Source organism: Teleopsis dalmanni, chromosome 2 (genome assembly GCF_002237135.1).
Source record: "Teleopsis dalmanni isolate 2A chromosome 2, ASM223713v2, whole genome shotgun sequence".
Taxonomy (NCBI): domain Eukaryota; kingdom Metazoa; phylum Arthropoda; class Insecta; order Diptera; family Diopsidae; genus Teleopsis; species Teleopsis dalmanni.
In genome coordinates this window covers 189,324,840-189,391,328 of record NC_051847.1, presented here as the reverse complement: position 1 = coordinate 189,391,328, position 66,489 = coordinate 189,324,840, and the positions used below count along the sequence as shown (strand labels likewise).

The following is a 66,489-nucleotide window of genomic DNA, read 5'->3' as shown; positions in this document are numbered from 1 at the left end:
ACATTTTAAGTGATAACAGATCAGATTAATAAGTTTGTAATAGGTTTCTAGCTAACACGTTTCTCAGCATGACGTCATTATATGATAAGCAAATATGTCGAAATACATTGGTCAGTGTTTAGGTCTATGAAATTTAATAAAAAAAAATGGCAGAGATATACAACTTATAGCGGAAAACAATTCCCAGTGTTATTCAAAAAGGTGTGATAGTATAGCTTTATAAAATAATTGCAAGATCTGTGTTGACTCTCCAAGTTTTAAGATATATCACAATTGAAATTTGTAAAACTTTTATACAATAAAATATAAAATGTTAGAATAAAATCTTATTTTAAAAATAAAATTAAGAGTAACTCTCCACAGGGAGAACTAACTAAATTGTAAATATCAGGTCTTAAAACTCATTTATCAAAAAATTGTGAAATATCACATATTTGACAGAATACATATTGAATTTAAATAAAATAAAAACAAAAATATTGTTTAAAAAAACACGTTCTTGTCGAAAAATTAAAAGAATTTTTGATATACCTGATATATAAAAATTTTCTACGCTACTAGACTGACTGAAGCAGTTAGCATTTGAACTGGAATTAACTGATAATAAAATTTTATTATTTTTATTATTTAAATTTAGATTAAATTCATCTTATAAAAACAACATATTATTCATTTCAAAATAAAAATATTATATAAATATATATAATATAAACTATTGCATCGGAACAGAAAGAACTAAAGCTATTAGTGTTAAAAGTTAAATAAAATCGATAGTAGTGTAAAAATTTAATAGTTCTTTGACATCAATCTTTTATATAGAAATCTTTTAAATACTATTGAACTATATTAATGGAAACCTTAAATCAGCATAAATTGAACTCTACTATGAAGGTGTGAATTGATAAACTTCAACTTTCTTTAACACTTAACTTAATAGGTGTGGGCTTCAATAAATCGGGTTGTAGGAACAGAATACTTTAAAAAATCGAATTTAATTTGACAGGAAAAACACAGATACCAAATTACATAATTAATAGAAGTCGCTAACAAAAAGAAAATATCAGAGTAACTATAATAGCTTTACTAACAAAAGACTATCTTATAAGTCTACATATTAATAGTAAGGACGGACTTCTTTTAAATCCTACTGCCGTAACTATAGATCAGAAAAAATGGAAAGAAAACGTCAAAGGAAAAAAAAATCTGTCAAAACAAGCATTGCCTTATTTACTATTTTAGAATAAAATTATTTTTTTCTACAATTAATTTTGGGGTACCACAACGCTCTGGTATCATAGGTCATAAGTAAATTGCATATAAATTATTATTAAAGTGGAAAAAACCGTAGTTAATAATTATTTTTATGAGCTACAAATGCTTCATTGAATTGTATTAATATTAATAATATATAAATATTATTATATATATAAATATTAAATTTTTTTATTTAATATAAATATATTAATAATTTTTTAATAGTTATAAAATTTATGAAAATTATTATTAAAGGAAACAAATCGTTTCTTTAAAATAATATTTACATTGTTTTATATAATTATAAAAATAAATTTTATATATAATTATTTTACCTAAAGCATTTTTTTTTTTTAAAGGAAAGGTCAAATAATTTTTTGGGTCACTGTGACAGATGTCGAATATTCAAATATGTATCTCATATAATAAAAAAATTAAGAAAGTTCAAATATTGGAATTTAAATATGAAAATATAAAATGATCAGAAATAATTTTAGTAATTTAGGTAATAACCGAAATGCTTAAGTCTCTTAAGTAGATAGAAATTGATCTAGAAAATGTTAATGAAACTGTAGTTAATAATTGTCTACCTGCATCATATATATGATTTAAAAATATTAAGTAAAATTTGCTAAGAAGCGTGACTAAGAGTTTTTCAACTTTCGACTAAAATAACCCAATATTAATAAATAAATCGTATACAATATGGGTTACGAAGGATTCAGATGCTCCATGAAACCAAATAAAATGTGTTAATAATATAGTGGATGATTTGAACTAAAGACTGTAAACACATAAACATTAAACTTATTTTTAAAAATTGTAATTTATATTCACCCACCATTTTTTCGACTATAGCCTATAGTCATCTTCAGGCTAGTGTTATAATTTTATAATATAGCAACAATTTAATACTAACGATAACGAATTTGAATTGTTACTATATTATAAAAATATTATATCAGTACTCTGAAGATGATTATAGACTATATATTCATTATATATATACATATATATTTAGATATATATATACGTAAATAATTAAAGTAAAAACGTAGAAGTAGAACTCGCAGGAATTTATGTTTAAGTAATAAATATGAGTATGGATAGCATACTTAACATGTTAATATCACAGAACACCAGAATTTTTTTATAAAAAAATATAATTCTTCGAAGTTCTTGGATTTGAGTAAATTTTGAAATTAATACCATAAATGGAAGACTAAGACAATAGTTATTTTTAATATTTAATTTTATTATTTATATAGTCATCATATTTAATACTATAAATATCATATTAATGACTTAGATTTCCTTAAGTCTAAATTGTATGGACTCTAAAATTTTATACGCTTTAAATTAATAGCTAGTGTACTTTCGAAACCCCTCAACGGACTTCAATAATTGAAAGCAATTACTTAACTTTAACAGATATGTACATTAGAGAGGACTTACTTTGAAAAGACTTACATCGAAAAATCTTACTTTGCAACGACTTGCTTCAAAAACCCTTTCTTCAAAACGACTTACAGACGTATATGCTCAAAAGGAAGTATTCGATTTCTTAATATTATTAACTGAATTAAAAATTGTATTAAATACTGTAATATAAAAGTAAACTAGAATGTTTTTGTATATATTTTATTACTTAAAATAAAAATATTTATTAAATTGCAACTCATAAATGAAATCAAATATGAACTTTAAGAATTATAAATTGTAAGGATTTAGTTCAAAAATATTGGATGTAATACAGAATAATTGTTTTAATAGTAACAGGAATGATCTGAAGGATTACTATGGACAAACTTTTATTTTTTTATTATACAAATATAAAATATTTATTTGTATACTTAAAGATTTTATAAAAGTTTTGATTGTAATTATGATTATTATCGCGTTATTGCTTTAAGTTTGGTTGAGAGGATGTGTACTTATATAACTATGACCACTTACACTTGGAGACCTCAATTGCCAATTGTGATGTTCTCATATATATGGATTACTTTAGTCAAGTATGTAATATTTTCAATTACAAAAACTGATTCATTAAAAACTTAAATGATTTTAAATAATTTTAGTATTTAGAAATAAATATATTTTAAGAAATTACTTAAATCTATGATGAATCAACACTCAAAATTATTTTCGAAGAATTAAGATCCGTGATAGAAAGTCAATTCATTACTCACAAATTAATTCTTATGGAGTTTTGTATAATTTATATGACTAAGGAACTAAAACTCAGTGTAAGAAATTTTTTTCAAATTTTTAAAATTCATAGATTTTTTTGTTTTGATTTTTAATTGTTAAATATACTTAAAATTCTAGAAATATATTATGATTTTTAAATACAATATATATATATATAAAAAAATTTTTTTGAGCCGTGTGTTTTCGAGTAAATTGGCGTAAATTAAATTTAAATTTTCTAGGGATTTTTTGCACTGCACTTATGTAAATATTTATTTATTTATTATTTGTTTATAGTTTTCAAATTTATTTATTTATTAAACATCTTATAAAATTTTCACAATGGTAACGACTATTTTACCTAATTCTTATCTAATTTACCCTACACAAAATCCTGGTAAATACCAACATTCACTGCCTTACCGACATAATTTACTATTTCCCTCAATTAGCTCGAACTCGCACACGGCCTTAATGTTTATTATTAATAATAAATTGAATGATAGAAATTTTCTTATAACATTTTGTAAATAATTATTTAATTATTTTATGTATTTTAAAATAATATCCTAGTCATCCCTAAAAAAAGAAGTGGTTTCACTTACCTTCATCTAATAACCTTTCCAAATGATTGAAAACATTGGGAAATGCGGCTAATTGTTTGCGGTCCTTCAGCAGCTGAGCCAAGTAGTCGGCTATGCTCTGTGTGCTTTGTTGTTGCTGCTGTTGTTGCTGTACGGTATTATTATTTTCACAGACACTCATTGTGATTTTGCTTTTGTTTTTGTGTTTTCTTTAATAATAAATACTTTTCAAAAATATTCTAAATATTTTGGATTTGTTGGATTTGTTTTAGAGTATACTAAACTTTGTTTCTAAATATAAGAAGAAGGAGAAGAAAAAAATTAAATATATATATTTAACATATAAGTTTTATATATGAGCAATAAATAATTTAGTGATTGCTTTTTTTTTGTTTTATATTAATGTTTTTTTTTATTGCACAACTCATTTTATTGAACTTGTTTTGTTTTTACACATCAAACACGTTTCATTTCGTTCAATTAAAACAACAGCAGCAACAACAACAACAAATAGTTTAGAAATGCATTCACAGCAGTAAAAATAATAAAAGTAATAAAAAAATCTTTATAAAATATTGGAATTTAAAAAAATAATTAGTTATTGGTTACAAGAAAGAGTATGGAAAAATATTTGTTTAAGAAATTCAAGAAAAAAAAAAAACAAAAATTAACTTAAGAATTTAAAGTAAAAGTTGAAGCTGACTTGAATCCAGTTGATTCATGGGATTATACACATACATAAATATGCTCTCGCTCTCTCTTTGCTTATTTTGTTGTTTTTTTCTTTTTTTTTTTTGAATTCAATACTCTTTTCAGATCAATAGCAGCAGCAAGCAGCAGACAAACAGTTAATGTCGCCCAAAGGAGATGAAAAATGTTTAACAAAAAAAAAATTATAAAATAGTAATGTACAAAAAATTTGCACTAAAAAATTTAAAAATTATTAAATATTTTTATATATTCCAGAAAAGAATAATAAATTTCATTTGTAGAAAACAGTATTAAAAAAATATTACAACTACTACTACTCAGCAAATGAATGAATTCTTTTTTACTAGTTGTGGTTCGTAATGATTTGTGGGTGATCTCTACTATTGTTGTTGTTGCTGATTTATTTTAATATACATATTTAGTAAATTTAAAAAAACACTAACACGTTTGGTAATTACTATGTATTTTTATATTTATTCTACAAATGTTGCACTTAGTTTCATATAAAATTTTTCCGCGACTGTTATATGCTTTGCAAGTATAAAATTTTAACTTTTTATATTCATACGCTAACTAAACAAACGTACCGAACGAAAAGACAGCTAAAATGAAACTGAAATAATTTCATTTTCGATATTATATTTTTCCTTTCCATTCATAACACCATCTCCTTTGCGCACATTGATCAAATTGCTGCACACAAAATTCGCTTTCAAATACGATCAATTGTTTTGTTTGGCACAATGATGCCACTATGAATGTGTATTTACACAAATTTGAAACTTCAATGATTTGTACATATTATGAATGACATATGACATGTGATGTTTAGTATGTGAAGAAACCTTTAAGTATATGATGATCATAGCAATAGTTTCATAAAATTGCTTTTAAAGTAGATAAAAATTATTGCAAACAATTTAACTATATAATTATTAATAATAATTTTTAAACGGCTGGTCACTTTATTTGTGTTGAACAATTTTTATATTTTTCTTTCACATTAATAAGCGCATACTTGCGCGTAAAAACAGTAGAGCTATATATGATTATATTCGTGTGGAAATGTTGCCATTTCACTTTTTTGTGTGGGCTCGATCGTTTTACATAGGGTGTGAGTGGAACATTTTAAAAAGTAGTAAGATATGTGGGACGTATCTTAGGTTTAACTTATTCAAGTTTTAACGCACACACTTTAAATGAATGTATTTAATAATATTTATTTTAGCATTATTTAATCTATTGATCATTAATAGAAAAGGTAAAAAAATATGTAAAAGTTATTTTTAGTATTTATTTTAATATTGTTTGTACCTAATTAGTGGAAAAGTTAAGGTTATGACAATGAAAAACTATGGACTCCGCCTGATACTTGTATCTCGAAAAAAATTATAATATAATTATAGAAAATTATGTGACACCATAGATATTTCAGAGTAAATAACAATATAACAAAAGCCCTACACCAGATCAGAGAGACGCTAATTTCCTGTTTTTAGTAAGTTTGTCTTATACTCATTAGCTGATTCATATTAAATAAGAATTATAAATATTGGATTTTGCATAAATCATCATCTTTTTTTTATTTAACAATGTATCTTTATTAAGTTTTAGAATCTTGAAAACTATTACCATCACATTATACATTACTTTATATAAACATACTATAATGAATTATAAAATCAATTGTAAATTATTTTAAGGGACCTCTGCATAACTAGCCAGGGCTTATTTACCGAATATCACGACATATAAGTTGAATTTATTTGAGTGAATGATTATCTTAGTCTTTAGGAATCCTGGGACCAAAATTTTGGAGTCATATATTAAAAGAGCTCAAATAAAATAACAGCCCGTTTTGTGAAACTATTACCAAACTTATCTCTTTAAAGTTGATCAATAGTGATTAGATTAGATTTTAAAATGGTTTGGGAACTTGTCACCACGTCATTGCATCCTTTGCGGGAGGATTATTGTGACATACCCACTTCAGTTCCATAGACGAGTAGCAGTTAAAAAAACCATTATGTCCTTTGGAGAGATGTTGACTAATTCTGTTATAAGTGAATAGGCAGTGAATAAGTACCGAAATCTGAGTCTGGCGAGACTATCACAGTGACACAGAATGTGTTCTGCTGTTTCCTTTTTTTCGTAACAAAATCTGCAGCTATAGTCTCTAGTAATACCTAGGTTTTAACTTCGCAAACCCTGAAAAACCCTGTGACAAGTCGGTTGCCACTTCTGTTCAGCATTAGTAGCTCCCTAATTCTGGCTTTTGATTGATTAGATATAGATTCTTTAGTTTGTCTGTAGGCATTTGTATTATCCCAATCAATCTGAGCTGCTCTTTTTAGTTTTTTTGACTAGTTTATCTGCTTTTTCGGTTTCCTCAAATCTGTTTTACCCTGGGATCCATATTAAGTGAACCCTGTTCCTTTCAGCAAGGTCTTTGAAAAGTAGAAGGCATTCCCACACTAGTTTTGAGGTTACTCTTACCTATTGTGATACGAAAGAGTTATGAAAGAGATAGACTAAAAGCGTTTTAAGCAATTCAGATCGTAAGGATTTGTTGGGATTCGAGGAACTAATATATTAAGGATTAGGAAATAAGTAATTTTATTAATTTTAATTGTGCTTTAACAAAGAGTAAATGAAAACAGTAATTATGTTACTTAAGTTTAATTCGATCCAATACCGCCTTACGTTGTGTTTTTTCAGTGGATTAGTTGTTCCAATGTATTCCGGTAATAAGCTCCATTTGATTTTTCGTTGAAAGATAATAGGCTCCATTGAATATTTATTTTAAATAACTTAAGCTTAAGCTTACCCCTACCAATTAGAAGACAAGCGTCACAAACCAAAGAAACTACAGCGCGAAGCGTGCTTGGTAAGCTTTTGCGGTTAGCGTTACGTCGTATCTGCAATGGAATAGTATCTGCTTTTGTGTCTCATCTAAATGTTGTGCCAGATTGCATTACAGCATGCATATCAATTTCTTTTTTACTTTAAATGTCAACATGTCGAAATGACTCAAGGACTTGCCACAATTTCCATTTTTGTGCTGGAGACAATATAAATAACGGCAAATCCGTGAATCCGATTTCATACAAAATTTTCTTTGTATTCAAATTTTTTTACAGAATTTTAAAATGTTTGCTCGTAAAGTGAAAAATTGATTTCGCACTAAAAATTAAAATACGAGTATACGAGTATTTTTAGAGTCCAAAATTTATTTAATTTTTGCATGAAACCCATATGTAACGAAGGCATTTCAATTTCTCATTTGTATTTTTTGAAATTTGCTGACAACTCGTTTTGTTCTTAATTTGCATGATTTTTTGGTAAGATCGAAGTCAGTCAATAAGTTGACTTGATCACTTGTGTTTGGGTTAAACGTACTCGTTCAATTGTACAACCTACATAAAATTTGTAAATTTGTAAGCTTATATTTTATTTTTATTTTTAATAAATATGTACGTTTATTCAGAAAACATAAAATAAATTCAAATCGCTTTATTAATTCTCATGTTGGTCTTTGGAAACCTAACAGAGAAGTGATCGAGGTGCAGAAGTCTTTTACTAACTTAAATGGAGCTGCAGCCTTGATATGGTTTCTTTAAGAAACTGTAAAGTTTCTCCAGTTAAGTTATTTTGCACTAACTAACATCATTGGATTGAATGTCCAATCATTTCATAGGTTCTCGTTTTAATGAATGACTCTCGTTAATTAATGAATGAAAATAAAATTAATTAATCATATATTTTTTTCTTAATTTAAAAGTTCGAAAGACTTTGTTAAAGTCTTTATGAAAGACTTTAACATACTAATACTATTTTTGAATTAATGTTAGAGAAGAGTGCAGTATACTACAACCACCTAGATATATAATACTCAAACTATAACTTAAAAACATATAACCAAAGAACTCAATATATCTAAATCACTTATACTATGTTCAGACAGCCAAATGAAATAGCAGAGAGCAGTCTTCATACTGCTCTAAATTAAGGAAATCATATGTTTTTTTTTCACAAATTGAATCTTGAAAATTAAATGCTCCAAACACCATTTGTATCTGGGAAATTTTATAAATTTTGAATATTAAAGAATAATTTTGAATATTAACTATAAAGGATGACATTCAGTGGTTTTATTAGCATTAGTGGATTTCAGGTATGTGAATTATTATTTTTCACTCTATTTTAAATTAATAATAGATCAGTTTTTTCTCTATATTCAAATTTTAAATTTTGCATTACTTTCAAAATATTTTGCCAGTTTTTTTAAAAACAACTTACAGTGATATTTATTTAAAAAAATGACACTTTTTCATTATCTCTCAATTACATCTTCTGCTTAAAAGTTATTTCACGCATACTCCCTTCATTTAGATGAAATTAAGATTTTTGCGAAATTAAGGTGTGTCTATACATAGTACCTATTCGGTTTGAAGCACTGATTTCAGTAAAAACAAAGATTTTAGAGAATAGCTCTACGCTTACACCTAAATTAATATATTTTGTAACACCAGATCTGTCGCTGATCACCCGCTGTCAAAAAAAAAATTAATAATTATAAGCTCTCATATATTGGACAGGTATCCAGATTTAACAAGGACTGAATTCTCAAGGTTTTTGAGGACTCCGAAATACTAACAGAAATTGATATCCGAATCCTCAAAAAAAACTGTAAAGAAGTTAAGTTGCTTGATTAGTTGCAGCGATCATAACTAAAATAAATAAAGCTTCTAGTTGACTCTACAGTACTTGATAAACATATAACCTCAAAGGAAAGTTTGAAGCTAATCAATTAAAATATAATGCTGTTTTCAATTGGTAAATCTAGCGTAAGATTTCACGATCAAGATTCACTTAGAGTGCAATTTTCACTTTTGATTGATAAAGCTGAGGCAACAGAGATTTATTCATAACACACTAGATGTTTTGCCAGACTAGTAAGATTACCCTGAAATAAACAGCTGTTCAATATATGTATTCTTGAAATTACTCTAAAAACGTTCGATTAGGCAACAAAATTCGACAAATTGAGTCCAGACTTACCAATCGAAAAAGCCATGAGTCAGAGACACTGATACTTAGAAAACTCACTTTTCAGGTTAGATTATGCCGATGATCCAAAGGATCCACTTAGGCCAATTGACCCAAATTGTGATTTAAGAACCACATTGAACATTTGGCAAAGCTTAAAATAATTTTTACTGGGACGTCTTAGAGTTGGTCAAGATTCTCAAGAAATGAGGTCCCTAGCATAGTAAAATGTCGCTGCGCAAGGACTGAGCAAAAATAAAGAAGATGTAAGGCAGTTTCATTCAAGTCCCTCTTTAAAAAATAATAAAATTAATTTTAATTTAATTAATTAAGAAACTAAATCACTATAAAGAAAGTCAAATTAACATATCAACATAAGTAAAAACATAGTTCTGGTTCTGGTTTATATATGACAAGAAATTGATTGAGGTTATGCTTAGCGATTAGAACAAATTTTTATATATTTAACTGAAGTATTTCTGACTTTAAAATCATTATACCTACATAAATGCAAGTTTTGCCAACTTCACTCAAGCAATTTGTTTCCATAATTAATTCCACCACATGCAGGTTTTGACATGTAATTAAATCATTAGCGCCCTATAAAATCGACCAAGTGACTTCTAACCATTTTTGGTCTGTTGTAAGTAATTCAATTTTTTCCTTTTAATGACAAGCAAGTGAACAACTTTTACTTTTGTGTTTTGTGTTAAACTCGATATATTTTTTTATTTATTATAAAATTTGTCTGCAGACCCAGTCGATTGTGTGTTTTTCTCCGCCTGCAGTTTCAGTCTTCTTACGGTTTTAGCATTGTATGCCGCCGCTAGTCGGAACAAGCGCCCCAGTAATTGCTCGCAAAGATTGGACGACAGCTACCGTTGACAATGTTTACTTCTCAAGTGAGACACCCGCATGCGGAATCGCTCAGTATTGTGTTGGCCAGTACGAAATTTACATTTTAGTTTGGAAAAGACAACCGAGTGGATGGAGAATATGTGAAAGTTTGGAAAATAAATGTGCCGAGATTCGTAACATATTTTGTGAAATAAATATCTTTGCATTACGCATTCACATTTTAATTCCACAAAAAAATTAGGTGACGCTTTTTCCTCTGAAGGGCTTTTTTTACATTTCGTGTATTATTTTATTTTTTTTATGGACCCAAGTTGGCTGCTTCCACTTACACGCCCACTTAGCTGCTGGTCTGCTTGGCTTTACATTATCCATTGATGGCGTTGTTAACATGAAAATTTTTATATAAGTTTTTTTCCCCATTTTTGTTTAGTAAATTTGTCACATTTTTGTTTTTAAAAGTTAAAAAGAATGTGTAGGCTCAACTCTCAGCTTTCTACGATCACTGATATAATATAATATTAATTTGGATTGAAAAATTTTTAAACCAAAATGATGAAAAAATAAATTTATTATATAATTAAAACTAAATTTGGTAACGATATCTCTATTCTATTCTATTCATAGATCACCAGTCACTTATACAATAGAATAACCATCATCAAAGTAATATGGCTTATGTTTGCATTCAGACTTCTAAATCCTTAACTGGACTAACTTTTGTTATTTAAATTTAAAATATTATTTTAAATAATGTTTAAATAATTATTTTATATATTAATTTTATTATTAAAATGAAATTTGGTGACGATATCTCTATTCTATTCATCGATCACCAGTCATCATAGAATAACTCACACTTATGAACCATCATCAAAGTAATATGGCTTATGTTTGCATTTAGATTTCTAAATCCTTAACTGGACTATCTTTTGTTATTTAAATTTAAAATATTATTTTAAATAATTTTTAAAAAATTATTTTACATATTAATTTTATTATTAAAATGAAATTTGGAGACGATATCTCTATTCTATTCATAGATCACCAGTCACTCATACAATAGAATAACCATCATCAAAGTAATATGGCTTATGTTTGCATTTAGACTTCTAAATCCTTAACTGGACTAATTTTTGTTATTTAAATTTAAAATATAATTTTAAATAATTTTTAAAGAATTATTTTACATATTAATTTTCTTATTAAAATGAAATTTGGTGACGATATCACTATTCTATTCATAGATCAACAGTCACTCATACAATAGAATAATCATTATCAAAATAATATATCTTATGTTTGTATTTAGACTTCTGAACCGGACTAAATTTTATTATTTAAATTTAAAATATTATTTTATATAATTTTTAAATAATTGTTTTAAATATTAATTTTGTTATTAAAACTAAATTTGGTTACATTAGCTCAATTCTATTCATAGATCATAGAATAACTCATAAAATAACTCAAACTTACGAAACATCATTAATATAATACGGCTTATATGTATGTTATAGCTAAACTTCCCCTTAACTCTTTAACTGGACGAACTTTAATTATTTAAATTTAAAATATTTTAATATTATATTATGAATAAAGCAAAAACATTGTATCTAATAAATCATATAAATTAATTTTTCCCAAACTTATTGATCTAACATGTGGTCATGGAAAATGATTGAACTAATGCTTCAATAAGTAATATTCCAGGAACTATGTCTCAAAATCATTTCGAATAAAATTAATTAAGTCACTAATCAAATCTTAAAATCGATCTGGTCCAAACCGAACAAGAACCTCCTTGTCAGCACTATGGAATTAATGCTGACAGGTCACTGCGTACTTGGAAAACATGCTATGACACTGTGTCTACCCCATAATGACTTTTGTCAGGGTTGCAACTCTGCGGATAAGGTGGAAACTGTACTCCACCTCATGTGTCAGTGTCCATTATTGGATTGGAGGAAATTCATAATCTTCTTTGCACCTTTTCTAACTGATCGGACAGTGCTGTCATCCTGCCAAATTAGAGACTTAAGTTTAACAGGTTCAAGTTTAAGGACCTGTTAAATTGGTTCACTTTTTCTGCAATAAGAAAACGAACCTATAGAAAGCAAATGGTAACAATTGACCAATCAAATGGTGTTTAAATAAAAGGTAAGTCAATACCAGAAAAGTCTAGACAAAGTCATACAAAAATCAAGGTTATGTTAAGGTTATCTTTTTTTTACATTACCTCGACATTACATACACACTCGAAACAAAACGCTGCTATTATAGATAGTCTGGAATATTTGCTAAATATAAGCTATATAACATAAACATATACCGCTTATACTTTCCATATCAATATAGTAATAACAATAAAAGTAATGTGTTCCATTATAAATTTTGTCCATTATAATTAATATGGGTTTCAAACTAAACGACACAAAGTACCTCTTATATTTTCAATACTAATTTACTAATAATAGAAAATAAAGATTTGACGATATAAGAATAAAATTTCAATTTATTTCTCTCTACATTTTAATGAAGAAAAAAATGTAATATTAATAGTCTACATTGTGACCGAAAAGTTTCCGGTCACATAAATAAAACGCAAAATTCTTAATCTTCATCAATATTTATTTTATCTCCTTCAAAATATGCTCCATTAGAAGCGATACACAAATGCCAACGTTTCTTCCAATCATCAAAACATTTTTTATAGGCGCTTTCCGGTATGGCTTTGAGTTCCCTCTGCGAATTCTGTTTTACGTCTTCTATGGATTCAAAACGCGTTCCTCTGAGTGGTAATTTGAGGTTGGGAAACAGGAAAAAGTCACACGGTGCAAGATCAGGTGAATACGGTGGCTGTTCGATGGTATTTATTGAATGTTTGGCCTTAAAATCGTTGATAATGTTGAACAAATTGAGGTGAATCGGAACAAGCCGGGCGTTGACACGTCGCATACACAAATTGTCCACCAAAATCAAACGAGCCATCTCACGACCGATGCCTAGCTCTCGTGCTATCTCTCTAACACTCACATGAGGATTTTTGAACACGATTTCCTTTGCCTTTTCAATGTTTTCGTCGGTGGTAGAGGTCGAAGGTCGTCCAGAACGCGGCATGTCTTCGACGGTCGTACGACAGTCCTGAAAGGCTTTGTACCACTCATAAACTTGAGTTTTCGATAAAACTGATTCCCCATAAGCCTTTTGTAGCATTCGCAACGATTCTGCACACGAAATTTCGTTCGAAAAACAAAATTTGATGCAAACTCTTTGTTCAATATTTTTTTCCATTGTTTTTTTCGCAACGCACTACTGAGGTGAACTGGTTTCAACAGCTGCCGTAAACGAACTGTCTGACAGATCGCGCTCATTTTTGGCATAGTAATTAAGGACAGTGCTGCCAAACTACATAAACTTAAAATATCGAAAAATATACAGCGCGCGAATTTTAAATGAGAATTTCCGAAAGCTTTTCGGTCACAATGTACTTTCATTTAGTTGAGAGATGTTTACTTACCGTTTCAACTGGTTTAGCTAGATTATATATATTAATAATGCTTTCTATCTTACTCATAGTAAAGACTACATTTTGAGCCTACATTTTCAAAATCTAACGGTGACTTTGACAGTAAACGTTTCAGTTTAAACATTTGACGTATGTCAAAAGTCATTAGATCTTGAAATTTATGAAGTTTAATAACTTGCATTTAAAGTGGCGCTAACGCAACCTTATTGTTTGGCCACAAATCAAAAAGTATTTCTAAAATGTTGACACAAATTGAAAAGACTTGGTAATGGACGACGATGTCGTGTCATGTGTAACTAGGCGCGTGCAACATGAATAATGCCGCGGCATTTTGAACCGTCTTGGCACATTTTGCATACACAAAACACAAATTTGGTCGGAGGCGCCTGGTGCGCGTGAGTAACTATTTTTCACTTGACGTTAACCAAAATTGTAACCGTTAAGTGGTCACAATTTACCACATTAACTGCACATATATAGCAAACATAAATTTCATAAACTTTGCAAAGATATAGAAATGTAAGTGCATAGTAAATTTGATTTTTTGTTTTTTACCCACGCAATGGAAGTGCGCCTGAGCGCTGACAGCGCCACACACAAGCGTTAGCCATAAAATTAAGTATTTGGCACGATCAGGCCACAATATTCACAGCAAAATAAAAATAAGTAAAATGCTCATTTGTGCCACTTCCACTCTAAACAGACCTCACATTGTTGTTGAATATCGTTTAGAGTCCAAAGGAAAAGACTGCCGAATAAAGCTGCTGGTTCGAGTTTTGCAAACAATTGGCAACGCCACATCAAATTTTAAATAACAATTTTGTGGGTTGCCCAAAAATGGCAACAATGACAATGTTGACAAAAGACCGCATAACCGCGACATGGCAGCGCCATCCTAACACTTGACAAATGCAATTGTACGCTTTTTATTGATATTTTTTATACTCGTACATATGTCACATACATATATTTTTTCAAAACTTCTTCAACTTTTGTATAATTTCGAATGTTTACAATTGTTTTCACAGTCAATGTAAGACAATGTTTTTGTCTCGGGTGTAAAACAATTTTCACACCATTACTCCACTCCAACTGGGTTAACTTCTCAACCAAACTTATTACCTTTTAAGCCAAGTCTCAATTGCTGTCAGTTTTATGGACTTCAAGACAATTTTTAAGTCCATGCGGAATATTTTACTTATTAAATGTTTGGGAAAATATGTTTTTATGCAAATCATATAAAAATTGTAGATAATTATCGATGATTTTGAATGACAGTTCGTTAAAGTAAATTTAATGAACAACGAATTCAATAAATTCGCAAATGTTATCGCATATAAAATTTAAATTATTAAATTCTAAACTTCGAGTCTAAAATAGTGAGAAACTCGTACAATATTTCAATTTTATCTTCTTTTCAAGTTAAAGCATCTTTTTACCATACTTCTTAAAATAAGATCTTAGATAAACTTTTACAGTCAACTTATATAGCTGATAAGGATTATTTTTCAAAATCTATATTTAGGATTTTGACCAGATTCATAGGTTTATAGACTAGCATAATGAAATGCCTTATATCTTTTACCTCTTTCTTCCCTTTTTTTCTGCTTCATTTCCTCGAACTTGTATGGTTAATAAAGAAGATTATTTTTTAAGATATATATTTAGGACTTTGACATAAGTTCATGGACTAGCATAGTGAAATATCGTAATCTGCTTTATGTCTGCCTTTTTTGTACTTCACCTCCGCAACTGCGAAAATTTTATTTAAAGATAATCGTTTTTCCCACTTTTCAAAATCGTTTAGTCCTAGCGTGAATATTTAATATGATGATATAGTGCTAGCAGGCAAAACTATTTAGGCCTGATTATAATTTTTAAGGTGTAATAATATGATGTATACCACATATCTGAGATAGTTTAAAAATTAATGTTATAGAAAGACTTAAACACTTCAATTTAACAACGACCTCACATTATTGTATATATAGCGTATTCATGGAAAGTATAAAGTCTTTTGGTTAGCTAGGTAGCTTGGTTACATTATGTGGTGATTCAAAGAAAGACACTTTACAGCACGAAACGCGATTTTTCCAAGTAATGCTAAATGCAAAGAATTTATAACTTTGACGTTTGAAAAAAAAACCTGTTCATATAAACTATAGCGACTAGAATGAAGAAGGATCTAATGGGAATAACGATTAATCATCAGTAATGGCACTGGATTGGTCAGAAGATTTGCAAGCCCAAACAATATGGAGAGAAGATATTTTTTAAAATCCTCAAATCACTCAAAACCTCAAAATCGGTGACCTATAAGCACAAGGCGATTTCAGTTGGTAGTACGGTTACGATTTTCCCGGCCAGCCAGTTCGACTAATCTGGCAAGTCGGCAAGTGAGTAAAGTCTGCTATTCTGAACAACATGGTATGTAGATGGTTTATAAATTCTGTTTTGAATGATATTTTCGATGTGGCTCAGAGTAAATAAATGTGTTCGCGAATAAATACATTTTGTACGTATAGGTTTTTTATTGATTTGACGGTAACAAAGTAACACCGGCAAAAGCAGTATTCGTAGTATACAGAACCGAAGAAATCAACATTGCAAAGAAATATTAAAAATATTCCGCAGAAAACCGTAAAGCACGTTAGCTATTGTAGTTGATTATAAAACGTGTTGCTTCCAGTATAAACCAAAAAAAAAAACACGCCAGAATGTAACATAGAAGTCACAGAAACCTATAGAAACCTATAGAAACCAATAGTGAAAAAAAAAACGCTTTGAAGAAGGTAAAATCAAGATAATGCTGACCGTTTTCTTTTACTCAAAGGATATTATTCGGAAAAATTTCGTTCAATAATGTCAGAGGGCCAACGGCGAATTTCATCTTGGAGTTCAAAAATAATTATGGCTTAGAATTGAACGATTTCAACTTCAAAAACTAAATTCAATACTTGGCTTTAATTGCAGGATAATACACAAAGTCATCTTGATACATACGTAAATATATCACAGTGATGAAAATCATCGTTGTTATCATCCACAATGCTATCTACCTCTAAATTAACATTAATAATGAAAGGTTATAGTTACAATAGCATTAAGTTCATCTAAAAGGCTTCAACCGAATAAAAGCAATTCCACCACATGAGCATAAAAACTCTTTAACTTTGTTGATAATTTCCAACTTTGGAAATAGTCCCAGAAAGCGACTATTTATAATAAAGGAAAGCAAAAAACCTATCAAAGGGTGGCTAGATGTTATAAAAGCAACGTAGAGGCTAACAAATTAGTGAATAGAACAAGTTAATAGAGACTTAAAATTGATGAATATTATCAATCAGGAATCTATCAAACTGGTGTAGAGAACCAGTTGATGGAGACTAAAAACTGATGAATTTTATCAATGAGAAACCTACACAACAATCGATCTGAAAGCAAATTAGGAAGAGATCTCATATGAATGTAGTGTTGTGAGGGTATAAATAATGATGACAGTTCTAGTGTTACCAAATACTTGTTTGGGAAATAAATTTTTATATTTTTCAATTTTCATTTATATTCATTGAAAACGGTTATTCGAATAAAGAACACAAAAACTTACATTTTATGCAAATTTTCGAAATCAAAGCAATAAATACAAAAATTAAGCTATAAAACTTCCGTTGAAAATCCTACGCATATTAGGTGATAAAATAAAATATGTATACATATGTATATATAACACAGAAACATAAAAAGTAAACTCATAAATTTAAAAAAGAAGTGAAAAATGCTTTAAAATCTGTATAAAAGACTGTTGTCTCTTCAGCACATTGCCAATCTGATGGATGCGCTTTTTACACAATAAAAAAAATCGAATAAAAAGAAAAATAGAAAGAACAACAAAAATTTTGTGGAAATAAAAGCAAAAATAACACATCAAAACTAAATCAAAATAACAATAAAAACTTATGTCAATGAGGTAAAAATGCATGAAATTTAAATGAAAAAAAAAAGAATAAAATAGAAACAAAAATAAAGTAGGTGCTGCCCCCCACACACTCACACAGGTGTGTGTGCTGGTGGAATGCTAGCCTGGTTGCATTTTGGCCGATGATGGCGGCGTTGAAAATAGCAACAAGAAAATTTAAGTTTCATGAAAAATTAAGTTATACAATATATTATACACAAAAAAAAAAAAAAACAAAAAATACAAACGAAGTGTAAGGAAAGGTGCAAACGAAAATTAGGTTACAATACGTGACAATAAGCTATAAGCCTGCTAAGCTACTAAAAGTGTTAATAGGGACTCAAAGGGGTTTTAATATGCACCAGCAATAATATCGCCTACCTACTTGTTTTATGTATAGACTTCGTTAATGTTAATGTTAATGTTGTTATTATTGTTGTTGTTAGTGTTGTTATTGTTGTTGTGCATTTGTTGTAAAAGCGTTGTATGCATACAAAAATAAACTTATGTTATATGATTGTTATAATGGTTGTTGTTGTTATTGCTGTTGTTCCACAAATACTTATTAATTGCCCACATAATACCAATAATAGTAGTAGGCGGACAGGCAGTAAAAATTGATTGAACTTAATTTTTTCTACTCATTTTCTAAAGCATTCCGGCCATCGTACAAACGACTACAAAGGAAATAACAATGTCAACCAACAAGAACAACAGCAACAACAACAACTGCAACATAAATAAAATATGTTGCAGTCATTTTACAATAACAACGTTGCTACTGGTTTTAATGATTTTTTTTGCATTTTCATTCATAAAAACTGCTCATGCGCGGCTCTACGGAAAATTTATGTACAAATTAAGCGTTGCGAAGAAAATTTCGTATTGGGTTTTTGTCCAATAACTTTTGTCAAACGGTTTTAACATAATATTTACTTGTTTAAATAAACATAAATAATGTAGATATAAATATTAATTAGTTATTTATTTTTACATTAATGAAATGTTTAACTAATTGAAGTATTAAGATATCTATAAAGAAAATTTAAAAAATATATTTTATATGTGTATATTCTATTATATTTTATATATAAAATTTTATATATATATAAATTTAAAATATAAAAAAATTTAATAAGGAAAGACTATAAATAATCCCAAGCTAATTATATAGCATTAATCTATTTAATTTAAAGTGTAAATTCAACAAATTATTACAATAAATATATGTATGTAGTTTAACGATATCTGAAGGCAAAAATATTTACACAAATATGAAAGAACCTAGAGCGGACACTCATATTTTTACACAGCTAAATGCCACTTATACGCCATTTTACACCTTCCAAAACTTCTACAACACCATATACAAGTTATTCTCAAAATTTTGTTAATAATCTTTTGATAACTCTGTGTCCATCAACTGTTGACTAGAGTTGACACAGATGACTATTTTGTTGACTTTAACATAACTTTAATAGTTTTGTAAGGAATTTCCTTAACACCTCTGTATAGAGTTAGTGTCATATTCCACCCCCACAAAGATACTTTCCGCTTTGCTTTATTGACTGCCTTTTCGACTTATAGTCAAACAACAAGTTAAATTTGTAGCCATCAGACTCAGTGCTCTCTCCCACTGGTCTGCAACTGTAATAGTACTGAATAGTACTGAATCAGGGTTTGCCAGCCCCTATCTAAATTGGCTACATTTGCTCTAACTCAGATCTTGATCTGAAGTTAGACTTTTGCATATCTAGTTAGTTTTTCAATAAGCTTAGCATAAACTTTTCCCTTAGACTACCGAACCATTGCAGTATCTCTCAGGCAGAAATCAGTTCGATTCACTTACAGCAAAGTGACTCCTAGGCAACAAGAACCCGATATTGTGACAGCTAATACTCAATAATTCTAGAATATAGGGCTTCTTTTTACGAGCTAGCTAGTCGTATCTGTGTTCAGCATACAGGGGTACCTGAACGCAGGACAACTCGGGAAGCTGTATGGCAGACGAGTTTGACAAGGCAGCACTCTACTCTCTGGCATTCATTTGTTAAATATTTGTACCCTTCTTGCAATGGCCAAGCTGGTAATCATACAAATATATATAAGGACAGCTATACAAAATATTGTAGATAACCCGTTCTGTCAGATCTTAATATCGACTTTGTCCAAACTGGAGACAAAACATTCCAGTTAGCTGGTGCAACTATGGCGTAATACGTAGTACGTCATCAGTACGGTACGTCGCCTATCTGTCATCCAATAATGACTTTTGTCAGAATTGTGGCTCTGCAGAAGAGGGGTAAACTGTACTCAACGTCATTTGTCTTTATCCATCATTGACTAGGAGAAGATTTAAAGTTCTTGTGACTGGTATCATACAAAACTAAAGTTTTGGCCAATTTTATACACTTGTCAGGTTGTTTTTTTTTTTAATTGGGGAAGTCTTGCTATTTGGCGTTGTTCGTAAAGACTGTGATGTAGCAGAGCACATCTTGTTTTACTGTAATAGGTTGCTCTTATTTATAAAAGAAATAATAGGAAAGATGAGAGCAAACCCAGAGAGCTGGTGAACGATGGAGTCATATGCGATTAAACTCCCCAAAGAAAAGAAATTATACCTAGAAAGAAAAACTTGAAGCTAGTCTAATAACTAGTGCACACACCAACTAAAAGTGGTGAAAAAGTGGAGGTCTGGACGCAATTCGAAAATCTCAGGTGCACGGCTTGAAATGCCAACATTAAACAGATCCTCCTCAAAGAAATGCGAAAGCGATTCCGAGGGGGAATAAGTCTCGCCGAAAAGGAGGTGTTTTACTACATATACCAAATATTAATGTTAGGATTTGGGCACACCATTCCAACGACAAAAAAAAATAAATAAATAAAACCATTATAGGAAGTGTGTAAAAAAGAAATATGAAATGCATTTATGGAAATATACTTAACATCCATAAAAAAATGATTATACAATAATTTTATATATAAGTAAAAAAATTTCACCTACAAATTCTAAAAAAAAACATTTACGGACCTCTTGCGGTACCAAGTATTTACAATTTTTGGTTATTATACCCGAGGAGAAAGTTTTAAAATTGTGGGACTGTTAAATATACATAAAAATAAGAGGATTAAATATTGTAAAAATTGAATTTATGAAATCATATAGATATCGATTTAGTACAGGCAATAATCATAACTCAAATTGGATAATTACCATCACTAAAATTAAATCGCACACTTAACTTCTTAAGTAATGAACTAAAATTAGTAATGACTTGGCGCACGATAGTGATTCTGTAGTAGTACATGGCGTTATTAGTCAAAAGCTTAGCTTAAAAACTGAAGCGATTAGTCGATCTCCAGTTCCAGCAAACACATCTGACTACAATGTATGTATCGGAATCGAATAAGGCAAGCGGAGGCGTATGTAAATACATTTTAGTGGAAACGATTGCATATTTACACATTTCGGAATAAAATTTATGAATGAATCAGTTTGTTTATAGGCAAGCTGAGACGATAATAAGCCGTGCGTTGTTGGTTGATGTTTTTCTAAGCAGTTTTGTTTGTTTTTATTATTAACTGCTTTGAATATTTTTATTTTGTAACCATTCATGGTTTGTTTACTCAATGAAGTTTGTGGAGGCGCTATTTCTAAGCCGCATATTAAATATTAATACTCGTACATGACGAATACGAGGCAAAGGGGCTGGAGACTGAAGAACTGGCATACATTTTAATGACGACAACGACAAGTCTTAATGCCAATATTTTTTCATTAACTTAATATTGCCACTTAAATTGTTGCAACAAGTGATTTGGTGTCCTTCGTTTTGTTTTTAGATATTACCAAAACAAAAAATCAAAAATTAAAAACTTTAAACTTAAATAAAAACGTGTTAAACCATAATTCCAATTATCATTATTTTGATTTGACCATATTCAGTGGTGCTTAATGCCAAGATAATCATGTTTTACCATAATTTTATTTTTAATTTTCTTGTATTAACTTTTGAAGCAGAGATTTTTAATAAAGAAGTATTGAAAAAAATAGCATTTATTTTAAAATAAGAGAAAACATCTGTTCATGTATATAAAATAACATCATTATATATGTTTTTTATATATAAGAAGGGATTTCTTTTAAGGAGGGTTTCTTAAAAGAAAAGCTACCAAACATTTATTGATAATTTATCAACACTTTCTGAGCAGTACTTTTTTCTAATAACTTCTTAGAAACAACAAAACCAGTAGGTTGTTAGTTAAGGTTGGAGTGGTGGTCTTGTTTCCAAAAAGCCCACTTGTCGTACCACAGGAGTAACATTGATACGTACATAGATTTAAATCAGGATACAGCCAACGCCGAAAAAGGTAACGACTCCCCAATAAAGTAAAGGAAAACCAACCTGATAGTTCTATAAACTGAGCCAGGTCCGTACAGTTACAGGATGACAGATCAGTCAGGTCGGTGCGAAAAGGGAATCCGAAAAGCGGATAAGGCCAGTAGCTTGTTAGGGAAAGTTGTTTAGATCTACAGTTTATAGTTCATTTTTTCCATTTCCCATTCACCATTTCTATAATCTTCCAATAATCTATAATATTCCAATCCACCATTTTTTTTTCAATATCCTTTTCGGTACTCCTTCGCTTGGTATACTACGACATCTCTGTCACCGAATATACTATGATTTCACAAATTCAATAATATTTTATTTTGTTCTTAACTTTGTGTTTCTCAGTAACATCCAATCCCCTTCAAGACTGAATCAAAAATTGTGTTAGATATACAGTTTTCAAACAACAATACGTTAATAAACACAGACCTGGTTTTTCTGTCTCTTTTAGAATGATATACAATGCTTGGTAAATAATATACAATCTTAGAGTGATATACAATGCTCTTTAAAAATACGTAGCTCCGAAACACAGATCCTCTGGTTCTAGAAATTGAAGTTCAGCATCGACAAGAGCTTGCGATATTAAATTTATAGCCATGGTTACACAAAAATAGGTGACACAATAGGTCTCCGCTTGAAGTCTGGAAGACTGAAAGGCGTCATTCATGTATAATTGATCCTGCAATTCATGCAATAATTGATCCTACCCAATTGAAATTTTTATATATTTCATAAAATTTATAAATAACCTAATCTATCTCAGTGTTAAATTAAATGACTTAGTCCAGGTATAATATAATAGATATATTGGGTCACAACCATTCTCCGATCATTCATGGAGCGTTTTCAAACTTAAAATTAAATAGTGGCTGAACAGAGCAACTCAGTCTGATTAGGAAAATACAATTACCTGTAGACAAGCTAAAGAGTTCATGCCGAAGTGATCAAAAGCCAGAACTAGGGAGCTACTAATGTTGAATAGAAGTGGCATCCGACTTGTCACAGGATTTCTCACTTGACATTGCAGAGTTAAAAAGAATCTATCGAACGGAGGTATTACTAGTGACGATAGCTGCAGATTTTGTAACGAAGAAGAGGAAACAGCAGAACACATTCTGTGTCGAAATTATAACGAAATTAGGCAACATCTCTTAACTTCTACTCGTATATGGAACTAATATGGGTGTGTCACAATAATCCATAAAGGATGTTGTGACGTGATGATAAGTTCCCAACCCCTTTTTAAAGCTAATCTAATCTAATAATATAATAGATCTCTGGTGTTGTAAAACAAAATCGAAGAATCAAAAGAGGTATGTACAAAAACTCTGAGTCCTGGTACTGTTTCTTGCCCGTCATGTGTTTTAACACATAGCAAAATTGTAAGCTGCCACGATGCAGAGAAGTGCTTTGACTGTGCGTTTTTGGTACACTATTTTTGGCGGTATATTAAAAATGTGTTCACATCACCGTGGCGTGGACTTATGTCTGATGCAACCACAGTTCTTTTGTTCATTATTATAGTAATTATAACTATAAGGTTATTTTACTAACTTGCGTTAATATTAGTTTATATGTTACTAACTTTTGTTCAATAAAATAGGTATCAGTAGTATTAGTAATCTAATTCTCATTAAAACTATCTCTTCTAAAGTGATATTAAGCATATACAATATATATATATATATTAATATACATACTATTTAAGAAATGTGACAGATTTACCAACACCGCATTATTAAATCTCAGAATGGTTACAGGATCTTCGGGATGGTATACAGATCTGAGGTCAATTATTGCTTAGTCTGATGAAGTGATAAACAATAATCCAGTCAAGGCGTAAAGAGGGATTTTGAAAATACCTAGAGTTAAGAAAGAGTAAAAGTGCTCAAGTGCACTGGCTATTTGATCCAGTGCAATATTCTGGTGATCATCAAAAGCGTGAAATAAAAGTTTCTTACGAAAAGATAGAAAAGTATCTGTTATTTGTGATTTGTAATTTATAAAGCTGAGTGAATTTATTATTTAAATTTAAGTGAATTATTTTTTAAAAATATTTTTTAAAAATTTAATGAATTAACTTTTTGTTCATTCAAATGTTATACGCCGTTGCTGAAGTTCGACAGCTTCATCCGGTGTTGGCGCATTGCACACTTTGCATTTCAGATGATTTTTTTGCTCGTTAACCGCTGTTAACTTGGTCGAAATTTGTTAAGTAGCACCCACACACTAACACTTATACACACTCATACGAATTACATATTGAATTTGTTATTGTTTTTTCTGTTCATATTCACGTAGGCCAGTACCCGTGATTAAGTTAGTTATTAATGGCGGTAGTAGGTGCAGTGGGTGTTAATCGACTTATTACAAATTTAATTGCAAGTAGACATTCTTTTTTATCAAGTTTTTCACTCTTTTCTTAAAATTTATTTATTCAATAATAAGTAATGTTTGTTGTAGGAGTGATAAGCGTTTCTAAAATAATCAATTACTCTTAAATCTAAAAATAATATATTTACCATACTCTTTTTATATCTTTTCGTACACAGCCATACTGAATTCGGCTAGCCTGAACCTTGAGGATCCCACAATATGTATTTTCTATGCTAAAGTAAACTAAAATAAAAATTTCAATGTTCAATTAATTATTATATAAAGTAATAACTACATTAAATCCAAAAAAGAAAAATTTTTATAATGAAAAAAAAATAACAACTAAATTTATGTATATTCTGTAATGATCAAGGACCATTCTCTTACAGAGTATGGCATAAGGTTTAAAGTATAAGATTCAAGTACTTTCTACTCCATACTCAATATTGTATACGGAGTAGAATATCATGTAGCATGTATCAATCTGTGATATGGATATACTGACAAAACTATCGCAATAGTTTTTGATAATCAAGCTACGGGTTTTGAGTTAAATTTAATCAATTCTAAATTGCCACCTCATGTATCAGTGACCTTCTTTAGCTAGAATAAAATAAAAAATCGTCGGATCCCCTTTTCTCACCGATTTGACTAAGTTGTCATCATGTAATGTTAGGGACCTGACCAAATTTATAGAACTGTCAGGTTGGTTTTCCTTTACTTTATATACTGATACTGATTTAAATCTATGTACGTACCAAAGCTATGGGCCTATGGTACCACAATCGGCCATCATTTGACATCGGGTGAGCTTTTTGGAAACAAGGCCGCTACTCCAATTTACCTACCTAAATTTCTTAAAGACGCATTGAGAATTTTAAATAAGTTAGTATCATAATCGTATAACGTGTAAAAATATAAATTAAGTTTTAAACATTCCAATACGCATAAACTTAGTCAGGAACCACTATAATTTAGTCAGAAACTTAGTCAGGAACTATAATATAATTTTTTATTTACGAACACAATATTTAGAAATAGTAAAAACTTCAGGTCAAAAAGTTTAGTTTTAACAAGTTAAAGATATAGCGTAATGCGAAGTTCATATTATTAAATCATATCGCATCATCACGTCTTTATCATCAATATCAATTTCTTTTTCATATATGTTATATAAGAAGATATTTTAAATATATCCATATGTTTTCTTAGGATAATTAATTATCAAATTAAAAATAATCTAATTAAACTTATTGTTGAATATTTATATCTATCAATATATATTTTTGACTATGAAAACTCATCATAATCAAATCTGACTAAGATTATCAACATTTAATACAATAATAACTGAAACGATTAAAACCGTAAAACGGACAGTCTGCTCTTAAAATCATGTTAGCATTACTTTGTGCTGCAAACAAGCACATTTGTATACAATATGTAGCACTTTTTTTATATTCCATTCGATAATTACTATATAAAAAGAAGAATGCTGTAGTGTGAAATACGTTAAATACATTTTATTTTAATATAGTTTCCCACATTTGTAACGATTAAACAGAACACACCTTATGACTGTAGAATAAATGATAAGCAGCCTTTTTTTAAGGAATATAAATCAATGAAGACAAAAATATATGTTAACAATGAATTTATATATGAATAAATAATTATTTCATTGGTTTAATGTCTTAATATTTAGTAACAAGCTACTTTCACTAACTTTTTATGCAGTGAGATTTTAGATTTCTTTGAGCTTATATCTTCAAAGTTCCAAATTGAATACGTTCATTATAATATAAAAATTTTTTTTTTAAAAATAACATGTTGATCCGTCAGTTTATATCTTAATCCGAACAGATATTAATAAAATTTCATATATAATTTTTCGAGTCATTCTTTCACAAACCGGCCACCTCATCATCTTAGTTTTGACTGAAATCTTTTTTATTAGCTTCTTACATAAAATAATAAGAAATTTTTTTCCTTGGAGATATGGACCATTAATTTCTACTTAAAAACTAAAAATTTCCAGTGTGTTGTTATTTTTAAAAGTATTTAAAAAAATTATTTTATCAGCCTTCTTACATGTCACTCATAAACACAATGATACCACTTAACCAGTTTTCCCCAAATTATTATAAAGCCGTATTCCATCAAGAACATAGACTATTTACATAGAATCGCCAGATATTTCTGTTCAATGCTAAATATTAATTTGTTGAATGATTTATTAGTTTCATGCCGGATTGTTCTTCTCCAGGTGGTATGAGGCCTGCCGGGTCTTCGATTGCCTTGAGGATTCAATTGCAGAGCAGCATGACAGACTTCTTCGTATGGTTTTCTTAATGTGTGCTCACCAGCCATGTTTCAAAGCTCTACAGCAGAACTGATTTGACACATGCGATATATACATTGATCTTAGTTATTGGAGATAGTTCGCCTGAACTCCAGATGTTACGGGGACTTGCAAATGCAGATCTTGCCTTGTTAATTGTGTTTCGTACATCATTGGCTGCACCTCCCGTTGTATTTATTATGCTTTCAAAGTGGGAGCTGTAGTTGAAAGGGCATCAATTTTTGCCTGCATATGCTCTTTATTTAAAGAGAGTAAAACAAAACATTCAAATTCTGAAATTCTGAATTATAAATGTATATGTAAAAATGTCCTATCAATCCTATAAAAACTTCTTCGATTGGCATAAAAGAATTAGAATCTATTAATTCTATGAATTCGGAAATTATACTGTTTACACTTAAACTTATTAAACCTTTTAGGATTTTTTTATGGATTTAATATGAATTTTTTGTAAAAAAAAAAAATAATTACAAAAATTTAAATTCAAACCAAAACAGCTGATTCACATATCAACACAAATTTTACGTGAAATAAAACGGTACAAATAGCCTTTGTAGCATTTTCAAATTTCGACAGGGATGTTATGCTCTTCAAAGATGCTTTCATTTACTCGAAAATTTGCTGGTGGAACGCACTTGTGTATACACAGTGTTATACGGTATTTACACTGGCCGAAAATGGCTCATTTTGTTCAAAAATCGAAAATGAGACAAATTCTCAAGCGCGAATGCAATCCTTTTCATCACATTCTGTATGAATGCGTCCCAACGACGTTCGAATGCATTCCAAATATGTTCCAAATACAAAGGACTACATTGATTTACCCTAAATAAAAGCTCTTCATGGCATTTTGACAGTTTGAGAAAGCTGTTTTTGACATATTTACAAAAAAAGGTAAACAAATGTTTGGTGGTTGCATTTTCTTGAAAACGATGCACCTCTTTTTATAACTTCTACTTCCTAAAAAGTAATTAATCGAAGCTAAAAATATGTTTTAAGATTATATTGTAAGGTTTGAAGGCATATTTAACCTTCATGCAACATTTTTTTGGCACAGGCCAAAAATCAAATCAACAGGCAAGTTGAAAAATCAGCTGTTTGAAATGAGAACAAATGAAATACAACAAATGTAAACACATTCAAATGGCTCATTCAAAATGAGCCATTTTCAGTGTAAACGCCATATTACTCAAAGTTACTACGAGTAGCTCGTGGACCTATTATTGATTTAAAAGCACTGGTGCAAAAAACTGGAGCAAAAAAATGTCTACAATTTTGATACTTTAGGTTGCCGCATGTAGCAACCCTGGTAATTTTAAATGTCACAAATTTTAAATTAGTAAAATGTAGGAAGATTACTTTGATTAAAAAGTTTACTTTGGATTAAAGCAGAAACATTGTACGACATGGCGCTTAATAAGAAACCAATTCTCTCTAAAAATCTTTTGGAGATGAAATTTGTGAAAAAAACTAAAAAAAAATTGGAGAAAGAAGCGAAAATAGCAGAGGTGAAGTCAATGTATTCTAACGATGTTGGTTACAAGGTTCTCGGTGAATCAAAATTTTATTATGAAAAATGTTTTAATAATCTTGAAAACCTCAATGAGGGTAGAATGAGTTTTAATGGCATGAATCCGGAAATTGAAGCTTTAATGAAAGCTGATGAAGCTGAAAAAAAACTCAAGACTGATTTTAAACAGCCCGCGGATGTGTCTGATGTTAAGATGACTTCAAACTATAAAAGACACCGATTAGTTAAGCCGGATAAGTATAAGCAGAGAAAGTAGGCAACTTATTTTATCAAAAGGAAAACCAACAAATAAAAACATTTGTAAGTTAGACGTTATATATAGTAATTTTTGTAGTATATTTAATTGAAAGTAATGTTCAATAAAAGAAATAAATTTTCAGATTCTTCATATAACGTATTAAATCTATAACGGAACTCATTCCTACTTACTATGCGATCATAATCAACTGAAATGAAATCAAAATATTGAAACCTATTTAAAAACAAGAAGAGTGTAGAAAATGGATTCTATTTAACACTACTATAATAATGCAATTTTTAATTTTATTAAATTTTAGAAATATAAAATAAATTTTTTGTTAATCAGAAACATGAAATTTGTTGTATTAAAACAATCGTGTTTCAAAGAAAATAACGATCCCAATTCCATTATTTTTTGGTGTGAGGAAGTGGTATGCTTGCGCCCGACTCCCTAACATTAATATGTAGTGTACGAACTAAAACACCCCCTCTTCAGTGACACTTATTCCTTCTCGGAACCGCTTTCGCCTTACTTCGAGGAGAGTCTCTTATATTGGCATTTCAAGCCACGCTCTTATGATTAACTATCTGCGTCCAGACCACCACTTTCTTCCCAATTTCATTATTAGGTCCCAGTAATGCATAACCATAACCGGTTTTGATGGTATCATCTGATTCATATCTGGATCGAATAATATTTTTTATTTACTACAGATGTAGAGGAAACAGAAAAACCATATCATGAAATAACTGAACGTATTCTAATCTGAGGTGATCTTAATCCAATAAGAAAGTTTCAAGCGTACGTACAATGCAGAAGTATAACCCTAAATGAAAAAAAAAAGTAGTTACAAAAGAGGGACTTAGGAGGATTTGGTATTTAGTTCCTAACAAATCGCCCTCCTCAAAAATTTATATTAGTTTGCTGTTAGATCTTTTCTAAAGTAGTCAAATCAACAACTTGACTCTACCACCCCAAAAAAAACAAAAGAAATAACCTATCAAGCTAACAGGATAGTTTCAAGTACTTCGGAATTCTCTCACTTTTTTGTTTTATTCTTTAGTGATGGCAATAAAATGATAAATCATCAATAGTTATGTATCTGAAAAATATGTGTCTTTTGCTTAATATGGTTCCAATACAGTCTAGCAATTTTTTTAGCGACTGCGTTTAAATAATGCACGAAGAGTTTTCTTTTACTTATCTCAGAGTTCTTTAAGCTTTTTTGATTAATTTTTTTTAATGTTCTTCAGTCTTTATAAGCAATTATTAATCTGCATTTAAAATATTTAAAAGTTTGTATTTTGGCTCAAAATTCAAAAAACTACTGAATATATTCCAAACATATTGAAGCGAAACACTGACAATCTCAGAAACCGTTTTGATAATTATAGTATTTGACGATCCTTCAATACCGTTTCATAAATTATTTTGATGTTTCCTTCAGTAGCAAAAGCATTTGATAATTTCAGTATATTTAATATTACTGAGTCCACATGAACTTCATCTAGTCCAAATGTAATTAGCATAGGCATATTATTTTTGATCTATTAAATAATTTTTATGGTGAAACTAACCAATAATTGCAATATAAAGCTTTGCTTTTTTGCGATAGATGGAAAGCATCGAAAATCAAACCCGCTAAAACCATCCCTTAGGAATGATTATGGAAGATTGCAGCTGCATACTGCGAGTGTAACCCAATTCCAATAATGAAGGGCAGAGAGAAAAACAGATGAGCTTAGTATTTAGCAAGCTAAATTTATCAAAGTCAGAAAACATATTCGAGCAAACTTAAGAAGGATGGTGCTTATAAGCGAAGGAGGTGGGGTTGTTGCAGACTTACGGGGAGTCCAGCTTAAAAAAGCTTTGATTAAAAAATCGAGAAAATATTAGAAAATTCTCTATTACAGTCGAACCTTTCTATCATACAGATGAAGGTGATAATATAAGTTTTAAAAGATTTATATTTGTTTTGTTTGTTTTTCTTAGTAAAACGCGGATACTTTCTATTCAACATGTGATATACTATATATACTATATATTTTTACAGTTTCAATATATTTCAATATTTTGTTCAAAATTATTAGGATTTGAGCTAAAATCGTAAACGGAAAGTTAAGTGAAGAAATTCGGTGAAATTTGAAATAAATTTTTGAAATAAAATTCATTATGAAATACATGATTCGATCTGTCTAGAAAGACGTCGATTGAATCATCTTAATTAATTTGCGATACTTTTTTTGGACATTGTCGCCATTTGTGTTGACTTGACGTGGGTGCAACAATATCAGTTCCAAATTAAGTAAATGTGCGCCACAGCCACAGATGAAACTGGCTCGGCATAAGATTCACATGATAAGCTAATAATGCCAGGGAATGAGTTGCTAACGTTACGAATCCATTAAAAGATCCATATTGGGAAAATTTTTAATTTTTCTTATACGCAGAAAAACATTAGTTTCAAAGCGTGAGACAAAAAGCAAATAAAGTTCACCAAGAAAAAAATATAAATGGAAGATTAACAAAAAAAAAAAACGAAAACAATAAATAAATAAATTTTAAATTAAATTTTATTTTGCAATAAAAAATTTACTAAATAAATGTTTTTGCTTTCAATTGGGCAGACAATAAACGATAAATTCTTACAAATAAGGGCAGCCAAAATGGGTGTGGGCGCGGTCATAAACGACAAAAACAAAATTATTGCGGATGTGAATTAGATTATTTGTCTCAGTTTAGCAACAAATTTAGCTTTCTTCAATCGAAAAATTATGTAATTTAAAAAGAATAATTTATTTTCTACATATAAAAAATATTTGAAAGTTCTTTAAAAGCTATATGGAACCTTTTTGAATTAAGCAGAAAACAAAGTCTTAATGGAATAGGTATAAAATGGCAGTAGTGATATAAAAAACAATATATATAACACATTCAGTATGTAAATCCCATTTTTCATAGTGTAGGACACATACTAAAACAAAAGTCCTCATTAGAAATACAATTGAATCAATCAAATATTTTTAGAGCGGTAATCTTCGGGCGCGTACCACTTGAGTATGATAATACAGAAGACCGTAAGACGCGTACGCACTACGAAGATATGTGATAAAGTCATTTATAGTCCAATCTCCAAGTCACCTATCCGCAACTAGCAACAACATCAGCCAACCGCTAAGCAAACATCTGCAGGAACAGCTAGAATTATAACTTCAACGATTGCATCAAGCATACACCTGAAAAGTTCTACACCTGAAAAAGAAGACATTTTTCTTTAAGATAGGTAGAAAGCATAAACATTCCTACCTACAGAAAACGTTCTTCATCTGAAAATGAAGATATTTTTCTTTAAAATAGATAGAAAGCATCAAACTTTAAACTTGAAGCCACTACTTTCACATCTTAGAATAAAAAATGAACTGATTTCTGCCATTGCACTGTGAAGGTCCAATTACGGAACCCCATACCAACAAACACATAATAAACAGATATTAGAAAGTCAGAGCGCTTAGCATTTAAACAATAAGTCTATCGAAGCCAAAATCGTGAACGAGTGAGAGAGGAAAACGAGAAAATTATTCTAAGTAATAATAGATGACCTCAAGAAAACTCGGTTCGAGGGTTACTAAAGGATCTTACTATTAAATAGTAATGGATGACCAATATTAATATATATTGAATATTACTGTTAAGTGACAATAGATGACCAAGAGGAAATTTCATGACTACTTTAACAATGATTGTAGAGCGAGATTGCACCAAAGTTGCCAGCGAAGTCTCAATAAAAAAATCAGGGGACAGAATAGAGGTAACATGTATCTTGCATAAATTTTATCAAGCGGAAGATTATGACAAATTCTCATTACTTAAATGAAGTTTAAATGAACTCTGAGCTATTAATTCCCTCAGTAGAAAGATGGATAGCTTAACTTTATACCCAATAAGACTAGCTTACTTAATGAAGATCGTACTGGTACTGGTAATAATTACGATCACCTACAAAAAAATCGAATAATTCCTAAGATTGTATTAGATAAAAAATTAATAAAAATCGAATAGATTACCCGAACTCTAGACAATTCATTAAAATGTCTTTGAAAAATATTACACAAAATTAAAGGAAAAGAAAGCATCTAAGAAACGTATTAATTTAACATTTCTAAAGCTCTGTATTGCCAAACTGCTGTCTTAACCTTTCTTACACCACTGCTTTATTGTTGTTGTATCTCCTCATTGCAGTGAAGAGAGCCCAGTATGGTATGGGGTAAAATGAAGCTATAAGGACGCAAAAAGATTTGGGAGAATTTTATGATATAAATCTACTTGATACCAATTTTCAAGAACAATGACATTTAATTGGGATGAACCCACAATTCAATTGGACTCATATTTCCACAATTCTTTCAACAGATAATGTCGTAAAGACTAGATCAGTAACTCAAACTAAAGTTATACATAAATGGCGTTTATACAATGACTTTATTCTATTTAATTCTTAATCTTTGCTAAACTAAACAAAAAGATTTAAACAAATAAAATATTTTGCAATTTATTATGTAAATTGTTATATAAAAACATTTATTTTATTAACATAATTTTATTTAGATTAAAATCAAAATTGAAAAAATAATGCTTAACTAATTCAAACTACTTTTCACATGCTACTCCATAGTGGACTTCAAATACTTCATCGCATGAATTTACCCTTTTTCAACTGATCTCTATTGACTTGTTTGAATTTTCTTTGATTATTGTCTTCATTCATTTTCTTGTAGTACCCAAAACCACCACCACCGATTCGTTTTTCGGGACGATTACGATTTTTACTACTGTGAACTTTAAGATCTACCACCGGTGGTACTAAGAAACCAAAGCTCTTTGCCACAGTTTTCAAATCCAAAGTATTTATGTCAAATATAGTTTTCAATTGATGTGAATCATAGGCTCGCACGTAAGACTTGAATGCCTCCTTCGCTGACTGGTTCAAGTAATAATTTCTTGAGATGAGTTTTTCCAGCTGTAAAAACAATTTAATTAATATATTTCTATATGCTTTTATTTGTTTATTATAAATGTATAAGTGCTTATTTATTTCTAAAAATATTAACAAATTTTTGCAAACAGTGGAAATTACAGAGAAAGACAAATGATTTAAATCAACAAATATTGAAAAATAGGTATTCAATATTTAATAGGTAAAGTAAGTCAATATAAATAAAATCGTAAATAAATAGTAAAAACTAGTGCAAACTGTTGCCAGTAATTCGATTGCACTAAACAATATCCAATTTTTAAAGATATATTAGTTTATTATTTTTAATAATGAGATCCATTGGAATAATCATGAAGACAATTTCCTGAGCTAAGTCCATCAATTGATAAGTTCATATTAACAAACCTAACAATATCTCATGATTCAAAATACCAGACCTCAAACGTTTCAATGAAAGCTAAATCAAAGTACTGAACTGCTTTCTAGGCAATTGGAAGAAACAAACAGGTAAGCAGATGGATTAGTTCTCTTTTTGTAAGGTTATAGTGATTCAAATGAATTTAAAATATGTAGACTGAATAACCTGTTATGTTTATTGCTGATCCTAATGACCTGTTTGCACTGCTTTAAACCTTTTAAAACAGTTAATATTGAATATTTCTAAGTACTGATACAGTCTGACAAGTGTATATTGTTCGAGAAGGTTTAGTCCTAAGAAGAGGCTATACAAAATTCATTTTAGATCAATCTGTCTTAATTACATATTACTATAATATTGTAACTATATGATCTTGGTTACTACTTCAACGTATATTATTTATGAGATATATCAGGCAACAAAGTATATTAAACAATATGATTGTTGGATTATTATATTAACTATAAGCAAGTTGGTGTCAATAATGCTTTAGTCTTTTTAAAAATGTTTAAAATCATATTTTTATTCTACTAGCTTTATATTATTTAATATATTAGTGCTTTATATTATTCTAATCCTAATTGACTCATATTATTATTGTATTATTGCCCTAAAAGTATATCTATTGATATTCTATATGTACTACTTATTAATGTTTCATATGCTTTCGAATATAATTAAATCATGTTTAATTAGAAAAAATTATAAATCAGAATTAACTATACTGCACATTGCTTCCTACTATTATATACAAAATTTCTCAGCCTTCACAACATATTTTCTTTAAACAGTTAACCAAAATTCTTAGATTTTAAAATGCATAAAAATTTATCTCCAAAGTAAAAATAATAATACCTGCAGCTGAATATCAGCAATTTTATTCCAAGAAAATTCAAATTCATTAAGTGGCACTTTTGCAGCTTTCAAATAACGTAAAAATCCAAGCTCTTCAGGTCTCAACATTAATAATGCATGACCAGAACTACCAATACCTCTGGCAGTACGACCTACTCGATGTATGTACTCCTAAAAATAAATTTAATAGTAATTCTAATATAATACAAAATATATTATTTTATAGCAAAATATTTACCTTGGGATCATCTGGGGGATCGTATTGTACAATCCAATCTACTTGTGGAATGTCAAGACCACGAGCAGCTACATCAGTGCACAGTAAAGTACCCTCTGCAGCATTGCAAAATTGAAAGAATGTGGTCGTGCGTTTTGTTTGCTTTTGTTTACCCTAAACAAAAAGAGTAGAGAAGAAATTTAATATAAATATAAAGATGTGTAAGATAACCGATATTTATATAAAATATATATAAACAAATATATATATAAAAGTATATATAAAAAAATATATAAAAATATATATAAAAATATATATAAAAATATATATAACAATATACATAACAATATATATAAAAATATACATAAAAATGTATATAAAAATATATACAAAAATATATCCAAAACATATATAAAAATATATATAAAAATATATATAAACATATATATAAAAATATATATAAAAATGTATATAAAAATATATATAACAATATATATAAAAATATATATAACAATATATATAAAAATATATATAAAAATTATATAAAAATATATATAAAAACATATAAAAATGTATATAAAAATATAAAAAAATATATATATAAAAATATGTATAAAAAAATATATATATAAAAATATGTATAAAAAAATCTATATAAAAAAATATATATAAAAAATTTATATAAAAAAATTTATATAAAAAAATTTATATAAAAAAATATATATCAAAAAATATCTAAAAAAATGTATGTAGAGAAGATCAAGCTAGTACCAGCCAAAGGCATTTATTGTACATACTTACATGTATTGATGTAACTGGCAAATCAATATAATTAAATAACTCATGATGATATTTAACGGACATGCAAGATGAGAAAAAGACCATGACCTTCTTCTTACGATTCTTCTTCAGAAAAGTAAACAGCACCAACAGACGTTTCTCAGATGGACAGACAATATAACCTTGCTCCAGGCCGCTAACTGTCGCCACATCTTTATTATCATCAACACCAACATATATTGGTTCTTTCTTCAAAGCCAGTCTGGACAGTGCATCAATTTGTGCCGTTTGTGTAGCAGAAAACAGCATCGTTTGACGTTTTTCTAAGTATTTAAATTAATTATATTATTTATAATGGGATAAACGCAATACAATTAAAGTGAATAGTAAATATTCTTACTTGGCAATAAATTAATAATTTGTTTTAGTTCTTCTTCAAACCCTATTTCTAGGATACGATCGACTTCATCAATAATTAGGCATTGCAAATTTTTATAAAGAAAATTTGGAGAATTTTGTAAATGATCCAATAAACGACCAGGTGTAGCAACCAGAATGTTAACACCTTTACCAAGCTTTTCGCTTTCTACATGACGATTGGAACCTCCCATTACCAAACCATAAGTGTGATGATGATGTGCCATTAATTCTTTAAGCACCCCAAATGTTTGCATAGATAATTCACGCGTTGGTGAAATTATAATAACGCCTGTGCCATTGCGTGGCATAAAACGCAATTTATAAATAAGCTCAACAGCGGGTATAAGAAAAGCTAATGTTTTCCCTGAGCCAGTTTGTGCGGCACCAACTAAATCTCGACCTCTTAACAAAGGAGGCAATGACTTTGATTGTATTTCAGTCATATCAGTAAAACCCATATCTAAAATTGCCTTCAATGTTGCTTCAGTTAGTATTCCTTTAAGTGAAGCAAATGAACGATCATTTGGATCACGTTGAGATAATAATTCTTCAAAACTAAGTGTACTTTTTTCATCATCTTCATTTGAATCTTTTACATCATTTGTGGTTTTATGTTTTCCAACTTGTGCTACATTATTTTGTTTGGGATTTTTGTTAACAACTGCTGTAGGTGCTTCATCATCTGAATCCGACATTTCACTGTCTTCATTTATGCTATCACCTAAAATTAAAGTTACGTTAACAAAAAATATAATTCAAGTTATATTTATAAAGCATTCTATATCTTCAGTTAAGTCACTCATAATTTCATACAATATCGTATTAAGCATTAACTCGCTTTAGATAACTCAAATTCGCCTTTGACTCATCATTAGTTAATGATTTATTTTAGTTTTTTTATTTGTAAAACTTACCATTTTGATTTGATTCATCGGAGTCTAATTCCGAGTCAGAGTTCACGACTTCTCTTTGTGATTGCTTTTTGCCTTTTTTTGATTTATTTATAGGCGATATATCTTGATTGACCTCTTCATCTATAATATATATTTATATAAACATTATTTTTTAAATGTTTTAGATAGATTATTAAAGAACATATGAACGTTACCTGCATCCACCGATTGTTGTATGTAATCAAAATTATTTGGCGGTTTCCCTTTTTTCTTAGCCAATTCTTTTTTCATTTGTTCACGCTTTTTTATTTTTTTCATTAAGACCCTTTCTCGTATCGATATCATTTTAAATACTTCTGTTTTTTATTTGATTAGTATAAAAAACAATTCAACTGCAACAATGCTGTATCGAACGCACGTGTTTGCTTCTTTTTGTACTAAAATTTGCCAAACAAGACAAATCGAACAACATTGCAAAACGTCAAACTTTTGTTTTCATTAATTTTATTTGTACTGTACAGAGTAGTACATTAATAGTACGCAATAATTGTTTATTTATTAAAAAAATTTTATACCGACAAATAATTAATGGTTTTAATTATTTTATAATTATTTATTATATCTTTATATTTTATTTAATATATAAATATGCGAAATTGTGATTTATTGTCATGCAAAAAAAAATTTATGCGGTGTATGCCAGACTATATTAATTTTATTTGTAAAAGTGGAATTAGTTTACTTTATTTTTATATATATATTTGGATTATTTTTTTAATTTAATAATTCAAAAACTAATTCTATTATATTATGTTTTGTATATAATATATTAAAAGTTTGCAGGTGTTAAATATGTGACTATTGAATGTTAATATGATAACTGAAATCAATTTAAAATTAATATGCATTTATTCTGAAAATTTGTGCTTATAAATTAAACACAAATTCCATATATTAAAGAGATGCAAATATTAAAATATTTATTTTAAAATGACCACATAGATTTTTACATGCACAGTACACGTATAAGTCTTATGTGTCAGAACCATAGAATATGTGTATTTTTTGTTCAGAACATTTATTTTACAGAAAATTGTTTGTATAAGTTGGCAACTCTACGTTTTATTTGACAGTTTAAATGTGAACAAAAACTTAAGGCGAGAAATATAAACAATTTTATTAACAAGAAAAGAAAATAAATATTAACTAAAATTGGCTAATTTTCGTACAAAGTTATTTTATAACACAAATTTAAAGTATGTATCTTTAATATGACACGTAAAATCATTCTAAATGCCGAAGCATTGTGGTAGATCTAGAATTATTTTCTATATATTTAAATTAATTTTTATTAAAAAATTTTTGTATTTAAATTATTGTCACTAATGTATATTTATTTCAAAAAAGGGCATATTACAGTTATTTTTTTCGTTTGGTTACTAATTGGTTAAAGTTTGAGTGTTCATTAAATATATTGGAAAAAAGCTGGTTACTTTAATAAATATTAATAAAATCAAAGAGTTAATTCCTGAATTCTGAATAAAAACAATTAATTAATTCTGAATAAAACAACGTTTCTGAATAAATCAAATTTACTAATAATCAAATAAAATTTCATTATAAAAATATGTATATATTTATTTTTTTAACAATAAAATAATACTAAACACATTTGTATAACAGAAAGTAAGTGTTTCTTTTAATAAACGAATAATAAATTAATAATGAAAAGTAAAAGGAAATACAAATAAGTTTCGTCGGATATCTAAGCTTGCTCAAATTACAGTAAACTTGTTTTCTTTTTTCAAAACTTGCTCATTAGATAGCGGGAAACCTAATATTTTGCTGCAATTTTCAACAACACGAGCAATTTAAGCCACTAGTTTGACAGGTGATCATTTGGGACACAGTAGCTTTGGTTCATAAGGCTGCAATTTTAACCTAACCAGACTTCTGGTATATTAGTTATCAGGTATCTTAGACTGTTTTCTTACTAGATTTATCCACTTATTGCGGTTTATTTGAGAACACACCATATTTTGCATCATATGACGCTCCTGCCAGTGATGAAATGCAGCACCAAATGTATTAATCTTAAAATTAATTATAAAAATCTATAAAATTAATGGAGATAATTTAATAATATAGTATATATTTTATAACATATATTTTTATTATTCCAGTCTAATAATATAAAATATATATACATATATAATATGTAAAGGAGTGTAATAACAAAATTTATCAATATCAATTTACAGTATTTTAGATTGACAATATTTTGAACATTCTTCTATGAATAAATTATATATAAAGTAGTGTTAAAATATTACTTCAGTCTATATGTTATATAATAAACATTGTACATAATTGTTGATGCATTGTAAATAATAAATTTTAATGAGGAAAATGTACATAAAACAGTGTAGAAATATTACTATAATTAAATTTTATTCTAAATATTACATTATAAATGATACATTTTTATGAAAAACAAGAATGTAGAAATATTATAAACAATTATTATTCTAAAAGTTGTATTTCTAATTTATATAAAACCCAATTTAAACATTTTGAAATAATAAAGCTTTATTTATAATATATAATATATATAATTTATACATTATTATTTAATATATTATGTAGTGGTTTACATCATTATTATATAAAATCTCAAAATTTTTAAATCTTAAGTGTAACGATGTATATATATATATATATATATATATATTCCCAATTAGTTAAATTAGTTACGATATAATTTGCACTAAATGTAATAATTATTATTTAAATTATTTTTTTTACATTATTTAACTATGCATTAAATTGTAGTACATATATGTTAAGTAAAGATAAATAATACTAATAAATTATAATTAATATTAACTATTTATTATTAACTAATTAATTATTAATTAATTTTAATGAAATTAATATTAATATTTATAAATAAGAACGTGGTAACATTAAAAAGTTAATTACGTTAATAAGCTTATTTTATAAGCTGATTTTTTATTTATTTATTTTTTAATTTCACCTTTTAGCTAAGGATCTATTAAAAATTAAATAAAATATATTATTTAAATCTTAAATATTAATTAATGTATTAAAAGCTGAGTACATTAATGTAATTTATGTTTATGCATTTATTTTAAATATAAGTTAAGTTAAATAAATTTTGATTATAGAAATTTTATATTAGATCTAATATAAATCTAATATATTATATTAGATTAAATTAATTTGAATTAATGAAAATTGAATTTAAATTAACTATGTATAGTGTATAGCTATATTATAACAATTAACTATATAAGAAAGTTAATTCTTTCTAATATATAATATATTAATATATTAGTTTAATATATTTTAATATTAATATATTAGATTCATATTAGATCTAATATGTTAGATGAAACTAATATTAATTTTACAACATAAACGGAGGATTGGAACACTTATAGGTACTTACAGTATCACTTTTAAATAATAAGAACTAGCCTATTCATCATAGATATGAATGGTACAAATATCTAAATTCATCTGCCATTATTCATACAAATAAAGTATGAAACATAACGTTATAGGCGAGCCTGCCATATTTTCTCAAGTAATTAATTAACGTAATTATATTTATAACTAAAAAACAATTTAACTAGTTACTCAATTTAATAATTTAACTAGTTAAAACTCATTAAAATATTTACTTTAGTTATCGACTATATATAAGCAAATAATTTAATATTTATACAAAATATATATTAATGCTGCAAAATTAATAACTAAATAATAATTTTGTAAAGTATTATATTTAATTAAATTTATTTCATTATTATTATTTTTTTTACATATTCATCACATTTATTTTTAGTTTATTAAAAAATAATTAAAAATTATTATTCTTAATTATTTTTAATTGCTAATTGCAACTTCTGACACTATATAGTGAAAGCCAATTATAGGTATATATAATTCAATTATTAAATTTTATTCCCGTAATAAATCACTAAAAAAACTTATAAAAGAAAGTATTTATTCTAAATTAAAAATGCTAAATATAAAATAAAATTATGCTTGAAACTTATTTGATATAAATTACAATTTTATTTCACTTCAACCTATTGACTAAGGAAATGAATTAATTTTATATACAAAATGTATATCATTTAAATTAATTTAAATTAATAAAAATTGAATTTTAATTAAATATGTATAGTTAATAGCTATATTATAACTATTAACTATATAAGAATTAATTCTTTTGTTGATTATACGAAACATTTAATGCATTTGAAAGTAATTAATTTAAGTAATTGTCTTAGTAAGTAATGACTTAAAGTAGTTATTATCTCAAACTAACTTAAAACTAATGGGAATATATATAAAAGCTACTTTAAACAATGTAGTAATTTAAAGTAATGTAGTACTTAATTATAGTAACTGTATTAGTAATATGTAAGTAATTAATGACTAAAAGTAGTTGTTATTTCAAACTAAATTAAAACTAATGGGAATATATATAAAGCTACTTTAAACAATGAAGTAAGTTACAGTAATCTAGTACTTAACTACAGTAATTGCATTAGTAAGTAATGAATGATAGTAATTAGAGTATCTAAAACTAACTTTAAACCAATGAGAACATGCATACACTACTAAAAAAAGTGTAGTAATTAAGGCAAACACAATATTTACATGCAAAATTACAATATTTACAATATATACAATGAAGTGTTACTATAGATGTTGAAACTAAAGTGATGACGTGATTGTTTTAATAGATGTTAAAACTAAGGTGATGATGTGATTGTTATAATACAGTTTACTGCCACTTAAGTGTTTCATTCTACAGTACTGTTATGACTTTTTAAATGTTTTGTGAAACTGAAAATGTAAAAAAATAAGCAATTTAAATTTTTATAATATAACTATAATATAAATACTAAGACACTATAACTATAAATATACTAAGACAATTCCTTTACCATAAATATTCACTATTTGTTAATACATAGATGTATTTAGGTAGAACCTAGTTCTCTAGAGACGCTAGTTCTCCTGTATCTCTCTTTTCGCTAGTTCTCTTGTATTGCTATACTTTAGAAAAAGTATATGTAAAAATATTCACCGGACTGATCTTTACTGTGAACCATATTTGTCGGTGTATTATATCAAGGGCCCGCTTATTTGTCACACCAGTATATAGCGCCCTTATTATTTCACTTTAGCGCCAATGGGCTCCCTAATCTTTTTTTACCTGTTATCTACCCCAATAGGTATATAAATAATTTATTTTGAAATTATTATTTACTTACGTTGTATAAAATTTAAATGTAGCCGAGCAAATCTGACACTTATGTGGACCATCATGTTGCTTGGCATGCAATTTGAGATGGACGTGCTGTATGAAGGATTTCTCGCACATATTACACACATATTTGCGATCATTGGTATGTACCTTTTTATGTCGGTTGAGTACTTCCTTTGTTGTGAAACATTTTAGACACTTTTAAAAGAAATTCATTAAAAAAGTTTATTATTAAGCATATTTTCACGAAATGTATTTTCAATACTTACACTTGGGCATTCATAGGGTTTTTCTCCGGTATGATAACGTCTATGTACTTTTACTTCACGAAGCGACTTAAAGGATTTCGAACACGTATCGCAAACAAAAGGTAGCTCCTTTGTGTGGATCCTTTCATGTATTCTTAAATAATTATAATTAAATTTTAACTTAAATTTAAACAAATGAATTTTGTTAACTTACTTAAGTGTAAACTTATTAGGACATGTTCTCTCACAGTACCTACACACAAACTTAGTCTGTTTGGCTTGGTTATCCGTATGCTCCTTTTTATGCAGCTTTAAACTGTTTAGATCAGTAAATGATGTCTGGCACTTTATGCATTTAAAGTGACCATGTCGTATGGCACATTGGGAATAAGTGATGTGTCGTTGGAAATGGTTGACTCGTACAAACTGTTGTTTACAATATTCACATACGTGTGCCGTGCCTAATATCTTATGCTGATCCAAGTGCAGTTTAAAAAAAACTTTTGACCGTAGGTGATCCCCACATATTTCGCATAAAAATGTATCGTCTGTAAAATGCGATGTGAAGACATGGCGCTCAAATCCAGCGCGTGTATAGAAGCATTTTTTACATAGATTACAAGGAATTATACCTTTCTGTGGACGTTTAAGTAATGGATGTAAGAGTAGATATAATAAATAAGTTATAAGTGGCAAATATATATATAAATAACATATTATTTTATACACTTACATGTTGCAAATTCAGCGTTTCAGCACAACAATAACAAAGACCTTTACTAGCCATACTTTTAGCTTCCTCTTCAAGTGCTATGATATTTTTCGTATAAATCTCTTCACGATTCTTATAATCATTAACGCTTGAGCATAAATCTATATGTTCGATGAGGGCCTAAAGGTTTGTATAAATTAATATATTAGTATATATTATTTATTATGTAAAATTTCAATATTATAATATGTTATTAGGTTGTCCGGAAAGTAATTTCGTTTCTTCAAAAATATAACTTAAGTTATCATACCAAAGCTACATTAATAATGGCTTATTACACAGACAGCTACAAAAAGTCAAAGTCTAAAAGGACAGAATAACAGGGTATAACAATAACAGGGTAAACTGTTACGAAAATAACAGTGTTGATCGTGCTATAAGTTCTGACTTATATACGTACACATTTCCAAGGAAGTGTTTTGACCTAAAGATAGAAACAGTCACTGATTGGGTAGACTCAATATTGTGTACAGAATTAAGAGTAATACTACAATAAGTCACGCTAATATTTAAACTAAATTATGCTACAAGTCTTGACTTAGGTCTCTCTCTATTCCTGAACACATGCCACACTGACACCTCTACAAGAGAATGTTTTGAGTTAGAGATAGAAATAGTTACTAGAAGGGTAGACTTAAATATTTGTACAAAAAGGAGAGTAATGCTATAATATGTTACTGAAATATTATTTGAGAATATGCTACAAGTCTCGATTTAGATATCTTTCGCTTTTAGAAGACACTTATAAACGCACACATTTCCAACGAAATGTTTCGACTTAAAGATCGAAACAGTTACTACGAGGTTAGACTCAAATATCTGTACAGATACAGATCTTATAGTAAAGTACAAAATAGGTTTATTAATGTGTGAATAATTAAGTTAAATAGAATTTATTATCTATTAATATAAAAAATACAGTTTACGTGGTGAAAAATCAGAAATAAGATATAAAACTTTCATGTTTTATTAGACTATACAAGAATTAAAGCTTAACGTTAAGTTCTTGCGATGGCAACAGTTACTAGGAGAATGACTATCATATGGAAATAAGATGATACAGGTGAAGAATGAAAATTCATGACCACATCTCTGCATATCCTGCCAAAAGGTATGATATAATATAAATTTCAAATAGTTCAAAAATGTATTTTTCTCTAACAAAGGTAGATAGATAGATAAATATATTGAAACATTAGTAGACTCGAATATATTTTAAAGTTATGCCAAGTATAGAATAAACTCAAGAATCGTGGAGTACTCCTTGTTTAAAATTACTGAACAATTAAAAAATTTAAGAAATAATATTACTACAAATATTAGTACCACGTCTGTAAGACTTGAATTCACTAAAACCACCATTCCAAGCTTCATTTCAGTAATCAGGGGAGAGCGATGTGAACATATAGGCTTTATACCTAGCGAGCTAGATTCATCTAAGTCAGTATTATGTCTTATATTTTAATTAATATTATATAGATATAGATAAAATAGTTAAATATAAAGATCTACATAAAAAAACAATTTTGGATTATATTCTGTGGTGCTTTTTTTTTGTTTGAATAGAAAGAAAAATAATTAACATTTTAATTAATTATTTTATGCCATTATTGGATTTTATGCTATTTTAAAATTAATCATTAATATTATTATTAATATTTTTTTTAAGAAAGATAACAGCACAGTATTAACTAAATGAAATTAATATATGTGTGTAATTATATAATTTTTATATATTAATAAAACTATAATTTTACAATTTATTTATTTTTTTTTATTTAAAAATATTATTTCTTTATTTTAGAATTTCTATTTCGATCTATATTAAAAATAAAACGACACACCAATTAAGAAATCTTGATTCAATATATTCTGGACGCTCCCTACGACTACGTATAGAATTATAATTTCCATAGAAATTTCAACCTAACCTCATTTTAAAAAAAAAACTTTATTTTACACTATCAAATTATAGAGTTTAAATTATTAATATAAATAAAATAAGTTTTTAGTAATATATATAAAATTCTTTTGTATAACAATTAAGCTATATTTAACTATAATTATATTGCAATAAAACATGTCTACAGTCAATGTCTGGCAATGCTGTACCTACAACCGCTATTTAGCTGCGTAGCTAACGGTACCGCCATTTTGTGTACTTATATTTGCGCATTTTACTATTGCGCAAAGGAATAGAATAACTTTTCATAAATAATGAATTAAAAATATTTACAGTACTTACGTTTTTGCGATGATAATATAATTGACATAGTGGACACTGATGGGGGTTTCTTAAAATCAAAGCTTGTAGTTTAACATCAAATTTACTAATATTGCTATTGTCGGCCATTTTAATTTAACAGTATATTCTTTAACAGTATATTGTATGCAATATATTAGTATTCTTCGATAATTGTTCAATAAATGACTTGTTTTAAACGAAAATTTACAACGTTAGTATTAAAAAGTGTTTAAAAAATAAAATGATTCCACAGATTTATTTCACGTTTAGAAAACACAACCACTTTCGTACTTGGCAGTAGTCGAAATGAAGGTTATAAGCAAGCAATTTGTTGTCAGGCAAAAAAATTAGGCTTTCGACTTCGAATACTACACTGTTATATACTATATGGAGGTTTGCCGCGATTTCGAATAAGCATTTACTACTTTTTTGTAATTAGAAAATGATGCATTTAAATTAAATATTATTATTGAATATTTAAATACATAATTCATGATATGTTTATAATTAATTATTAATGTTACATTTGCATAATAAATTATTATATATATATATAATTATTAAAAACAAATTGTATATATAGTTTACATATTAGTATACATATTAAAAATTGTAAAAATAATTAGATTATATAAAACTTTTAATAGTATAGTAATACCAGGGATTATTGAAAGATATAGATGGCTAAAGTAAACAAAAAATTTGTAAAAAATTTTTAAAAAGATTTTGATTAATTATATTCTTCTGCTGGAAGAAAATTAAAAATCAAATTTCTTCTTTAAATACTCTCCATCTCATTTAATGGCACTTAATAGGGTAGAAGAATGTAGATGCGATCACGTTCATAAATAATGCATGCTAGGTTTATGTATGAATAAGAAGTAACTAGGGGTCAACTGGTTCCAATGTGTTGCGAAATTTCGGATAGGGCACTAATTCAAAAGAGAAAGATTGAATAATATCATTTAGCTATGAAAAAGATCATATTAATCCGAGTTCAGTTAAGTCATAACTATTTGCAAAAGTCAATCCTTTTTGTCCGAATAATAAACGAAAGTCTGAGTACCTCTTCTCCATTATAAAGTTGTCTTTATGTTGCCTATACCGGCCATTTAAAAAATATTCAGTGTCATGGTTGGAGTAGAGACACCAAGGCAAGGGTTAGGTTTTGTAAGACTTCAAAGGTAAAAAATTACAATTTAAGGATATGATTACAGCAGTGAGGACAAAATATTCAGCCACGAATTTGTTGCTAATATTATTACTTTTGAACAAAGCTAGTTATATTTTTCCACCAACGAAAGCTAACAATCCAAATGGATGATATATTTGTTTCATGATGTGACACCATAAAGCTGTATTAATAACGTAAATCTATTAACATTAAAAAGGAATCCAATTGCAATAATGAATTCATCAAATATTCTATAAGTTGTAGTGGTTAGAATTATATTGTTCGAATATTGGAATCCCCAATATTATTGAATGGAAAACAAATTGGTAGGCACATAATCCCTGGTCCCTACCAAAAGAAATTACATTGGCATTAGACTTGTTATTAAGAGATTAAAAAACATTAATAATTATTATAATATAATTTACATTAAAATAAAATCTTGTATTTGTTCAAAAATATAGAAATAACAAAGGAAAAATATAAAATTAATTATAAACATAATTTAGAAATATTTTTTTTGATATATAACTCAATTCTTAACACGATAACATTATTTATTAGCAATTATATTGGTCTCTGTTGATATATGAATTATTTTTAAAACTTATACACACGCGCAAATGCACCTTTGCGGTGTTTCAGTTTTATGTTCGAATTATGTGCTTAGCAGCCATCATCATAACTTGTTGTCTCTTTCTTTAATAAAAAATTTATTTTGAAATATTTTAGTTATAAAATCAATTAAACCAGCTATTTAATATTTATAACTTTTGTTTCAATTCCCTAAAACTAAAGCAATTGTGAAATTGTGATTTACTTAATTAATTATTTAAATATTGCTATTAATATAATTATGTTAAGTATTGTTTTGTCTCTTTCTATTGAGTTGCGTTGTTCGAATTTAGTACAGTTAGCGGTATAAAAAAATTAGAATGCTGCCACATAATTGATAATTTTTTTGTTTTAAAAACAAACTGAAAGTAATTGGAGTTACTTATAACAATTATTTTAATAACAATATAAGATTTATATTAAAAAGCAGTATTACATTTACCGATTTCATCATTTTATGTGAATAAAAAATCCGCAACGACTATATATGTTACATATATTGTAGACATTATTTATACGCATATATAAAAAAATTGAAAAATTTATTATAATAGTTTTTATTATAAACCTTCTCCAAATTTAATACTTTTTCCGTAGGGAGCCAGAGAGTTATACAAAAAATTTTCTTTAGCTCTTTACCAAGATAGTTAGTTAATAGTTAACATGAGAGATATAACGTGATAACATGATAGTACCAACTCTTGTGGAGGTAACAATTCTGAAATATTCTTTGTTCTTTCGTGGCATAACATTGGACATAAGTCAACATTTTACACGTAATTAATGTCTTTACTAAGATTGTGTTTTCATTGCAATTTAATAAATAATAAAGTATTTATCTAATATTTCTCGCAAAAAGTCTCTATCTTACTGCATTGACCATAACAATCAGCTAACGGGTTTCGGTCAAATGCAGAACTTCGCTCCAGACACCTCTGCTGCGTGCTCACCTTCTCCAGTCTCGTGACAGTGTACCTCTGCGCCTTCTTTCTTCGATTAACTTTTCAAAGACATCTTTCCTGAAGCTAGCGAAGCCGGTTAATTTGCTGAATTATATCAATATCATGATAAAGGCCGTATAGCTTGTAGTTCATTCGGATGTGATAATCGACGCTGACTCTTACAAGATCAAAGAGCTTACGAAGTACTTTTCTATCAAAAATCTTTCTATCTTTTCTTTTATTAAAAATAATACATTTATTCTTCATATTTCATTTCAAACAATAAAAAATTTTTTTTTTCAAATTTTATATTTAAATATATGATTTTCATCAACTAATTTCATTATCTTTTTTATACACAACGAAATAAAATAAAAATATAAAATTATGAACAACAACTAAGTAATTCGTATATTATTATAAAAATATACTTTTATAGAAATGAAATTATATTATATTATATAAAAAAAAAATAACTTTAATTTTAAACTAAATTAGTACTAAATTTATACCTCATAAACAATTTTGCTTACAATTATGTTTTAAATATATATATTTATATATATATAAATTATTAAAAGGTATATTAATAATATTAAAGATTCGCAGCAAGGTTTGTAACAGAAATTAGTATACATAGATTTGTTTATGAAACAAATAAATATATGTGTTGTTGTTATTACGATTAAATATTAAAAAAAGGATATTATTTTTAACAAAACAAAAATATATTTACTATAAAAAATTAATAAAAAAAAATTAATTTAAAAAAGATATGAAGATTTTAATTGCAACTTCAATTGATTTTGATGATACAGTTTTTCTCTTCTTTTAGTGAGAACTCTGTTAATATTATATTTGAATATAAACTTATATAGCAACCTTTAATTAGCAATATATTTATTTTAAAAAACACAAATATGTATAAATTAATTGAAAATTAATATAATAGAATTATAAGACCAGCTTATACGGTTACTTTAATTTAGTTGTTTTTATATATGTTATGTTTTTTTTTAAATTATAATCAATCAATAGATATAATTCTAATAATTTTAACAACGTAACAAGTTTGTAAAACAAAATAGATTCTACTGAAGCAAAATATAATTATTTTTCAATTAGTCTAAATTCTTGCTTTAATAAAATATTTATTTTTATACATCATTGTTCAGCACTGATCCACAAATTTTCAATTTTTATTCTAATAGTATCATATACTTAACATTAATTTCCTTAAAATGGTTAAGAAAATTGAACAAGCAAAAAACTGAAAAAGAATATAAATCAATCGATCTGGCTGGCTTTAAGCCATGCGTAGACCAATTGCAATTGGTCCCTAGCGACACCAGATAGAACTAAGCTTACCTACATTTTTTAGAAGGCGTTTTTTTTTACTAATCTAATGAGTGCTTGAAGCTCTATAGCCGAAACAACACCAACAAATCTTTTTTAAGGTGTATTTTTATATCAGACCTTAGTAGAATTTAATTCCCGTGTATCATAACAGAACTAATGAATGCATTGTGCTATCAGGGCGATCAATATTAACCTATAGCTCTTACATGAAAAATTTAAACAATTTTTAGTTAATATATCACAATAATTCTGCTTTATAAGGCCAAAATAAACCTTGCTTCCTTTAGGACAAACTGCATCGACAAATTTAAATTTTAACGGTTATGCGAATAATATAAAAAAATGAAATAATTGTTAATAAAAAACAATATCTAATTAAATTACTAAGGTTTTCTTAAAAAACATTTCGTTTAATTCTATAAATACATATTTTTAATTAGTGCTTTAAATATTATCTCAGTTATTCGAAGTTTTGAGCATTTTCTCTAGTATTTGGCATTCTAGTATTTATTTAAAAATGTACGAATATTCGATGTAGATATTCGAACATCTAACGCACATACCATCGAATTCGAGTAGACTCGAAGTAATCTTCGAACGCTTTGAAGCACTAATTTAAATACAATATAACATATATGATATTGTTTAACTAATATTTAATATTCTTACAAAAAACATTAGAATAATAACTTATAAAATACATCCACTACCTCTCTTTCACTTCGTATATAAATCATTAAATTTTTTTAATGCGATATGATTTTTTAGATTTTTTATATTATTTAAATACTTTTATAATATTCCAAATTTCTATATTTTAGAAACTAATATAATATAATTATTTTATTGCTTGATTGTTTTGAGTTCATTTTCTGTTAATAATATCTTTGTTATTTAAATAAAGGCTTTTGTGTATTTTTTAATAAAAATAGTTACCAAAATTGTTACGTTGTTTCTAAAAGAAGAGTAAAATTTATAACAGTTTAGCTTAATTAAATTATTGTTCTTAGTTTTTATAAAATATTTGCTATTCAGCCTGCTGAAATAGACTTCATACTAAACTGTTCTTAAGTTAAAGTGCAATTATAACTATATAAGTATTTCAATTTGCTTTTCTTGCATTTATAAATAAAACAATAACAAAATTATTATATATCCTATGTACCGTTTTTGACATTATTTGAATTACTTTACAAAAAAAAAAAAACTAAAAATTATAAAGAATTTAAACTGAAATAAAAATTGATATAATTTATAATTAAGTTCATATATTAACATAAATTATAAAACATAAAAAATTATTATACTTTTAATTTGTTATATCCCTTCAAAAAAAAAAAATTTACACAACAATACATATATTTTTAAAATTTTTGTTTTCTTTACAATTGGCTGCGTTTTAAAATTGTTTTTAAAGTATCTAACTAATTAACATATTACAACTTTCATTTCATTTACATAAAATTGAATAAATTATTAAAAAAAATTACCTTATATTATTTGTTTTTAATATGTATATATACATATAAATGTATACAATTGTTTTATATGTAACTATGTATATATAGTATAAAATGTAATCATAGTAATATGACTAAATATATTTTGAGTTTATAATTTTATTATCAGTTCATTTGTTTTATTTATTTTTAATATTATTAAAATCAAATAGTTCAACATAGTTAAGTGTTGCCCACCAATAAATTAAAAGGTTTCCTCTTATTAATTTTTATAAACCTTTATATTTGTATTATTTTTGGCAATTAATTTCACTAATTTTAAGAAAGAATAAAAATTAATAAAATAAGCTATTAACATAAGTTTTTATTATTTAAATATTTAAATTAAAATTATAACTAAAAATACAATTTTTTTTATATTACAAAAATTCTTAGTTTGTTTTTTTTTTTAACAAAGTTTTCCATTTTTTAAGCGGTGGGTGTTTATTTTTCTAATTTTTGTTATTAAAGATTTTGTTATAAAAAATAATATAATAATGTTTGGATAATTTTGTTAAAAAAAGTTTTTGAATTATTTATTTATTTATTAATTTTTTTGCGACAATTTCATTAATTCACTTATGAGTACAAAATGGAAAAACGTTACAGTACTTAAATGTATTGAATTATTTAAATTGACTATAAATGTTGCAACTATGTGCACTTTTTAAAAGAGTACAGGTACCGCCTATTCCATTTGTACATGCGGTACACAAAACTGTTGTGTATCTACCTCTGTACATGCATACCATATACGTTTTTAATCAAATAAAAATAACTATTTATAATCCGCTAAACCATCTGCACCCTACCTATTATGCTGTAGTTTTTTGTTTCATTTTGTTATTTTAATATACTTATACATAAACCGGGGATTGATCATCCATCATATCAGGATTAAGTCTATCATCAAAAAATCTTCTAAATGTAAATTCGAAAAATCCATGGAACTGTTTATCTGCTAAATTAAAATCATCACCGCTTAGATTTGAGTCATTCGAACGTATTTTATCCTCATCAATGGGATCGAAATTTGATGTATCTGTTGGATGTTCAATCTTTGGAATATATGGTGCAATTTGTCTACGCATATCCGCAAAATCGACGCCTTTGAAAAAATCATGCGCTTTTACCTCGTCCGCATTTTTACCTAAACGTTTATCGGCAGACGAGCATAGACGTTTTATTAAATCTGTTGCTTCTCGTGTTAACATTGGCAACGGCGGTATATTTAATGTTTTTTCCCAATTTATTACCTAAAATATGAAACACAAAAACAAATTATTACCAATTTTTAGTTTATAAATATATTATATTTTACCTTTTGCTGCGTTTCAACAGGCGTATTTGCTAAAAATGGTGGCTGACCGACCAACATTTCATAGAGTATAACACCCACACTCCACCAATCACAAAGTTGCGTGTACCCACTACGTTCCAAAACTTCAGGTGCTATATAATTTGGGGTGCCTACAAGTGAATGTGCTAAAACTCTTTGGTGATCACGCATTCTCCTCCTAAAATAAATTTAAAAAATATGATTTTTAGAAAGATACTCTTAAATTGGTACATATAGAAAAAGTTAGGTATCTGGACTTCTGAAGGAACGAAATATTGTGAGAGGACAGTACAGGTTAAGATACCATATCAAAAAAATGGACTTTTAAGAGACCATTATTTGTCATTTTTGTAAAATAGATAATAACGCTTTAATATTGTTCAGATGTAAAGCCTCTGTGAGTTTTCCAAATTGAGCGGAAAAGAGGGTTATTTATCTGGATGACAAGTCTGTTGTCCATTTTTTCAGTTTATAATAGTCAATAAAGCTCACGTTAGTTCAAAGCCAAATGAACAGTAAAAACAACCGAATTTATCACAATAGACCACCAGAGTCGCTTTGTATAATCTTCTCCATTATTAATAATAATAATTTTCTAATTATAATTATAGAACATTTTGTGTCATTAAGTGAGGAAGTATAAGGTAAGAATGGAGGAAAAGGATGAACACAATATTAAAACCAATCTAATAAAAGAATCTTGTCACGCTTATGGAACAGAGTCATAAATCAATAGGACTCAAATTTTTGTGTGCATTTGGACATAAAAACAGATGGGCGACAGCATAGGGAATAGAGCTATATTCCTAAGTCCTTACAGACGATAAAGCGTGGTTTACCTCTTTCAACAAGCGCAGTACAAGCAAGTAATTGTTTGTTTCAATCTTTTCATTTGGATTTATTATAATGAATGAAGCATATAGCTCTATTGCTGTTCGTCTTGTGACTTCATTCTATACATAATACAATTAGGTTTGATGAATTATTTTATTGATTATATTTAAAGCAAAATTCAACTCGACTCTCGAAAAGAGAAGAGAATAAAAAAAGAAAAGGGAAGAGAAACAAAGAGAAGAAACACAACTCTGAGATTTAAAAAATTAACTATTTTTAAATATTTTAAATGTAATTTACAATCGTTTCAGTTCATAGTTTTTGTTTTAGGAATAGACTGAATAACTCGAATATTTTATTATTTAAAACGACTTAATTTTACCTTTCCAACACAGTTGGTTTTGGACCATTTTCTGAGTACTCCTCCCAAGGCTCCATAGAATCCTGCCTAGAATGATTTCCTAAAAATATATATATATTAATTAATGTTAATTTTTAACTTAATATTATCATTTATATTTACCATTTTCTTGATAATATTTTGAATTATGTGTCCATCTAAAACCAGTACACAATCCAAAATCAGTTAGTTTTATGTGACCGTCTCTATCGATGAGTATATTATCAGGTTTTATATCCCTGTAAAGACATTATAAATTTGTTCCATTCATTATATATATGTGTGTAATTTTTAAATGCCTACCTATGAATGAAACCCATTTTATGCACACTTTCTACTGCGCAAGTTAATTCTGCTATATAAAATCGAGCCAATGGTTCTTCAAAGATACCCTTTTTAATTAATAATGACATAAGATCTCCACCTAAAAGTTTTAGGAATACATATCAAATATATCCATGTTATTACAAAATATTTGTATTTTCAGTTTACCTGGTATATAATCCATCACAAAATATAGATTTTCATTATCCTGAAAACTGTAGTACAGCTTAACAACCCAGTTATTATCGGCTTCTGCTAAAATATCACGTTCTGCTTTCACATGCGCTACCTGATTCCGCTTTAAAACGTCGGCCTTTCGCAGCGTCTTCATGGCATATAAATGATTTGTTGTATCAATTTTTTTCACCAGAGATACTTCTCCAAATGCACCCACGCCTATATGTTTAATTTTTACAAACATACTCTTATCCATTTTGGCACGCTTCAGGCGTATGTAATTACTCTCCTTTTGGTTAAGCATTTTGCGCATTTCGACTTGGGTTTGCGTTGAGAGTCCAATTTTTATCATCTCTTTTTCCAATTGATTCTTACGGAACGTGCGCTGTTTATAGGATTTGAGTACATTTTCGATATGTTGTTCCATATAGAATTTAAAAGCTTGTGGAGAATATTGTCGTATTCGACACTCCTTACGCTCTTCTTCCTTCTCTTTAGAAACTTTTTTGCGTTCCGGTATTGGTGAGGCATGTTTGATTTTTTTACAATTTTCAGAGCCTTTACCACCCGCACCAGCAACTGATGCCGAATTTGCCGGAGAGCCTCCTCCACTGCCCGAACTTGTTGTACCACCGCTTCCACCGTTGTGTTTAGCGGGTGGTATCGGCGGCGTTGTTGTCAGGTTACTATTCATTATATGATTATTGTTAATTAAATTATAATTTATATTTGGATTGTTATTATGCAAACCGCCATTGCTTTTTATATCCATATCCATATTGTTATTATCTGAATTTATTTGTGGTGGTGGTGCTGCCGCACGTGTACTCTGGTACGGTGGTGGTGGCGGTAATTGTCGGCTACTTACTGGTGGCGCTGCAATTGCTTGCTTTTGTTGCGCAGCTAGAGCTGCAGCAGCAGCACGCAGTTGTGCTTGCTGCGCTGCAACAGCTGCGGCAACAACAGCCTGCTGTTGTTGTTGTTGCTGTTGATGTTGGTGATGCTGCGCTGCTTTTGCTTGCATACTCTTCGCATATGACGGTGGTTCGATACAAGGCGGTTTATTCACGACTGCACCATTAAGTGGCGGCGTAGTAGGAGTAGGCGGAACTGGCTTAGAAGTAATGAGTGTAGTTGGCATTCCACCAGCCAACAGAGGAGATTGTTGTTGTGCTTGCACTTGCTGCTGTACAACAGCAACTGATTTCTGTGGATACGAAGGTGGTGCGTTTAGGATGTGTACAGGGGAATTACAAGCCGAAGTAGTTACCGGAGATTGTGGTGCTACAGCTGTCTGAAGCACAGGCTTTTGTACCTGCGTTGATTTAACGCTCTGCATTATAATTGGCTGCTGTCTCGTTTGATAGGCGCGGGGCTGTGGTCGAGCAACTGCTGTTGCCTGCAATGGTAGGATTGCACTGTTTGTTACGGTTATTGGGCTAGGGGAACCAGCTGAAGTAGCAGAATATATTCCGCTGCTGGGGGATTTGCGATAATCTGATTGCGATTGCGTCGGTGATTGACGCGATTGCATAGAGGCTGTATAGCTTGGTGGCGGTGCAGAAGTAGTTACTACGACGGTATTTATAGTATTTATAGGATAAGGTGGTGGCGGTTCTACAGCACTACCACCGGACTGGTATAAACTTAATGCTTTCATTTGTTGTGACAATTGTTGTTGGGCTTTAATGCCATTTTGTGGTATAACAGGAGAAGTGCCCCTTGTTGGATTTGGAGTAATAGCAGCAGGGCGGGTTGTAGCTGGTGAACGACGTTTATATAGTTGATTCGAAGGCGGTGGTGGTGGTGGAGTCGCAGATGAAGATAAAGTAGGATTTCTTGGTGGTGGCGCAGGTGGTCCAACATCACTAAAATTTGATGGCGATGGTGAATATGGACCAGTGCTTGCACGACTAACACATGTAACTTGCTGATGTGAATGCGGGCTGTCTGATCGGGAACTGCCCGCACCAGAATCCAATGCAGGACTACATCTAAGGCAGGTTAAAGGAATTTCTCGTTCTATGCTCGGCTTTCGACTTAATTTTGTTGGTATTAATGTTGTTAATACTTTTGGTACATGGCCATTCATTTGAGCCGCCGACAGTACTGCAGGTGATGGTGTTGCCGACGATGGTGGCTCCATCGGCGGCTTTGAATATTGATAGTCGTAGACATCGGAACGTCCATTGATACGCGAAAGAGAATTCTGTAATGAAAAAATACAACATTTCAAAAATAAGGCATAGGTATATATTATGTTATTAACATGATAGTTTTAAAATCAGTTTGTATTTTTAAAGTCTTCTAAAATTTGGAGAGCAAAATTAACTATTAATTTAAAATCACAATTTTAATAAATTAATAAAAATAGACTTATGCTGTAAAATTAAAAAAAAAAACCAAATTGTCTGTGACTTATACTAGTGGTACTTTCTACATTATATAGATAGGTATTATCCACCTATCTAACAAATAATACCTTCATATCTGAGAATTTTATATTTCATATATATTATATATATAAATTTATTGCGGCATTAGATAATCATTAATAAAGTGACCTCTTGAACTATTGGCACATTTTACATTTTAACAAACTTAAAGGTGCTTAAGTTAGTAATCCCAGCGTGATTTTTCAAAAATGAAGCTCCCAAAACTTGATACAACACAAATTCTCCAAGAGGACATAACTTTTAGATGAGCAGCTATACTTCTTTCTATATTATTTGAAAGAACTGAACCCCTTTTTGGTCAATACCTCTCTTAAGTTAGGTTAGATACCGGCAATCCCCTTAGGCCTATTGGCCCATTGTGTTACCATATATAGAGAAAAAATCCAGGGTTTAAAATCACCTGGAACATTTGGCGAAGCTCAAAATGCTTTTTAGTGTCAGGTCTTGTAATTGGTCAAGATCCTCAATACCTCTCTTGGACGAACAAAAAATTGGGTTGTGATGAGTGTTTGTTCACGTAAGTTTTCACTGTATAAATTTATGTAATTTTAATAGAATCATACACAGCAATATATACGAGTATCGTACGCGACTATAGCACTCTGTATTATATTAAAAAGCAGGTTTCAAGTCGCTATCAGCAGACTTATTTTCATCTCCTCTGGAGAATGCACAATCCTCTGGATTGTTTTTGATGAATAAATTAGTATTTAATTATTATTTATGTTAATCTCCTCTAGAGAATGAACAAGTCTCTGGAAAATTTTCAATGAATAAGCTACAGTCAGTTGACAATTTTTAAATAAGGACTATATTAAACCCATTCTTTAGTGTAAAAAGAAACATATAGTGTTATAGCTAATAGTGATAACTTCTTCTTAAAAGACATTACAATGTTCAGATTATTCAAAAGATGAATTGATATCTTTTCGTACAAAATGTGCTATATCAATATTAATTTATATATTTAAATAAATTTTCAAGAAGCCAAGTAATGTCAAAGAGCAAGCAAAGATCAATGTTGACAAATTACTTAAAAAATTTTTAAGCTACAAAATATATAAATAAATTACAAATGGTGCTATATCTAAAGGACACACGCAAAGAAAGACAACAACAACAATATCATAATAAACAACCAAACGTTTAAAAATTAAACCAGAGATAACAGCAGACGAGGAGGAGGTATCATTGTCAAACAATTGAGATCAAAATAAAATAAATAAACATTTGGAATTTTTTAAAATTGTATTTTAAAATTGCTAAGAAATTTGTATTTGGTTTGTATGAATGTTTGTGTATATGCCTTCATAGCCAATGTTTGTATCGAATATGTATTATATAGCCAAGTCAGCCAAATTCTACACTTGGCATGAGCACAGAGCAACAGCAGTCTTAGTAACACCAGAACAGCAGCCAGAGTCGCAAGGCACTGTCAACATTCCAAACAAGATCATCAATTCTGAATTACAAAACGATGAAAAAAGGAAAAAAAAAGAGCATAAAAGTGCTGCAAAAAATAATCAGAAAATGAAAATATGAACAAAATTTTAGGGTAAACTTTTCGTTTGGAATATGAAATTGATAATAAATTTAAATTTTGATCAATTTTCAAAATTTATTGATGCTTGTTTTTCTGATATTATTTAGTAATTAAATACTTTAGAAATTCAAAAAATTAAATACTTCAGAAATTCAAAAAAAAATACTTATATATATATTTATACATAAACTTATATAAATATTTATACATATACTTATAAATATATTTATATATATACTTATATATATATTTATACATATACTTATATATGCATTTATATATCATCAGTCATATGTACTATATACACTACGTTTCCGGTATACTCCTCATAATTTCCTAAGCTGACTCAAAACTAGCAAAAAACTCATATAGCAATGAGGATTCATTTTTAAAATTTACTGAGATACGTTATCAAAGAGGACTCTTACTAAAAAAAAAAAAACGTTCAGTTAAAGAATAGCGAAAAATTAGAAACGGTTCATTTAAATAACCAATTTTTAATTAATTAAGTATCCTTTAATTTACTACCTAAAAGAACCTTGTTCTAAAGTAGTAATCAAACTTATGAGATATCTCAAAAATTTTAAGAAAATATTTAATTTAGTCTTCGAATATTAATGCTTTATATAAGTATTTTCCTTTAATCAAGCACCGTTTTCCGTTAATGGGTGTCTAAAATGATCTACTACCTACCTACCTACTACTTTTTTTTCAGCAAAAACACACAAATTTATTAATTAATATTCATACGTCAGAACAAATTTGTGCTGTTTTGTTAAGACATATTTAAATAAATGGAATTTGTTCATGTGATAGGTACCCACCATTATGAAATATGGCTGCATTCCAGAGACAAATTAACAGTCAGTTTAATAGAGAACACCTGTACTATATAATAGCTGCATAAGTCAGCAAGTCATCATCTGTGTTTTAAAATGTACTCTGTACTACAGGGTTAGGCGATTGAATTGTTAGGAGAAGCGCAGATGGACATGATATTAGTACGGTACTTTTAACAGACTAGATACATTAGATATTGCAAGGCAATATGTATAAATAGGTGCATTACGTGTATAAGGTGGATGATTTCAGCCTGCAGCATCAGCTACCCTGACCATTGAGGTTGGCTCCTTAATAAAAAGCGTCGTGGTGGTTGTGGTTAATGTGGAGTTGCATTTTTCAACCGGTTACTTTGACCCAAAGATCAGCAGAAGTTTTAGATAGGCCTCACTCTTCACAACGGGGGAAATTGTGCTCAAAGGCATAACTTCAACTAGTACCGGCGGTATTCCTCGGAGTTCCAATGGAGGGTTCATCAGTGCAATATACAGATACGTGTATAAAGAAAACCGTGGTGTTTAGCCTTCACGGTGCACGGTATCCACGTTAAATTTTGGATCTTCATCCAACATATTTTTGAGTTTCGGGCACTATCAGGTAACCACGTAGAATTTAAAAGGAAGAAATTAATATTTTTTTCAGTGGATTGTTTGACATCTATCATTATTTTGAGATTTGGTTACGAACAAACATGTAGCCAAGGAGAATTTAAAAGATATACATATTTGATTTACGAGAACGTCTTTAACATCTACCATATTTATAAGATACAGGTACCGTTAATGACGTAAACTTAGCCAGAGGGAATTTAAAAGAAAGAAAGCCATATTTTATATGCGGGAATCGCTCTGATATCTACCATATTTTCAAGATTTAGGTTCCATCAGGCACGTATCCATAGCCAAAGGGATTTAAATTCTCCTTAAAAGAAAACAATATTTTTTTTGTAAGAATTTCTCTGATATCTACCATATTTTTGAAATTCAGGTACCATCAGTCATATTTTATATGTGGGAATCGCTCTGAAATCTACCATATTTTCAAGATTTAGGTTCCATCAGGCACGTATCCATAGTCAAAGGGATCTAAATTCCCTTTAAAAGAAAACAATATTTTTTTTGTAAGAATTTCTCTGATATCTACCATATTTTTGAAATTCAGGTACCATCAGGCACGTAGATTTAGCTAGGAAAGATTTCAAAAAAGGAAAGCAATATTTCATTTGTGGGATATACAATATTTTGAAAATTCAGACACGTAACCATAGCCAAAGGAAATTTAAAAGAAAGAAAGCAATATATGTTATGTACCATATTCTTGAGATTCAGGTACCATCAGGCAACAAGATTTAGCTAGGAAAGATTTCAAAAAAGGAAAGCAATTTTTCATTTGTGGGATACCATACAACGTTACCATAGCCAAAAGAAATTTAAAAGAAAGAAAGCAATATATGTTATGTACCATATTCTTGAGATTCAGGTACCATCAGGCATGCAGCCTGTAGGGATTTAAAAGAAAACATTATTTTATTTGTCAGAAGTAAAATTCTCATATGATATTTATAGACATTGTTTATATTTTAAGAATGTTTAAATCATATTCAGTAAAAAAAAATGTATACATATTAAAAAAAGTACTTTCAAAAGAAATTGTTTATTTTACTGCAAAGAAAAAGGAACGAAACAAAGGCAAAAAAAAATATTGCATAAATTAATCACATTCTTGGTCGAACTCTTACACACAAACAAACAAACAAACAAACAAACAAACAAATATAACTGAATACGAAAAAGATACAAAGAAATCAAATTAGATACTTTTTTCATTCAAGTAAAGGAAAAGTAGACAAAAATTAAATACAAAAAAAAAAAAAATACGTATAAATAAAAATAAAACTTAAAATGAAGCAAAACAAAGAAATGAATCTTTACAAAATAAAATAAAATAAAAATAAAATTAAAAACAAAAGCAAAAGCAAAAACAAAAATATCTATATAAAATTGTAAAGTATGGCATTATATATGTAAGTATATAGATGAGCATATTTTGAAGCGGGGAGCATTACAGATATTAAAAAGAAACGAAAAATTCTTGGCGTCGCGTAGCTATTTCATACGCTAAATTCCTGAAAGTCAAGAGCAAAAGAAAATCCCAAAACAACAACATAGTGATCAGACCAGAACAAACCAGACCAGATGTGTAGCTCCATGACGATACTTAAACGGACAGACAATTTTCAATTTATGCGATTCAACTGTTGGTTGTTGGGTTGGTTATTGAAGTTTGTGCCACTGGAATTACGCGCAGCACGACTTCGACTGTGTTCAAAACAAAGTTTAAAAATTCAGCAACATTAACGATAAAACCATAAACAAAAAAATAAACAAGAAAAAAAAAAAGAAATGGTTAAAATAAGATACTCATGCATATTTCGACGTCGTTCTGAAAATATGCAACTAAAAGATCCTTGAGGAATAAAAAAAGATACAAAAGCAAAAATTACAAAAAATAAAAAAAAATATATATATATATATATAGATAGAGGTAAGTATTAAAGGAATATAAAAGACTAAGGAAAGCAAGCGTTCTTTTTATGCTCTCTCTAAATGGTGCAAGAATAACATCCAAAGCTGATGTTTTTCTCTAAAGTAAAGGACGGACGTTCACTGTCTTGAAATTAGTTAAGCAAAAGGTAGAAAGAAATATTTTTACTTTTATGAGCCTTTATACCACATGATGAATGGAGTATTGTGCAGGGTTGGTGCATGCTGCATGCTGCATGCTGCATATTGCATACTTCATACTACATAGTGTATGGTGGATAGTATATGTTGAACAATACAATAATGAAGCTGATATTGTTGTACTATATAGTTAATAATAATGATGGTAGTAGTCATGATGATCATGTTTATGCTATTGATGATCATGGAAGTTACACCAGCAAACCAACCGCATACCACACGTTGAAAAGGAACATTGCACGCTGCACAGATCAAAAAGAAGTAGACAAGTGATAATAGTGATGGGCAGCAAAAATTATTTTTATAAAAACAAGAACACAAAATTAGTAATATACATATATACATATATATTTATATGTTATATTGTGTATATATATAATAAATAAAAGTACTATACAAGAACAGAAAATATGAAAAATGCAATGAAATTAACTTCGCTAATGAATGAATGAATTCGAATGGTTGGATCGATGGATGGATGTTGGTTCTTCGATTTGATGGATTGCTGAACAGTCATATAAACACATGCACATACATACATAAACAGCATATTTAGGTTTATTGTTCATAAAAAAAAAACCTGCAGTAGGAAAACAATTAAAATTTCAGCACTTTTTGTTTCGTTCCAGTATAAACAATATACCATAACCGTAAGATAATTTTTAGCACCAATTTATAAAGCTAAAAAAGTATCAACACAACAATAATAACACCAATAATAATAATAACAAAAATATTAACTCCAATGAAAACAATTTCAACTTGTCTCTTTTTCTATCTTTCTCTCTCTATATATATATATACTATATATACTATATTTTTACCAATAGCTTGGTAAACTTTCAAGTGATTAATGCCAAGGTTTATCGAAAGCAAGTAGTAATTGAATTAAATTTATCGAAAGCGCTACATCATCGAAACGTAAACGTAAACATAAACGTAAGAAAAGAAATATTCTTAATTGACACTTTCAAGTAATTAATTTGTTTAAAACATTAAATTGATGACGTGAAAATTGGATTATGCTCAAACAAAAGCTAATTGAAAACAAATTATACAATAAAAAATAAATTGATTTTTAAATAGTCAAAGAAAACAATATAACGTTAAAGTTCTTCAAGGTTTTCTCAAAGCTTAGCATAAATATTACGTGGAAACGTTCTGTTTATCTAATACCAAAATACATTTAAGCTAGTTTATACATTTATTTTATAGATATATAACATCTTAATCAATTTAATTAAATATTAAACACAAAGTATTTATATTATTAGAATATTTTTGATATATCAAAAATAAAAAAAAATATATATAGATTATAATTATATATTGCATTTATATGCCAAATACGAGGGCAGTTTGATAAGTCATTTACTTTTTGAATAAAACACATTTTTTTTCGGCAAATTAACATTTTATTTTGCTACATAATCACCTTTTAGCTCGATACATTTAGTCCAGTGTTTTTCCAATTTTCTTATTCCCCCCAAATAATAGGTTTTCTCAAAGCTCTCAAAATACGCGTTTGTTTCGGTAATGACTTCTTCATTCGACTCAAATCTCTTACCACCCAGCCATTTCTTTAGGTTTGGAAATAGAAAATAATCGCAAGGGGCTAAATCTGGAGAATATGCTAGATGGGATAGCAGTTCGTATCCCAATTCGTGGATTTGGGATCATAATGCTTAATCAGCACACGAAATTCACTTTTTTCCATTTTCGTAAAAATTCACGAGGTTGTCTGCTTTGAACGGCTATCAATCAAACACCAACTGAACGACGTAGCTCACTTGCTCAAAATCAGAAAGTTGCCCACTGGTAGATTACAGCTGACGGCAGCACTATTGCGCGGGAAATTCAAAAAGTCACAGAGTTATCAAACCGCCTTCGCATAATAAAGCAAATAAAAATATTATTCAATACAAAAATAATATATACCTACAGAAATATATGCAGTCAAACTTAACATATGGTATATAGTAACATTTTGTAAAGTTAAAGTTCGACTTAGCACATTTCGAGTTAAAGGATTTTTTTTGTAATTGTATGTAATTTGCTCTATAAACCCTGCTGAATTCTATTTAGTTAGAGTTATGAAAATTTGACTCTATATATTAAAATCGCAGTAAATTCTCTTGTAAAGAGTCTGATAAGCTAATTCAGATAAACTGCAACTGGATAGCGATAATCTCAGAATAACTATTGCTTCAAGAAACTAATGTATACATGTAATAAGCTAACGTAGACTACTTATATATAAATTCCTCCGTATTACTTTACTAGATAAGGTTCTATGCATAGGAACAAAATAAAATCATGCAATAAATAATGCCTCTACAAAAGAATATTATTCAAATTTAACAATTAAAAGAAAAAAAAAATTAATTAATACAATTATGCTACAGCTGGTTTATGATGACTTCGTTCTAATATAAACACAGCAAGTAAATTTGTTAATGAATTTTAATAACAAATTAACAAAACTTCAAGTTTGAACGTACAACTCAATACGACTATGGGTCAGTTGGCTAATGAACACTGACTCTGATCTACAAATTTGGCAGGATTTGAGTTCAACCCTTCGTACTTGCAGTCTCAAAAAATTAATTACGAATAGTTAAATATAAGAAATAATTCCAAGACCGCTGATGATGGGTATTTAGCAATACTTAACAACTGTATTGTCAGGTCAGCCGAAAATTCAATTAATTAAAATAATATAAGAAGAATTTTTGTGGCTGTAGTTCGCTACTTTTCGAAACCTCTCTATACACATAAAAATTATTCAACAAATCGTCAATGAACAATATATTCCAATGTATTCCAAAATACGAATGCAACAACCTTGCCATCCAATTTTAGAAGTTTTGATTTCTTCGTACGAGTTTAATCAACTGCTATTGATTTTTATGATTTAAATATGTTGTATTAGATCCAGGTTTAATCGATTGTTATATATATTACATACGCTCCAAATAGCGCTTTGAGTGTTGAGAAGAATTTACTAAGCTAACTTGAACGAAGCATTAATATTCCATGTCATAAGATGAATGGTCGATACACTCTATATTTTACAAAATCTACAGATGACAGTGTACTATAATATAATTCTTATAGAGATGGTTATTTACAGAAACATGTACCTATACTTAAGAAACGAATGATAATCCTGATTTCATAAACAATATATTTAGACTTTAAAATTTGTCAGCATTTTGAAAAGTTGATTTGAATAACTTGTTTTTTCTCTCTTTCATACCATTTATGATAGTAATATGTGGCATATATCGCCGGCATAAATAGACCTGGTAGAATTTAATGGATACATTAAAACTGAGAAATCTTTTAATTTTTTAACAAATTAATTTGTTAATAATACACAAGACATCGCTAACATAAATACACCTTGTTTTAAGTCAAGATGCTAGTGATAGAAATCGATACGATTCATTAATTACTGCTCAATTTTAGTCAAAAGATTGATTTCATATCCTATATTTAGTTCTGTCTTATTGGTTTATTATGTGTTTTAAATTACTAAACAAAATTTTATTTAAAAAGGTGTATGTATGTAATATCTTATATCTTATGTCACATCTATTGCTTGAAAAATCGTGCCAGTTGAATATCGACCTGATTTTAGTTTTATTATAAGAATCTATAAAATGATAGAACAAAACAGACAAAATATATTGTATTATTATCAGAAAAGAAACGCACTTTTTATTATAATGCAAAAAAATATGCCAGTATAATACAAAATACATATATGGTATATATACCAGAGTTCGGAATGTGGTGCACAAAATCGCACACTGCACTGTGCGAGTGGAAATTATTTTTAAAATATGCACACGCACATTTGTGGTGTTAAGAAAAAAAATGCACGCACTCAAATTTGTTGTGCGATTTTAAATTTCACATCGCACAAAGCGATGATTGTGCACACAGATTCGTGCACACACATTTGTGCTGTGTGACTGATTTTTAAAAATGTGCACAATCAGATGTGCGAGAAAATTTTATGCTCGCACCGCACTGTGCGACAAAAAATT

The 66,489-nt window shown here is 28.5% G+C and overlaps 4 protein-coding genes across 8 annotated transcripts; 1 reads left to right on the top strand and 3 right to left on the bottom strand.

The window, feature by feature from the left end:
* The first annotated feature begins 28,674 nt into the window (after window positions 1-28,674).
* Window positions 28,675-29,055, top strand: LOC119676406 (M-phase phosphoprotein 6-like). The gene has a single exon (XM_038087644.1). It carries the CDS (start codon window positions 28,675-28,677, stop codon window positions 29,053-29,055), a length of 381 nt encoding a protein of 126 aa, XP_037943572.1.
* Window positions 29,056-33,568: 4,513 nt separating this feature from the next.
* LOC119681753 (probable ATP-dependent RNA helicase pitchoune) lies at window positions 33,569-38,076 on the bottom strand. The gene is made up of 7 exons (XM_038095026.1): window positions 37,832-38,076; window positions 37,638-37,757; window positions 36,704-37,444; window positions 36,325-36,626; window positions 35,545-35,697; window positions 35,307-35,477; window positions 33,569-34,057 (listed from the first exon to the last, which is right to left on the bottom strand). Exons 1-7 carry the CDS (start codon window positions 37,959-37,961, stop codon window positions 33,728-33,730), a joined length of 1,947 nt encoding a protein of 648 aa, XP_037950954.1. The 5' UTR covers window positions 37,962-38,076; the 3' UTR covers window positions 33,569-33,727.
* Window positions 38,077-39,312: 1,236 nt separating this feature from the next.
* LOC119686269 (protein suppressor of hairy wing-like) lies at window positions 39,313-46,375 on the bottom strand. Of its 5 annotated transcripts, none has more exons than XR_005252902.1 (7): window positions 46,190-46,375; window positions 43,906-44,064; window positions 43,387-43,808; window positions 43,194-43,326; window positions 42,932-43,122; window positions 39,611-39,709; window positions 39,313-39,566 (listed from the first exon to the last, which is right to left on the bottom strand). XR_005252902.1 is itself a non-coding variant. In XM_038100811.1 (6 exons), the coding sequence occupies exons 1-6, from the start codon at window positions 46,295-46,297 to the stop codon at window positions 39,721-39,723; spliced, it is 1,023 nt and encodes a 340-aa protein (XP_037956739.1). In that variant the 5' UTR covers window positions 46,298-46,375; the 3' UTR covers window positions 39,313-39,720. The 5 variants fall into 5 exon arrangements, 3 of the variants coding, with proteins under 3 accessions (XP_037956739.1, XP_037956737.1, XP_037956738.1); XR_005252903.1 differs by having other exon boundaries at window positions 39,313-39,557; XM_038100811.1 differs by having other exon boundaries at window positions 39,313-39,730.
* Window positions 46,376-52,288: 5,913 nt separating this feature from the next.
* On the bottom strand, window positions 52,289-57,067 carry LOC119680112 (serine/threonine-protein kinase Warts; the record flags this gene model as incomplete). Its single annotated transcript, XM_038092785.1, is given in 6 exon segments — window positions 52,289-53,033; window positions 53,099-53,294; window positions 54,333-54,411; window positions 54,474-54,589; window positions 54,654-54,774; window positions 54,843-57,067. Coding segments are annotated over 6 exon segments (3,136 nt in total), but the record flags the coding sequence as incomplete, so codon positions are not given.
* Window positions 57,068-66,489: the final 9,422 nt, after the last annotated feature.

Excerpts from the sequence above, each read along its gene's own strand:
- LOC119681753 (XM_038095026.1), bottom strand. The coding sequence starts at position 37,961 with ATGATATCGATACGAGAAAGGGTCTTAATGAAAAAAATAAAAAAGCGT. Across the intron at positions 37,758-37,831 it reads ACAACAATCGGTGGATGCAG|ATGAAGAGGTCAATCAAGAT; the intron begins GTAACGTTCATA and ends TATATATTATAG. Across the intron at positions 35,478-35,544 it reads ATCCCCCAGATGATCCCAAG|GAGTACATACATCGAGTAGG; the intron begins GTAAATATTTTG and ends ATTTATTTTTAG.
- LOC119676406 (XM_038087644.1), top strand. The coding sequence starts at position 28,675 with ATGGCGCTTAATAAGAAACCAATTCTCTCTAAAAATCTTTTGGAGATG.
- LOC119686269 (XM_038100809.1), bottom strand. The coding sequence starts at position 46,297 with ATGGCCGACAATAGCAATATTAGTAAATTTGATGTTAAACTACAAGCT. Across the intron at positions 44,065-46,189 it reads TATATTATCATCGCAAAAAC|GCCCTCATCGAACATATAGA; the intron begins GTAAGTACTGTA and ends ACAAACCTTTAG. Across the intron at positions 43,327-43,386 it reads CCTAATAAGTTTACACTTAA|AATACATGAAAGGATCCACA; the intron begins GTAAGTTAACAA and ends TAATTATTTAAG.